The 72089-nt window shown below is 29.7% G+C and overlaps 4 protein-coding genes and 1 non-coding gene across 6 annotated transcripts in view; 3 read left to right on the top strand and 2 right to left on the bottom strand.

Moving 5' to 3' along the window:
• Positions 1-1960, top strand: part of LOC120080067 (Regulator of chromosome condensation (RCC1) family protein) — a 4756-nt gene extending 2796 nt beyond the window's left edge. The window contains exons 6-9 of the mRNA XM_039034622.2: positions 1-114; positions 747-1178; positions 1263-1454; positions 1534-1960. The exon at positions 1-114 is cut by the window's left edge and continues 58 nt beyond it. Of these exons, the coding sequence (XP_038890550.1) occupies positions 1-114; positions 747-1178; positions 1263-1454; positions 1534-1597 (802 nt within the window). The 3' untranslated portion in view covers positions 1598-1960. The remainder of the gene's footprint in view (positions 115-746; positions 1179-1262; positions 1455-1533) is intronic.
• Positions 1961-3615: 1655 nt separating this feature from the next.
• Positions 3616-3689, top strand: TRNAI-AAU (transfer RNA isoleucine (anticodon AAU)). The gene has a single exon. It is a non-coding gene; the product is annotated as a tRNA-Ile (tRNA).
• Positions 3690-6596: 2907 nt separating this feature from the next.
• LOC120079073 (transcription factor MYB59-like) lies at positions 6597-8150 on the bottom strand. Of its 2 annotated transcripts, none has more exons than XM_039033265.2 (3): positions 7993-8150; positions 7617-7746; positions 6597-7081 (listed from the first exon to the last, which is right to left on the bottom strand). In XM_039033265.2, exons 1-3 carry the CDS (start codon positions 8114-8116, stop codon positions 6733-6735), a joined length of 603 nt encoding a protein of 200 aa, XP_038889193.1. In that variant the 5' UTR covers positions 8117-8150; the 3' UTR covers positions 6597-6732. The 2 variants fall into 2 exon arrangements, with proteins under 2 accessions (XP_038889193.1, XP_090170993.1); XM_090314867.1 differs by having other exon boundaries at positions 6597-6857; positions 7624-7746.
• A 17914-nt stretch (positions 8151-26064) lies between these two features.
• Positions 26065-36197, top strand: LOC120079744 (N2,N2-dimethylguanosine tRNA methyltransferase). The gene is made up of 12 exons (XM_039034107.2): positions 26065-26808; positions 27499-27804; positions 29605-29692; positions 32168-32289; positions 32483-32622; positions 32712-32784; positions 33020-33108; positions 33212-33317; positions 33939-34151; positions 34893-35087; positions 35251-35328; positions 35786-36197. The coding sequence occupies exons 1-12, from the start codon at positions 26713-26715 to the stop codon at positions 36023-36025; spliced, it is 1746 nt and encodes a 581-aa protein (XP_038890035.1). The 5' UTR covers positions 26065-26712; the 3' UTR covers positions 36026-36197.
• Positions 36198-37652: 1455 nt separating this feature from the next.
• On the bottom strand, positions 37653-40873 carry LOC120079745 (cytochrome P450 85A-like). Its single transcript, XM_039034108.2, has 9 exons — positions 40291-40873; positions 39894-40215; positions 39620-39769; positions 39282-39524; positions 39064-39150; positions 38862-38940; positions 38267-38373; positions 38050-38174; positions 37653-37952 (listed from the first exon to the last, which is right to left on the bottom strand). The coding sequence occupies exons 1-9, from the start codon at positions 40476-40478 to the stop codon at positions 37865-37867; spliced, it is 1389 nt and encodes a 462-aa protein (XP_038890036.1). The 5' UTR covers positions 40479-40873; the 3' UTR covers positions 37653-37864.
• Between the last annotated feature and the right edge of the window lie 31216 nt (positions 40874-72089).

Here is a 72089-nt window from a genome sequence, read left to right as displayed (position 1 = left end):
TCGCATTATAAATTCTTATGCAAAGTTCCTTGATGAGGCCCCTGAGCTTTTAAAGATTACTAAGGTGTCATGTGGGGAGTACCATTCGGCAGCTATATCTGAAAACGGCGAGGTGTAAGTAATCTGAAGAACTAAGACTAAATAACTGGGAAAGAAGTTTTTATATTTAAGTTTGTGAACTGTGGTTATCCACAGAACACATAGATCTCAAGGTTTGGGATATTCTAATAGAATTCCTATATAAAGGAAATTAACTCGGATGATCATCATTTTGATGTGGCTGACACCTGTTCCGTCGCTTGACTATCAAATGATGAAGTTCTTACTCTTATATAGAATTTTATCGTGTTTCAAATTGTGCGTTAATGTTGAAACATGAGTGTCTGCCATTCACATATAGTTTCTTTGAATTCTTTTGTTTTATTTAGTACATCATAGATTTATAATGTCAATATATGGTGACATTAGAGTTTCTACTTGGGAGTATGAAAGTTTGCAGGCATGAAATTTCACACGTGCAATTGTTGTGCGAGTTAGTTTACAAAAGAAAATTTCTGAATGAGAGTGAAGAGAGAAGGAAAGGGAACTAAGCTACAGGACACTCTTTGTTGAGGAACTAAGACACCTATTTACCTACTTGTGGGGCGGGATAGGCATCATCGAGTTCTTACTATATAAGGGATGTATCATTAATTCTAATTTTGCTTGCGTAAATGCTCTGTTTGAAATTTTCTCTGTACTTACAGCTATACATGGGGACTAGGAAGTATGGGTCAACTCGGTCATTGTTCCCTTCAGTCTACGGACAAAGAATTGATTCCCAGGAGAGTTGTTGCTCTTGATGGAATATGTATGAAGGATATTGCATGTGGTGGTTTACACACATGTGCCATTACTCAAAATGGCTCTTTATATGCATGGGGTGGCGGTCAAGTAGGACAATTAGGCGTCGGGCCCCAGGCAGGGTATTTTTCATGTGTTGTGGGTGACTCCGAGACGTTTCTTCGAAATCTACCTGTATTGGTTGTCCCAAACGGTGTGCAACATGTTGCTTGTGGACATTCACATACTCTTGTTTCAATGAAGGATGGAAGAATCTGTGGATGGGGTTACAATAGCTATGGTCAGGCAGCTAATGAGAAATCTACGTATGCTTGGTATCCATCTCCTGTTGATTGGTACGTTTGCGGTTATTCAGTGCATTTTTACTTTTGGGTTCATAATGGTAGATACATATATTTATAAAATTTGAAAATTTTCAGGTGTGTAGGGGAAGTGCGAAAACTAGCAGCTGGCGGTGGACATTCAGCTGTCCTAACAGATGCTTGTTCCTTGAAGGAGCTTTGTGAATTCAGGCTTGCTGATACTGTTAACTTGCAGAATGCTTCCGAAATAGAAGATGTGGCATCCAGGACGGGATCAGATGCTTTAGCACGGCTTTGTGGGCGACTGAGGTGTGTTACGCTTTCGTGTGTATCCTAGTTTATATTTGCGTTGAGAATATATGTCTTCATCCTCACTATTTTCGTGCAGAGAGTCTCTACTTCATGGCCATTGCGATTTCGAAGAAGGCGAAACCAACCATGGAAGGAAATGAAATAGATGAAGTACGAAAAAAGGTTGAAGAAAAAGAAGTGTATAGCAGTCTTCTTATATCATATTCTGTCAAGTCGGTATTCATCTTTCGCTCTTCTCCATCAGGGTAGAAACATCGAAACGATTAAATCTAGGTGGTATATAATTTGTGTGATGATGAACTTGTATCACTCCTTTGGCATCTGATTAACATTTGCCCATCATGTACTTGAATCTGTATCATCAAATACTTATTTGGTCACATTGACCATTTCTCAGGCCAGGGTTAATTATAAACCCAGCCATATTCTTTATAGCGAACTTGTACACTATGTTGTTTATATATCCTAATAGACTGTAGTTTGTGTGGGCTGGATTCTGATTTTGTGATTGGTTTTTATTTTGGCCATGTCTTTTTATCACTTTTCAGTAATGTTTATGTTTTTTCCTGCTTTTGGTAATGTGCAATGATTAGGGAACAACTAATCAGCCCTTTTTTCATACTTAATAGGGAAAAAATAAAAATAAAAATCAATTTTATTTTAAAAGACAAAAATTGTCATGTGGCAGATGTTGATTTAGTGATGTCTGGGTTAAACTGGACTCCAAATTATTTTATTTGGTAATTGCTTTTTGTTTCTTGTTTCTCATTTTAAATATAACTTACACAATTATATATTTATTTATATGTATACTTTTGAAACAACCAAAATATGGTTTATGTTTCATTCCCCCCCCCCCCCATGGCTTCTCTTCTTTGAAGAAAATACTTATTATTATTATTAAGAGATTCATAATCAACAATTAAAAATTAAATATATTAATATAACTGTAATTATTATTAAATCTAATACTACACTTAAATACTAAAAATATTATACTTAAACATCTCTTTCATTTCTACATCTTAAACAGATACTACACAAGTACCCATCAACTCATTCATTTCTACATCTTAAACAGATACTACACAAGTACCCATCAACTCTAAATTATGGAGTGCTGTCATGAGGACAATGTTGTAACTTGATAATATTCATTTACATGAAACAAATGATAAGCTAATGATATAAAGTAAGCACGTTGAGAAAAACACATATAATATTAATAAAGTTAAAGATTTAAAATGTCGATGTTGATGAAAATATTGACAAAATATTGACCTAGATGGATGCTTTTGGACATTATAAAATAAAAAAATTCAAAAAATAAATTTAAATTAGTAAATAAATATATTATGATTTTTAAATAAGTTACCATATTGATTTTTATTAGAAGGTTGATTATTTATATTATATTTACAGTAGTGACATTTTTTTGGTTTAATTTTTTATGTTTTGTGGATTTTTGTTTTACAATTTAATAGGAATATCGATTCACCCCTAATATCAACATATCGACATAAATTTAATACTAACAGTACTTGACTAGCATATCCATTTGAAATTCCCCCTCCCCTATCATTTTGAATAAAACATTATAAATGGACTTGATGGAATATTTGAAGCATTTTTTTATATGTATAGAAAAAATCAATGTCAAATTGACAGTTTAAGCCAGGACAATTAAGTAAAATGTTAAAACGAAGTTCATTTCACGTCATACAGCTTCTATTGTTGGTATTTTTATTTTTATTTTTTAAATAAAAACAATGGGTTCATAACTGTTTAATAATTTTTTTTCCCTAAAAATATCTGTGTAATAATTAAATGAAGCAATTTAATCTCAAAACAGAAAACTGAAAAGAATATTTATTCTAAGCAAAAATTTATAGCAAGTGGTCTATTAACTCAGTTGGTTAAAACATCATCTGAATAATGTGAAGGTCGTAGATTGTCAATTGGCCTACGACCAATTTTTTAGAGCATCGTGTTAATAATACGAAAGGTTACAAGTTTGAGACCTGTATGGACCAATAATTTTTTTTCTTTTTCTAGTTTCTTAGTTTATTAAAAGTTACAAGTTGAAATGATTTTATTAAGATGTAAAGTTATACACAAAAACTGTTACATTATAATGTGAGATATTGACAAGTCAATTGGCCCATTAGCTCAGTTGGTTAGAGCATTGTGCTAATAATGCGAAGGCTGCAGGTTTGAGACCTGCATGAACCATTATTTTTTTCAATTTCTTAGTTGATTAGAAGTTACAAATTGAAATGATTTTGTTAAAATGTAAAGGTTTGTAACATATAAAAAAAATATTACACTCTAATGTGAGAGGCTGGTTAGAGCGTCGTGCTAATAACGCGAAGGTCGTAGGTTCGAGACCTGCATGGATTATTTTTTTCAATTTCTTAGTTGATTAGAAATTACAAATTGAAATGATTTGGTTAAAATGTGAAGTTTTGTAATATACAAAAATATTATATTAAAATGTGAGAGGCTAAACAAGCCAACAAACCTATTAGCTCAGTTGGTTAGAGTGTCGTGCTAATAATATGAAGGTCACAGGTTTGAGACTTGCATGAGCCATATTTTTCTAATAAAGTATTATATTATAAATGCATAGGTTGTAGGTTCGAGATTTGCATGGACTATTTTTTTCCCTTCATTTTCTTAGTTTATTAAAAGTTATAAATTGAAATAATTTTGTTAAAATGTAAAGTTTGTACACTAGAAGTATTACAAAGCCAATAGGTTTATTAGCTTAGTTGGTTAAAGCATCATGCTAATAAAGCAAAGGTCGTAGATTCAAAACTTGAATGAGCCATTTTTTTTCCAATTTTTTAGTTTATTAGAAGTTACAAATTGAAATGATTTTGTTAAAATGGTAATACACAAAAAGTATTATATTATAAATGCATAGGTTGTAGGCTCGAGATTTGCATGGACTATTTTTCTTTTTTTCAATTTCTTAGTTTATTAGAAGTTATAAATTGAAATGATTTCGTTAAAATATAAAATTATGTAGTACACTAGAAGTATTACAAAGTCAATAAATTTATTAGTTGGTTAGAGTGCTAGACTAGAAGTTTTACAGACCTGCATGTTCCATTTTTCTCCAATTTCGTAATTTATTAGAAATTACAAATTGAAATGATTTTGTTAAAATGGTAATGCACAAAAAGTATTATATTATAAATGTATAGGTTGTAGGCTCGAGATTTGCAAAAACTATTTTTTTTCCAATTTCTTAGTTTATTAGAAGTTATAAATTGAAATGATTTTGTTAAAATGTAAAATTATGTAGTACACTAGAAGTATTACAAAGCGAATATGCTTATTAGTTTAGTTGGTTAGAGTGCTACACTAGAAGTTATACAAAGCCAATAGATTATTAGCTCAGTTGGTTAGAGCGTCGTGCTAATAACCCGAAGGTCGCTGGTTTGAGACCTGCATGAGCCATTTTCTTCTAGTTTCTTAGTTTATTTGAAGTTACAAATTGAAATGATTTTATTAAAATGGTAAGCCAATATGCTTATTAGCTCAGTTGGTTAGAGCACCGTGTTAATAACGCGAAGGCTGCAAATTCGATACCTGCATGAGCCATTTTTCTCCAATTTCTTAATTTATTAGAAGTTACAAATTGAAATGATTTTGTTTACCAAATGGTAATAAACAAAAAGTATTATATTATAAATGCCTACGTTGTAGGCTCGAGATTTGCATGGACTTATTTTTTTTTTTTTTCAATTTCTTAGTTTATTAGAAGTTATAACTTGAAATGATTTTGTTAAAATGTAAGGTTATGTAGTACACTAGAAGTATTACAAAGCCAATAGGTTTATAGCTTAGTTGGTTAGAGTGATATACTAGATGTTTTATGAAGCCAATAGGCTTATTATCTCAGTTGGTTAGAGCGTCGTGCTAATGGCGCGAAGGTCGCAAGTTTGAGACCCGCATGAGCTATTTTTTTTTCAAATTTCTTAGTTTATTAGAAGTTACAAATTGAATGATTTTTTTAAAATGGTAATACACAAAAAGTATTATATTATAAATGCATAGGTTATAGGCCCGAAATTTGCATGGACTATTTTTTTTTTTCAATTTCTTAGTTTATTAGAAGTTATAAATTGAAATGATTTTGTTAAAATGTAAAGCTCTGTAGTACACTAGAAGTATTACAAAGCCAATAGGCTTATTAGCTCAATTGGTTAGATCGCTACACTAGAAGTTTTACAAAGCCAATAGGCTTATTAGCTCAGTTGGTTAGAATGTCGTGTTAATAATGTGAAGGTCGCAGGTTCAAAACCTGCATGATCAATTTCTTCTAGTTTCTTAGTTTATTTGAAGTTACAAATTGAAATGATTTTTTTAAAATGGTAAGCCAATATGCTTATTGCTGCAAATTCGAGACCTACATAAGCCATTTTTCTCCAATTTCTTAATTTATTAGAAGTTACAAATTGAAATGATTTTGTTTACCAAATGGTGATACACAAAAAGTATTATATCATAAATGCCTACGTTGTAGGCTCGAGATTTGCATGGACTATTTTTTTTTTCTTTCAATTTCTTAGTTTATTAGAAGTTATAACTTGAAATGATTTTGTTAAAATGTAAGGTTCTGTGGTACACTAGAAGTATTACAAAGCCAATAGGCTTATTAACTTAGTTAGTTAGAGTGCTACACTAGAAGTTTTATAAAGCCAATAGGCTTATTAGCTCAATTGGTTAGAGCGTCGTGCTAATAATGCGAAGTCGTAGGTTCGAGATCAACATGGACCATGTTTTTTCAATTTCTTAGTTTATTATAAGTTACAAATTGAAATGATTTTGTTAAAATGTAAAGTACTATAGTACACTAGAAGTATTACAAAGCCAGTAGGCAAAGTTAATAAGCTTATTAGTTTAGTTGGTTAGAGCGTCATGCTAATAATGTGAATTCTTTGGTTCAAGATATGCCTGGGCCATTTTTTCAATTTCTAAGTTTATAAAAAGTTACAAATTGAAATGAGTTTTTTAAAATGTAAAGTTTTGTAATATATAAAAAGTATTAATTACATTATAATGAGAATTTAATAAGCCAACTCGCCCATTAGCTTAGTTGGTTAGAGCATCATTCTAATGATTCAAAGGTTGTAGCTTTTGAGACTTGCATTAGATTTTTAATAAAAATTGATATACTTTTCAAAGAAAGAAAGCTCAAGATTGAAGAACAAAGACAAAGTTTCATGCTTCCACATTCTCCCAACAATAGTTTGGTCATATGATATCATTCTGAAACCTCCCAAAGGCCACCCCATAAGCTCTCCTCCTCCTCCACGGCGTCGGCGACGATCACAAAATCTTGATACACCATCGACAAGTAGCTTTGTTCATCCTCCATGGCTGCTGGCTCTGTGAAAAGCATGGCTAAGTCATTGTCTCTTTCATATGGTTTCATCAGCTCCTTCACATGTTCTTCAGAGGTAGTAATTGGTGGCAATGTTTTGTTATTGTCTGTTTTTGGGGCAATTATTTCAGCCTTTCTTTTTGGCTTCATCTTCTTAAAATGGGTTCTCCAATAGTTTTTTATTTCATTGTCTGTTCTTCCTGGTAAATATCTCGCTATGGTTGACCATCTATAAAGAATATTTAAAATTGGGTAGACAAAGAATAATAATACTTAAATGATCTTCTTCGATAACAACATTATTTCATATTTTAGAATTTAGAATTTTGAAATTTATGTTCGTAATTTTCTCTCAATTTCTTTGTTGTATATATACAATTTTTATCTTTATTAGAGAAACATCTAAATGTTAATAAATTTTTTATTTTTTTATAAATTTAAAAAACAAAAAACAAAGTCCCGTTTGGTAATCACTTGATTCTTGATTTTTCGTTTGAAAATTATGTCTATAGATGCTACTTCCACCTACAAATTTCTTCATTTGTCATTTACTTTTAACAAATTTTTAGAAATCTACTTTTATTTTTGGATTTTGGCTAAGAATTCAACCATTCTACTTAAGAAAAATGCAAATCACTGTAAAAAAAAAAAAAAAGGAGAGAAAATGGGCTTCATTTTAAAAAACACAAATACAAAATGGTTACCAAACGGGACTTTAATGATTATCGAAGAGATTTGAGATAGGCAAGGAGAGAGATCTTTACTTGTTACCCCAAAGAGCATGAAGTTCTATGACAATGCCTTCCTCTTGAGGAGTGAAATGACCTCTCTTGAGACCAGGTCTAAGATAATTCACCCATCTCAATCTACAACTTTTTCCCGTCCTATTCAATCCTGTAAAAATAAATCAAATTACTTTACGTTATTATAGTCTAACGTATATATATAAAATTTCACCTAATCTAAGCATAGTTTAATAAACATATACTCATTTAATATATTTCTCGACGTAGCCAATTATAAAAATCAAACTTACTTGAATATAGTTCAACTGATTAAGACATTATAACGCAAAAACAAAACAAAACATGTTGGCTCATTAAAATCATAACTGACGAAGAAAAAAAAAAGAATTTTTACCTGAACCAATGGCAACAGAAGTCCACCTTCCTTCCCCATGCACCTTCACATATTCACACAACAACTTGTCTTCCTCAACAGTCCAAGGTCCCTTCCTCCATTCTTGTACTTCTTTTCCATCCATTTTTATTCATGTGTGTCTTCTTCTTGCCTTTTAACTTCTATTTATATATATATATAAAAGAGGAGTTTTAATATAATCCAAATTTGTCATTCTTCTCTCCTAGGCTTGTCTACAAATATATTATTATTATTATTATTATTATATTTGTATCTTTTTATCACCCAATTAGAATCTAACATGTGTGGGTTCCTTGTGTTTTCCAAAACAAAATTAAAAATATTTTATATAGTTTAGTTTTAAATTAGTAAAGAAAATGATTATTATGATGGTGTAAGTGAAGACATGGTCTTAATTAGAAAGAAAAATACATATCCATATGGAAGATCACTTAAATATATATTGGAAGTACTACATATTCAAGAGATACTATAATTTATATGTTTGGTCCAAGTTTAAAATTTTTGAGTCTATTATGTTATTTAACATGGTCTAACATTTGAGATGAGGAATAATTTAAATTAAAGGTGATTATAAAAAAAAATATATGATAGATGTATGACATAGTTTATTTTCTTGTTTTTGTGTTAGTATATGTATTTTATTTGAGATGAATAATATTAAAAATAAAGTAGATTTATTAAGTCTTTAAATACAAGTTGTTATATTAAGTAAGAATGTTTTCCACAATTTCATGTCACATTTTGATTGAAATCTGTCTTGCATGCTAAGTCTCGTTTTGTAATCATTTTATTTTTATTTTTATTTTTAAAAATTAGGGTGAAAATTAAGTCTATGGACACTACTTCCACCTTAAATTTTTTCTTTTCTTATCTACTTTTCACACATAGTTTAAAAAATCAAGTCAAATTTTGAGAACTAAAAAAGTAGCTTTCAAAAAGGTTGTTTTTGTTTTTAGAATTTGGGTAAGAATTCAACTACTGTACTTAAGAATGATGTAAATCATGGTAAGAAATGTAGATAAAATAGACTTAATTTTAAGAAAAAAAAAAAAAAACAAATGGTTACTAAATGGACTCTAACAAATTCGTTTTTAGTTTTTATTATAAAAAGGGCTAAAACTAATGGGATTGCAAAATCACATTAAATCTTAACCAAATTTCAAAGGGGAAGAAACAAACAAAAATGCAAATTCATTCAAACACATTCACACATAATGGAAAAAAAAATTACATTCTCTCTTGAAATTAATGTGAGCTTAATTTGCTAATAAAGGCACTAACTTAAATAATTGTACTTTTGTGGGTCTCATAAAAAAGGTAAATGACAGCACAAATCCATTTTTAGTTTAAATTCAACCACAAAAATGGCAAAGTGGGTTGTTGATGTTTCACTGAAAATAGCTTCCAATCCAATAGAATTGCACCAACTGTTATGTTTGATTTTGATGCACGATATATATATAATCCCTTGAAGATTCTTTCTTTTTCAAGAAATTAAAGGACCTTATTTTATAAGCACAAAAGAAAGTTCTGGTTCTTAGGGTACTAATTATGGCAATGGAGCACATAAAATATTGTGCACAAGAAGGCCAAATTCCATTAGTTAGCTTGCTAACAGCTGGCCTTTCAATTGTGTGTTGAATAGAGAAACAACCTTTTTTTAGTGCTTGGGCATTGCTTAATTGGCTAAATTATTCTTTTCCCATTAGTTTATTTGTGGTAATATGCATCTATTTATAGGTAGTGATGATAACATTATATTCTATTTAAAGGAAGCCAAAAAGATAAGTGTGAGAATTTGGAGATCATTTGAGATAATATGAGTGGCAATGGCCCCTTAGATTATTTTGATTTGAGTTTGATAGATTCTTTTGGAAAGATATGTATAATAATATGGTATTTTTTTTTCATACAAAGAAAAGTAGAGAAATAACTATATGGTATAGAGAATGTAATGAAATAAAACACCAAATAGTTTTAGTGGTGTCAGATTGAAGATATAATAAAAGGAAAAAATCCTAAGATCTTGAGAGTTAAGATGCTCGAACGCTCTAAAAAAGAGGCAAAATTAATATAATAGTAATGAGAAAGGAGTAGACTAGGGGTCCAAGAAGACCAAGTGATTTTACTTCCCTTACAATACCACAAATCATGAATATTGGTTTCATAATCCTGATGACACAAACTATATATTCTGTTGAGCAAAATCTGGCGACTTGCAAGAATCTCACATGCGGGAAGCGTGTTAAGAGAGACTCTCCATAGGTAGATACCACAATGAATTCCACATCTTATTCATTTGGAGGATAAAGGAGGATGAGACAACAAGAACAATTGATTGAGCCACTTTGTAAATGTTGGAAATGACTTTTGGCTTAGGCCCATAACAAAAGTTAAGAGAGTGAGAGAGTTTTGTCCCACATTGGAAAATTTAGCAATGCCTAAAGGGTATAAATACCAAAGCATACTACATATAAGTTGAAAGTGTGTTGGTGGTGGAAGTATAATCCTTTCACAACGAAAAATAACTTAATTTATGTACACATTTTCTTTAGCTAATAATCTTCTCATCTGTTTTTTTCTACACGATCATATAGATGATTGATTAGTTTTTTTTTCTATACGATCATATAGATGATCGCTTAGTTTTTTTTTCTACACGATCATATAGATGATCGCTTACCTTTTTCCTACAGATCGTTTAGACGATCGCTTAACTTTTTCCTACATATCGTTTAGACGTAGACGATCGCTTACCTTTTTCCTACACAATCGTATACTTCACTTAAACGATAAAAAATTTTGTCTATACGATAGACGAGCTTATCTCCCATTTGCTTTGTTGTTGTATACGATCTCTCTTCCTCTTTTCCTCTTTTCCTCTACCAAATCCAAACAAAGTCCACCCTTTGGATTCTCACTCCAAGAATACTGAGGGCTCTGAGTGGTGGTGTCATCTCCGTTTCCTTCTGTTCGTGTGGAGACTGTTCGAGGTAGACGATTGGATTTTAGATTTGCTGTGAAGAAGAAGTCTTCAACTAGTATGATCTCTCGATTTCTTTAGCATTATGATTGCATTTTAGTATGTTTGAATGTACATGTGGTAATTCTGTCACAGTGAATTGGAAAGATCTGCTTTCACTCGTAAGTACTCTTGAATAAAAGTTCCTTCAAATTTCTAGTTTGAGATCAAGAACAAGAGAGAGCCTCTTCTCTCTTCAATCTCAAGTTGCATAACCTCATCTCAGCAGAAATGAGTTGATTTTTATTTAGCATCAACATCTCCTTCAAAGTTATGAGAATTTGACACCAAATACTAATTAAGAAAGTAGAATTATATGGTGTCAAAATGTGGGAGAAACCCACCATGGTTTTGTTTTTCATTTTAAATTAAAACTGAATCTAGAAATTAAAAAGAAAAACCAATTTTCTAATGTATTAATTCAATAATTAATACCATATAAAATTCATTTTCTAAATTGATTTTACATTAAAATCAATGTAATTTTGGAATTACAATTTTTAAATTAATTTAAATAATTAATTAAATGATTTAATTAATTAATAATTTAATATCCAATATTAAATTACTAAATCACCAATTCCACAAACATGAATCCTTATTCATGTAATTAAATATTTAAATCATACTTAAACATTATCTAATTCTCCAATTTCATTTAATAAGATAATTGAACGTGTAATTATATCATATATAATTACTGATTCCCTTAATTCGAATTTGAACGTTTCGAATTCTCTCATCACGCTATTCTAAGGTTTAGTCATTTTTGAACTAGTAAGGGGACCTAATGGACCTACAGATCATAGGCTCCAACGATCTAAGATTAACCAACTAAACTCTTTAACCTAATTAACCAACATTCATTAATTACCGGGTCACTCCACTAAAGCCCAATAGTTGCATTCCCCTCAGTGTAGATATATTTATGTCCTCTCGATATAACCATAATTAGCAAGTCAAGTTGTTCGTAATAACGGCTGGGTCAAAAGCTATTTCACCCCCGAGATTATATCTTGTTCTTTAAGTTCCATTGATCCTCTAATGAATAATTGGTTTGTGATCCAATCACCAAAACCGAGTCTCTCTCGAGCCCATGAGAGGGTGGGGTCTCTTGTTCAAGACCCGAAGTCAGCATTTAAGGGAACAACCTTTCTACTATCCCTAAAAGCGGGTAGAAGTGAATTTCTTCTTGCACCCTATTTTCTCAGCTATCTACCTGGTCTTAACCCTAAAATGGGAGGCTTATTGAGCCAACGCGGTTGAGCCAACACTCACTCATGCAAATATAAGGATAATTCCGAATAAACAAGAGCTCATAGTTAGTTTAGGATTAAGGTCAAGTTACCTAGGTTATCGCTTTGAAATAGTTAGTTTTAAATAGTGAGTGACTATTTTTTGGTCCATTCTTATACAAACTCTTTGCATAGGTCGCCCCCACTCTCATGCCTCTACATGAATGAATCAGGATTACATCATTTGTAGCACTTTACAACAATTGTAATATCTACAAAGTGAGTCGCATCCGATAGTGTCCCTATAATAAGGTACCCAACATTATCCGTATACTATAGACCATATTAACTATCTACTTAAACTTGATCCACTCTTATGTCTCCATATAAAGTCCAAATACTCATATAATAGCCACTGGATGTTAGTTTATTGGATTTAGGTTCTTTTTAAAACGAAATGAGCAATTTATACATTCAATAACAACTTTATTGAATAGAACTTCAATAACATCTATTGATTGACAAAATAAGTTTATTGTTTACAAACCATGAGTTTTAGGACACAAAACCCAACACCATGGAAATGTAGATGTATGAGATTTTTCAAGCAAATGTACTGCTTGAGAAATTTTCCACATCCTAGAGCATCTATAGAAACCATCTGAAACCAAAAAGAAAGATCTGACACTTCTGGAGCTGATCAGTCACATGCACAAGAAAGAAGTCAACAAGTTAGAAGATAAGCTAATTTCTGGACATCTGAATTCAGTTAATGCTAATTTGGTTGAATCTTCTATTGTTAACAAAGACAGGTTCAAAAATCACAAGAAGCAGTCTAAAAAGAATAATACATCTCTCAAAAGAAGGGATATCACAAAGCTGCTAGTGGGAAAATTGAAAAGAAGAAAATAATTTGCTATGTCTACAGGAATCCTGGGCACAAATCCTATCAATGCAATTAAAGGAAAGGAAGGCCAAATCAGCGACCCACCCCACAGGTTAATTTTGCTGAACAAGATGACATAATAGCTGCTGTTGTGGAAGTCAATCCGGTGGAAAACAAAATTGACTGGATTCTTAACACCAGAGCTTCAAGACACTTCTGCTCAAACCGAGAGCTTTTCCACAACTAAGAAGACACGATTGACGGAGAGTGTGTGTTCATGGGTAACTCTGACACGACATAAGTACTTTAAAAAATGGAGGTTTTTTTTTTTAAAAAAAAATTAACCTCTGGAAAAACTTTATCCTTAAGTAATATATTGTATATACCTTCTGATAGAGTTAGCATGCAATAAACGGAAGTAATTAAGGATCTAAGCATTCTAACTACATCAATTTTAGATAATAAGTATGCATGTACATGGTTTTAGTATATTAGGGTTTCAAGTGAATACCTTGTTGAGATTGGTGTCCTAATTCTCTTGGTAATCTCGTAGTTTGTAAACACTTTGTGAACATATTGTTATTATAAAATAAGTGTTATTTTATAAGCATTTATTCAATTCAATAAACTAAAACCCAAGGTTATTTTATATAACTTGGATCATGTCTTAAGTAATAACCTAAATGGTCTGTAGTATATGGATAAAAGAAGGATACCTTATGCTGGTAACACTACGGATACGACTCGCTTTGTAGATGTTACAAGTGTTACAAATGGTCTGTTCCTGACCATTCTTGTAGAGAAATGCGAGTGGGGGTTTCCTATATAAAGAGTTTGTATAAAACCAGACCACAAAATGATTAGTCTCTTTATATAACATCATTCATAATTGAAACTTACATTTCACTAGGATGACCATAGGTGACATGACCTTAATCCTGAGTGAGTTGGGAACTTCTGTCTATGAGGGCGGTCCTTTTATTTGTATGGGTGAGAGTGGCCAGATTGCTAATTCAACGAGCCTTCCATTTTGGGGATTCGTCTGATTGGGGAGTTGGGAACTCAACCACACAAGATGGAATTTACTCCTTCCCTGAAGTAGGGGTAAGTAGATAAATTGCTCCATTAAGGGCTGATTTCGGGTCTTGAACATAGTGGCCACACCCTCTCTTGGGAAGAGAGGACTCAGTCATAGTAGGACTATGACTTATTGTTCATTAGAGGAATCAATGGTACTTAAGGAGTTAGATGTAACTACAGAGGCAAAATGGTAAATTGGCCCAGGTGTACTTACAAACAAATTGTGAAGAATCATCGCACTGTTGACTGATTATATCCAATGGACACAGAAATATATCTATAGTGCGAAAAGTGCAATTGTCGGTCTTTAGTTGAGTAACCAATAGTTAACAGATGGTGGATCTCGTGATTAAAGAGTTTAGTCAGTTATTCACGTATCATTGGAGTTTCAAGCTACAGATCCATAAGGTCTCCTTGGTAGCTCAATGAGTTCAAGTTGAGAATCAGATTTTCGGTTTGTTTAAAGTGTTCAAATTAACAAGAGGAAATTTGATTGTATGTGATATAATTAAATTGATTCAATTATATGTGATGTATTTGATACATTATCATTTGAGGAATAATATAAATATGATTTATATTAAATACCATAAAATAGAAAAAGAACTATGGTTTATATGTTTCATATGATGAAATATTAAAACTATAGGTTATAAATATAATATGATAAGTTGGTTATTATATTTATTTATATATATTAATTATATGATAATTAATTATTCTTTTTCACAATAACCGACTTCAGTGGGAGGTTATTGGCAGATTGTGGTAACTGTGAGATAAAAGAAAAATAGTTTTTAAAATCATTATGTGAATTTCATTCGGATTGGTCTCACACAAAAAAAAGTCTATTGAGTAAAAATGTTTTACTAAACGATAGCATAGAGAGCATACACGATCAAGCATCGAGTCTTCTATACGATAGTTACTCATTGCTACACGATTGAGTAGTAAGTCTATACGATAGGCTTCTTCTTACTACACAATCGAGTATCAAGTCTATACGATAGACTTTCTTCTACTGTCGCATACTTGATCGTCTACTTGATCGTTCACCTCCTCCATTCCTTTATCCAAAGTCACATAGAAGCCACAACTTCTGGATTCTCACACCGAGAATACCAAAGTAACTCTCGTGGTAGTGTCTTGTTCCGTTCAAGGGTCAAGGATCGAGTTGCACTTGATAGTGACCGAGGATTCTCCAATTCGTGTTGTTGGCTGTTCTGATTGTTACGTTCAAGTTGCTGTTTGGACGCGTTGCTGATTGATCGAGGGAAATGCATGAAGAAAGAGTTCTTCAAAGGTATTACACTCGATCCATTATTCATTCTTTTAAGAAGTATGCTTGTAATTTAGTCTTTATGCATGACTGTAAATCTATTTGTTCTTTCTCAATGGAGTTTGGAACGATCAGTTTCCGCTTATTAGTTCTCTATTTTAGAGTTCCTTCATACCTTTGATGATTCTCCCAAATTGACTGAATTCACCACGAAATTCTTCTTCTATCTCTGTAATAAACCACCACAAGTGTCTTCTATACTAACAGGCTTTAGATTGAGTTGTGGAACTCAAATTGAGAGGAATGTTAGTGTAATATTGGGGTTTGGTTTGAATAGGAAAACTTAAATTATTTCTCCAGAATTTCTAGTTGCATGAAGCTAATCTAATCTGATCAGCTATCTATTTATACAATAAAACCATGCAACACTGAATTGAAGGGGAATTTGACACTTAAACTCTACTAATTTTAGTAAATTAGGTGGGAAAAATTGGAAAAAAAAAAACTACTTCCAATTTTAAGATTAGTTTTTCCTTTTAATTAGATTTTAATTTTCATGGGGCTTAAACACTTATCTATAGCCTTTTGTCTGGGTGGTCTATTGCGATAGACTAGATGATCCATGGCCCTTTGTCTGAGTAGTCTGTTGCGATAGACTTGTTGGTCCATAGCCCGTTGTATGGGTGGTCTTAGGATAGACTTGATGGATAATATTAAAACCTTTTAATGATCCATAGCCCTTTCTTTGGTTGGTCCTGATATGGACTTGATGTATAAAGATGAAATCTTCATAGCTCAGTATTTGAGTGGTTTGCTTTTGACAGACTTGATGAAGATGGTCCAAACACGGACTAGATGACGAAGTTTTCATAGCTCAGTTTTGAGTGGTTTGTTTCTAACAAACTTAATGAGGCATATGACGTGATAGTGAATGTGTGATTGCCTTATATGAAAGAATTTAAAGGTCTCTTTCTTGAGCTTTCACGGTGACTCAGGGTTTATGTGCATGGCCATAATAAGTACACTCTATATCATAGAATCAAGATAAAAACTAGGAGTAAAACGTGTTGTGGGGGTCTCAACTAGTGTTATTGAAAGTTCAAGAGGTAACTCACTCTCTCTAACAAGGTTGTTTCTTTGCTTCACTACGCATCAATTCAAATAGTTAAATATTGATGTTTAAGTTTGATCTCCTTTATTTGCTCAGAACCGTTTCTTCAATTTTTTTTTTTTTTTTACTTGTTAACTTTGCCATAACAGTCATTTGTGGAGGATTGTTAGAAATGACTTTTGGCCTTAGGCCCATAGAAAAAGTTAAGGGAGTGGGAGAGCTTTATCCCACATTGGAAAATTTAGCAATGCCTAAAGGGTATAAATACTAAGGCATACTAGATATAAGTCTAAAGTGTGTTGGTGGAAGTATAACCCTTCCACCATATGCAAGCATCGCCATTGTCATTTGGTTGGGTGGGTTCAAATAATCGTGCTTGCGTGAAAAAGAACTAAATTTTTATTACTTATCCATTTAATTTTTTAACTCGGTTTATTTTTACTCGTTTATGAACATTTTTTTTCTCTTCTCCAAACCCTAACCATTTTCGGTTCTTCTTTTTCTTAACGCGTTCATCAGATCTGAGAGCATTTTCTTTATTCTTCTCATATATTCTGAGCGATTTTTCTTCCGATTCTAGTCCATTTTCTAGCGAGTGCATGTTCGGGTCGAAAATCGTTGTCGTTAATTCAATTTCAAATTCGACTTCAACTTAAAACAAAAAAATTATTTATAAATCACTAACTACTACTTATACTACTAGGTAACACAAATGGTAAGCACGGGGTCGAACCACAGAGAGGCTAAGAATTAGATCTCCCCTAAAGCTAAATTTGACTATGGAAAGCAATAAAAACGGGGGTTTTGGATTCATTGACAGGAAAACTAAATGCGAAAAAGTAAGATAGATTGAGAAAGAGAGAGATCGAACACAAGATTACCTTCGTCGATTTAGAGATCATAGGATTTCTTATGAATCTAATCATCGATTAATTATGAAAACATGCTTGAACTAACTATTTCTTAAGCCTAATCGAATGTAGGGACAACCCATACAAATTCCCTAATGAGACTCAACATGCCGCCCTAAATTAACTAAGCTCATAACAAAGGCAATTTACTTAGCTAATTACATTACGTTCATAGATTGATTAAGACATTAAGCAGTCCTAATGTATTTCCAATCTTTAGGTTTTGTTATCAATTAGGTGATCCTAGATAGCCTAGATATCATACCATAATTCAAACTAAAACCTATTGCTATTGAATTTAGCATGCTTTCAATGCAATTACGGATATAAAAAAACACACATAACAAAGACAAACATACAATAAATCAAGTCGTCAATTCATCAATCCTATATGTTTATGCTAGAAATTGAATCAAAGAATGGAAATCATAAAGAAACAGAAAGATACAAACAAAAATCCATAACAAATCTCATAGAATTCAAGAAAATCCCTACAAACCTAAAAAATCAACGTCGTGGCCTTTAATCGTTCATCAAATTTGATTAACGATGCCAAGATATATAATTACAACTCAAAATCAAAGAAAATCTCATGAGTTTTGGCCTGAAATGGTCAAAGTCGAGCAACGCGCTCTCTAAGATGGCCTAACTCTCCTCTTCCCTTTTACCTAATTGGAAAAGTACATATTTATACAATAGTTGCAGCATTGCAGCGCTCTTGTCGATCCATCCCTCAAGCGTTAGAGTGGCGTTACAATTCTGGCGCGACGTTGTCTTGCGCATGCACGTTGGTGGCATTCTTCTTTTCTTCGCAATGTTGCAGCGTTTCTCTGCATCCTTGCATTCTTCCTTTCAACATTGCACTAGAGCGTTGAACGAGGGTTGCGATGCTACAATTAGAGGCACTTTTGTCCTTCATCCTTCTTTGAAGCCTGGATACTCAAATTACCTCTAAATTGCTTCAAATTAACCCCGTTTGAATCCAAATGCTTGGTTCTACCTCTTCGATACTCAATACCTACAAAATAGGATAATTAACATGTAAAATCTATTAAGGAGGCTAAATTAAGCTAGGAATTATAGCTTTTTTTTAGAGCTATCAGTGCACACCTAAAATTGGAGGTTGTTTGACCTTGGAGAGCAACGGGCATAGTGATTAGCACTGAGGTCGTGCCATAATTGCTTTTAGGCCATTGGTTCCTCCATGGCGTAACAACTCTTTGCGACATCTGTTCTAACAATAACCACTTTTAATCAAATATATGCCTTTCTTTGGATCCAATCGGTGGAATGCTTTCTATGGTGGAATCTTTCGACAAGAAAACTAACCTTTTGTTTGTGGGGTAGATCAACAAGTATCATTTTTCTTCTTCTATTGAAGTCAAGTGGGTGCCCCCTCCTCAAGATTCCTTCAAGGTGAATTATGATGCATCTATTGGAAGCGGTAATATGGATCTAGGAGTTGTGGCGCACAATTCCAATGGTGAAACTTTGATGATTTTGGAAAAGACCCAACCTTTCATCAGTTCTGTTGAGGTTACTAAGGCTATGATCCTTAAGGCTGACATTCAACCCTTTTTGGCCTGAGACCGATTCCCCCATTTTTTGGAATCTTATGAATAGATCTTCACGATATTGTAATGAGATTCAGTATTTCGTGGACTCCTAATATGATCTACATCGTAGCGGAGCAATCCAAGATTTCTACTTTATTACAACTGCAATTCTGTTGTATATGAACTTACTACACATGCTCATATATATCGACTGACATTGATTTGACTCGAAGATCAACCATCATTGGTGAACTTCCTTCTAAATGTTGGTTTTCTTTTTTTGTCTTACTGTAAAAATATAATAAAATGAAAATATTAATTACACTTATTATTACTTCAAAGTAAATAAGGTATATTTTAAAAATATGAATCCTAACTAATCAAATTTCAACAACTTTTTTCCCCATAATTTTCAAAGTTGTTATTATTTATTTAGGGTAGGTATAAAGTTGATGCATAGATGTGAATGATATAGAAATTAGTGAAATGATAAGAGACAAGTAAATGATAGTTTGAATTGAAAGTGCTTTTTCACTCTAAAGTAACCGTCCCATTAACAAACAATCAAGTACTTAATTAGGAATTGACGGAAATACCAAACAAAAATATCTCTTTTAGGTCTTTGTTCTTTGATCAACTTTCTTCTAATTTCGTGGTTCTAAACTATATAAACTGAGTTCGTTAGGTTCAAGATATAATGGGTACTAATTCGGTAATAAAATGGAAAGGAACTAAAAAGTAAAACCTAAATTTGGAGATGTAGAGATAATTTCTTAATTTCAACTAATAATCATTAGATTCTTATCATTTAATATCTTTAAAAAAAATGTTAATAGCTTATTACATATAGAAATTAACAAATAAAAAGAGCGGTATAAATATTATTTTGGTCCATATATTTCTTGTTTTAGTCCATTTTGGTCTCTATATTATTGGAAATGATTTTTGGACTTAGAACCATAGGAAAAGTTAAGAGAGTGAGAAGTTTTGTCCCACGTTGATAGTATAGAACTGCCTAGAGGTTATAAATATACCATGACATTCTAGATGGGAATCCAAAGTGAGTTGGTGGTGGAAGTATAACCCTTTCACCACATGTGTGACCATATTTGTTTTAGCGTAGGAACTTTTTTTTTTTATATATATAGAAAGTTGATAATTTAATTTAGCTAATTTAGATTTCAAATAATAATTTGATTTTATTTTGAATGGATTAATGTGATAGAGACAAATCTTTTGAATTGGTTAATGTGGTGGTTGATAAAAAAATTAATGTGAAGATTGAAAAATAAATCTAAAAACAATAAAAACTAAGATTTTAAAATGATAAAGAGAGGGTGATACAAATTGTTTAATCTTTATAATTAAAATAAAAATACTCCATATATTTATTTAACCTTCTAATAAAACTGTCGAATACATATTTAAGTTGAATTTGAAGAAAAATAAATGTAGATTATTCAATGTTAACTAATGTTGAAATTTATTGAATCTATAGATGTCAACCACTTGGATAAAATCGTGGATAACTTTGTTATTTTTCTTTATTTTACTTTTAAATTCGCTGATAATTATCTCCTAATTATTATTATTATTATTATTATTATTATTGTTATTATTTTATTTTGATGATTGATGATTTGATAATTTTTTTATCTCAAACTTTGAATTAAACCTTTTTTTTTTTATTTCTTGATAATCTCTTTTTTTATTTACTTTTTATTGGATGATTTGATTACCCTCCTACTATAATTTTAAATAAAATAAATTATTTTTGCTATAAAATTTCATAATAATTGTCTCTTAGTTAAATTTTTATTTTGATTTTGGTGATTTTATTATCTTATTAATTTCAAACTTTGATTTAAACCAAGATTTAAAAAAAAAAAAAACTTTGTGATAATTCTTTCCTTTTTATTTTAAATTTTTATTGGATAGTTTGATTAGTTCTTAATTCTAAACCTTAACTTAAACCAAAATATTTTTCTATTCTTTTATTTATTTTGAATTGAATATTTTGATTATTCTCTTAGTTTTACATTTTAATTTAACCTATTATTATTTTTATTTAATGATAATCTTATATATATATATTAATTTTTTAATTGATTTGATTATATGATTATTCTTTCAATTTCAAACTTTAATTTAAACTAAAATATTAATTTTTCTATGTATGCATAAAATTTCATAATAATTTATTAGTGGTGTAAAAAATTATTTGACTATTTTCTAATTTTAATTTAAAAAGATATATTATATTTTTCCATCAAATCCCTAAAAACCTAAATATCTTTTGATTTCCGAAGTTCTTCTTGATTTTAAACTATATTTCAAAATTTTGTGAAAAGAGAGAAAAAAATACAAAAGCATTCAAAAAGTAATGAAAATGATTATAACCTCACCAACGGGTGTGCATTTACAAAAATAAAAAAGTGAAAAATTAGAAAAGCACATACCTCTAGATTACTCAAATCTTGTTGAATCTCACAAGGATGGTCTTCTACTCTACCCTCTTCAATATTTTAGGATTGGTAGATGAATTTGCGTGTATAAAAAAACTACGATTGCATATAAAAATACATTAAAACACTCTATAAATTTTTTAAAAATTGAAAAGTGACAAAAATTGAAACAGAAGACGTGCATATAAAGAGAGAGAACGAGAGAGAAGTAGAATTTCTTTAGGCATAGAAGAGATACCTTAAACATAACCATTAAAATTTTCTTAAAAAAGAATGAAAAGAAAAGATGTTACTATTAAAAAAATGAACGCTAAACTTCTATACGAAAAAAAAAGAAAAGAACAAAATGAAAGCAAAAAAGTTGGAAGAGCGGATTAACAAAATTATTAAAAAAAGAGAGAGATAAGAGATACTTTGTGAAAAATGAGAGGTTGAATTACGCTATTTATATATATATATATATAAACAAAATTAGATTTCAAAATATAATTAGATTTTATTTTATATTAACATCATGAGATATAGATTGATTGTAAGATAAATTTTGATTCTTTTTTTCTCTTTTATACGTTATGCTAAAAAAAAATATAGGAATAAAATGTGATCTTTTTTAATTTGCCAAAAATAGTATCAAATTTTGATTTTAAATTTGTACGTGTATAAATTTTGAAATAGAGATAAATTTTGACTTTTTTTTTTTTTTTTTTTAATGTTCTGTTCTTTTGTACGTGACACTAAAAAAATAAGGATAATGTGATCTTTTTAATTTGCCAAAAAGAATTCTTTTAAACGTGATACTAAAAAAAATGAGGATAAAATGTGAACTTTTTTAATTTACCAAAAATAGTATCATATTTTTTTATTATTATTATTTAATTTTTATGTGTCGTGTTCAAACTTGGAGAAAAATTATTTGATGCCAATAGAGTGTAGCTTGGCACAGTGCTTATACTATTGACTTCGAGATCTGAGGTTTGAATCCTCACCCCATACTTTAATTACAATACCTTTACAAAAAAAAATTATTTGATTATTTAATAATGTGAAATTATCTAAGATTATCTTCTAACCATAATCTAAAAGGGATAAAAGGAAAAATCAAAAGTTTCTTTCCTATAGCCCATCTTAGATAGTATATAAAAATTGTAGAGTATGTTAATACTCTATTAGATATCAATCAACAACCATATTGAATTTTGGAAAGTACAATCATTAGTATATCAGATATCAATTAGCAAAAACATTAGATCTCTAGTTCAACAACATATTATTAAATATCAATGAGCATTAATATTAAATATTTCAAGTATATCAAATATAAGACATGAATGTATCAACCATTAATCAACAAAATACTTGAAGTAAAACATGGGTGTATCAATAATAGATCTAACATCAATCGACATTATACACATATCAGTAATATATCTATGGACTATCAATGTTCAATCAATAACTTATTTTGAAGTAAAAATGTGTGTTTTATTTTATAAGCATGATATTCTAAGTATATCAATTGTATGTATCATATATAAGACATGAGTGTATCGGATATCAATCGATAAATACTTGAAGTAGTGCATGGATGTATTGACAGCATATCTAACAACAATAAACATTCCAAGTGTATTAGCAATGTATCTGGCAACAATTAACATTCGGTTAGTAACTTATTTTAAAGTAAAACATGTGTATATCATTTAGAAGCATAAATATAAGCGTATCAACAATATATTATTGTCACAAAATCAACAATTAAAGAATACAAGAAGAACGTAAGGAAAGATTGACACACAAATATGTGTGGTTTACTAACAGCGTGATAGCTACGTTCACGGGACAGAGGGCGAACAATATTAGAGAGAATGTTTTCATAATACAAAATGATATCATTAGGGTTAAAGAGTTTATATAGTGTACTCCCCTAAACCTTAGGGCCATAATCGTAAATAACCATAAATAATGAAAAATGCTGAATACGAATTCTAAATAGGTTTCGGGGGCCTCATACTTGGTTCTTCGAAGCGCCAGATAAAAAATTCAAGGCATTCCAAAATATATCATATATAAGACATGAGTATATCAGACATCAATCAGTAAATACTAAAAGTAATATTTCAACAATGTATCTAACGTCAATCAACGTTTCAGGTGAACCAGTAATAAATCTAACAATAATCAACATTCAATTAGTAATATGTTTTGAGAAAGTATGAATTTTGGTATAAAAAATTGTATCAATATCTTATAACCTATCGTTATATAGAAATTGTAGAGTACACAAATAATCTATCAAATATCCAACAACATTCCTTTTTAAAAATATTAAAATTTAAAGTACATATGTAAGCTATCAAATATCAATTGACTTTCATTTTCAACCAAGTTTAAGTTTGGTATATCATGTATTTCAAATGTATAAAATGATATACTAAGGTTGATAACCACACATTTTTACTAATATATCAACAAAATTGATAAAATATTAAAACATTGCTATATCAACAAAATTCGTCCCACTCTATCCAAAAGTATAAATCTGTCATATTAATTTATATTAATTTTGCTTGAGTGAGAAGTGAAATCCTAATTTTGACGAGTGCATCTCCATTTTAACCGCCACATTTTTTTTTGTTGAAAACAAATTCTCTATTTTTTTTGCTATATTTACAATGTTTAAAAATAGTAGACATGGGTGCAATTTTTTATATTCCTTTTGCTATTGTTGCAAATACTCCTATAAATTAAATGATAGAATAATCGTGATAGACATAAAATCTCCCCTAAATGAGTTTGATTGAATTTTATGAGGTGAAATAAGTTTATTGTCACTACGATTTTTTTTTTTTACTTCCTTCGATAAAATTTCATCATGACATTGAAATTAGGTAAGTCATTGATAAAAGGTAATGATATACTATTATGTAAAGATTTTTTTGAATAATTTATAGATGGGGGATCAATCTGTTGATCTCGAGATTGATAATACACACTTAATACTAGTAGTAAATTCATCTTGACTACTACTATGTAGAGATTGAGGATTCTACGACTAAGCATGATTGAATAAAAATATCATTAGAATGAATATATGGTAGTAGTGAGTACAAATAGAAGAAAAAGAAAGAGAGGAGATAGAGGGAGGGAAAAATGCTACCTCAGCCAAAGAAAATCTTAAAATCCAAATAAGCTCCATCCCCAAACCTTAATGACCAAAATTATATTGTTCTAAAATTTGATTAGCATGACAATTATTTACTTTTTAAACTTATTTTTTTAATTATGTCATAAATACTTTTTAAAGGAATTACATCATAAATTTTGATTCTTTATTCTGAATTGTTAAATGATGGTGTGATATGCCTATCAAATAAATATTGATTCATTTCATACATTCGAGTTAAAATGATAATAGGTAGGTTTTTTTTTTTTTTTTTTTTTAATTTTTTTTATTACTATCTTTCTCTAACTATTTGTTTTTCTTTATAATTTTTTATCACATCATATCCAATTAATTATTAATCGTTCACAAATAAGTCATAATCATGTAATCATAAATGTGATTAAGCATGTATTAGCATGATTCAATATTCAAAGACGTATTTGCAATGTCTAGAGATATCCAATTTCTCACGAAGAGAGAGTGGGGGAAAAAAAATTTCCGGTGAGCTAAACGGGGACAAGGATGGGGAATGCACTCTCCGTACTTTCCCTCGCCCCCATCCTGATTAGCTTCTACATATTTATTTAGTATAGTTATCTAATGTTATGTTATTATTATTATTATATAAATATTACATTTAAATTTCAAATTTGATTATTTATTGCAAAAAAATAATGAATATGTTTAAATTGAATATTCAAATATAGATTATATATGTGAATAATTTGATTTATATTTATTTCTTTCTACTAAAAAAATTTAATTAACTTTTTAAAGTAAAAAATTGAGTAATTTATCTTTAAATTCAAATTATCATGTAAAACTAACCATAATAACCAATTTAATGATAAAGTTGATTATTTATTTACATTTTGCTCGTATTAGTAATTTAAATTAATTGACTTTCTAAAATAAAGTAATAGGGAAAAATTCCCCGTGGGGAACCTGATCCCTGCGAATTTCCCGCGGAGAATCCCCGCCCCGATCCTCGTGAAGAATTTCACGGGATGAGAAATGAAATGGGGAGCAGGGATAGGGAATGATATCCCGGCCCCACCCTGCCTCGTGGACATCTCTACTAATGTCAAAGTGAGTTTAATTCATCCAAGAAATTGGAGGTTCAATCTCTAACACGTAATTGTTGTACTAAAAAATCATATTTATAACAAATTAACTATTAATCATTCATCAAACAAGCCATAATCATGTAATCATAAATGCTACTAAGTATGTATTATTGCACATGTCTTTGTGTGGCTTGAAGATCATCAACCATGGGTAGAGTCTGCCACTCGCTTTGATTTACTTTATATTTAAGTCCTTGTTTATATGAGTTTGTTGTATTAAAAAAACATGTACAGTGTAACCTCTTAAAATTTGATATTTTTTTAGTATAAATTGTTGGGGAGATTTGAATCACAATTTTTTTTTTTTTTTAATCTTAAACCTATATAAATGTGAGTTGAATTAAACTCTTCTCAACAAAATTTGACGATTAAGTAGACAGATTTATAAATTTTTATAATTTAATCAAAATTTTAGAAACTGGCTTATTTTTAACGTTATAAGTTCGCGCAAAAACCTCAGCCTCTAGCCGTGGATTAGAGATTAGGGTTTAAGGCAAAAGATCGACTATTTTTCTATTTTTTTCAAATCGTGCACAGAATTTAAGGGACGTTTTGATTGTGAAGCTGCTGCGGTTGATTGGCAATAGGGTTCCGCTGTACAAAATTTACAATTCGTGAATCATAATCAACATATTCAAGGGTTGGTTACTACTTAGTGGTTGGTTTTATTTAACTGCTGCTCTGTTTGTTCAAGCTCTGAATCTCTATCACGAAGTCTTGGGAGCAGAAGAGGCGGAGGCATTGAGATTTTTTAGGGTTGTGGATTTTGCTTTGACCCTTAAACAAGCCAAGGAGCAGAAGAAGGAAGAATCCCATAATTTTTTTTTTCAATTTTTTTTCTTGGATGTGAGAACTGCTGTAATGGCGACAGATCTTAGCGAATTCACCATCATCAAGGAGGGCGAGGCTGAGATTCTTATGCACGCGAAAAATGAAGTCTTTTTCAATAAGACCCAGGTGATTTGTTTTTTGAATAATGGGTTTTCTGGGGTTTTGGAGTTTAGGCATTGTTCTTAGTTCAAAAATTAATTGGTCAGTCAAAACTTCCAATGGATTTACATATGATTGATTCTAGATTGATTGAGGAAATATTTAAGACCTGACTTTTATTCTTATTGAAGTGGGAAAGCTTCATGGGGGAGAAGAGGTAGCTTAGGGAACTCATTCATTTTGATGAAGTGAAGAGGCTTTGTAATTGTTGCCAGTAGCGCCAAACTTCAGCATGTTAGCATATTTAACTGATTGATATTTGATGGAGAAAATAAGATATATAATTTATTCAAGTCAGCAAAGTATAATGTGGTATGCTAAATTCAAAGAGATTGTTCCATGTAGTATGCACAACATGGTGGCAATCTGTTTAATCTTGTGAATAACTTATCATTCTTTTTAATAAATCATCCTCTTCTAATTAAACTGCTTTTATGTTTCATGTCCAAGCAGAGTCCCGTCAGTAATTAAGAGTCTTCATGAAAACTATTTCCTTCCTACTTTTTTTAAATTTCTAAAATCATCGTAGAATAGAATTATTGGTTGTTTGATTTTTCATTTTTTCAACTTTTTGTTTTTGTTTTTTATGGCTCTATACTGGCTTCAAGCTTTTTTTTCATTGTCGAATCTTGACTTTTCACCTCTGGTAATACTCAGGTTAACAACAGAGACATATCCATTGCTGTCCTTAGGTTATTTATAACAAAACGCAAACAGGAGCATGAAGCAAAACTATCAAAAAGAGCAAAATCAGGGCAGAAGGTCACTGAGAATAATGGTTCTGAAACTGTTATGGAAGAAGCATCTAATGAATCTGCAACAAATGATGAAAAGTGTCATACAGATTGTGGTGCTCATGAAAAAACATCAAATGAGTGTGGAAGTCCAATGTTGTCAGAAGAACAAAAAGAGGTTGCGGAGGGAAAAGAACAAAGAGATCCCAAGCCAATTAGAGTTCTTGAGGTTGTTTTAATTTCATTGCCGTTTTATTATGTGCATGTGCAAAATCAAATCTTAGTTTATCGTCCAATAAAGTATAGAGTGTGGACATTTCAAATTAGGAATATGTTAATGCCTGGATTATTAGCCCCCACGTTTTCATTCATTTGGAATCTGGGCTCTTCTACGTCATTTTTATTTACTTATTTTTCCCTCTTTTTTTTTTTCTTTTTTTATTCCCTTCGATCATTCCTTAAGTCCCATAGGTTTGATCCTGTAGAATCTGACCCATTTTTTCATTGAGCGAAAGGTACGAAATAAATCAGATTGATTTTTCGATCAAAAGTACTATGTGAAATCTTCATTTTTTTCCTCTTTCTTTATCCCTATCCCGCGGGTACAGTGTTTGAATCAATAGAGAACCTTTTCTTCTGTATCTGTATGAATCGATATTATTACATTCCAATTCATTCCCCATACCTCCCAAGGAAAATTCCGAATTGGATCCAAAATTGATGGGTTAGTGTAAGCTTTTATCCATGCGGTTATGTTTGAGTAATATAGAAGTCTTATATTCTACAATCTGTCTTTCCCCCTACAAAGGCAACCAAAATTCTGAACTGATAGTACTACTGGGAAGGACCTTGAACCTCAATTGTAAATAATTTGTTACGAGGGGCAGCCCCATTAGGAGTGGTTAGTTTTTTTCTGTTTATATTTTATGCTATCTTGCTATGTTTAGTGTAACATACTGTGGTGAGTATATCAGAGTGGAAAGTTTTCACCTTCTCGAAGTGATGGTTTGCTTGTGTAATTCTGTTCTGATTATCTAAATATACCCTTGTGAGGTAGTACAACTTTCAAGAGATGGTCAATGAGAAGTTTGGCAACAATTTATTAACAGTGGATAGACCAAGAGTTGAACTTAGCCTCTCTTTTATCGGAATTTTTTTGAACAAGATGACTGAGTTCGTTAGTACTTTGGAGTTTCCTTTATGACAAAAATTTTAGAACGATGCAACATAGCTGGGGGCTTTTCCAACTCCATGTTCTTAGATGGTTGCAATATTTATCCTCCACCAAATGTCTCCTCCAATTGTTAGCTTCCTCAAGTTGAATTGACTAAGACATAACTTTTTTAACAAATGGAACACCAAGGGAGAGGTTAAGGACGTTAAAAAAAAAAAGATGCTACATAACATGATGAATTGATGAATTTTGAATAAAGAAGCTACTGCGTATCTGATATTTGAATTTTTTCTTCATATATGATAGTTTGGTCATTAGTTTAGAGTTTTTCTTATTTTTATTTTAAATATTTTTCATGTAGTGTTTTTTTTTTTTTTTTTTTTTTTTTTAAAAAAAGATCATATATAGAATTTAAAATCTGATTTTGGTTTGCATACACACTTTTGCTGTACATCAATGCATTGTTAAACGTTATGTAAGTGGCTTGCTCAAATTCTTACAGATGCTGTATAGCTTATCATCTCATTCATTTAGTGGTTGTAATTTCAAGTATCATAATGTAAATTGCATCTTTTATGTGAAATTTATGTAGATTTGTAAAAATATACAAATATATTAGATAAAGTTGTCCTTAATGGTGTGTATATGTGATGCTCATTAATGAACGTGTCCCTGTTCTAACATATTAGAATTTATTGCCCAACATGTTGTCTTCGGGGTCATGAGTCCGATGTTATATTGTGCTTCTAAAATTTTGTTTGTGTGTTTTCTTCTCTTTTGGGATTCCTGGTATGGGTTACGGGGATATGTTTTCCATTACTACTTTCTGACTAATTCCTGTTTGAATTTTTGAAGGCCTTGTCAGCTTCTGGGCTAAGAGCATTAAGATATGCTCGTGAAGTAGAGGGGATTGGTCAAGTTGTGGCACTAGACAATGATAAAGGTAACTTTTTAATTATTGGTTATACCAAAAAGTTCTCTTTTGCCTAAAAGAAAAAAGTTCTCTTTAGCAAATATGTCAACTTGGCCATTCTTCGAGAGGGGGAGAGGTAACAATTTGGTTAGCAACGAAAATGACTAACTTAAATAATGAGGAATACATTATTGACTCATATATATATATATATTGTGGGGGAGAGATATCTTATGTTCTTTTTTCCTTTTTGTGGAATAAAACTTTTATTGTCTAAAAGAAAATAAAGAAGAAGATAAAAAAAGAATCTTGCACTTGCGACCAATCTAAAGTTTGAGAGGATTATCAATGGATACATCTGTACACTCACTTCATATGTGCACAAAGAGCTCAAAGTGGTTACTGATCATGAAGCGCTTTACTTCTATTGAGCTGCTTCGCCTCTCTTCCTCTCTCTATCAATCGAGCTGCTTCGTTTCTCTCTTTTGGTCGAGCTGCTTTGCCCCTTCTTTCCATAGTTCCTTCCTTCATTTGTCTGTGCTCCATCTCTACCAATGATGAAATCAAAATGAGGTTTGTCCCTCTTGTGTCTGCTTGCTACTCCTGCTTTCTCTTCCTTGATCGTAGTTGGTCCTACTTTCTCTTGCTGCTCAAGATGGTCGATTACTGCTATCGGCTACCTATGCCTGCCCGCTTCTTGCTCGACCATCTCTCTACGCTCTTTCGAATTCCTATTTTCATCCTTCATCCCATTAGAATCTAACAAAAAATATTCGAAGAATCAGCTGCCTCTCCTCTTCTGGACTCTTCTCTGACAACACAAGTGTATAACATAATTGTCCAGTCTCTCCCTATGACTAAGAAGCTAGACCCAATAAGAAGCCCTTAGATGCTGACATCTCTTTCTTTCTTTGTATATGTAGATTTCCTTCCAGTGTTCTTAGTTGCATAAGGACTAACCGCTTTCTTGTTTGTGATTGCCTTTACGAATTACACTAGATTCATTCCCAATAAGAAGCCCTTGGATGCTGTCATCTCTTTCTTTCTTTGTAGATGTAGATTTCCTTCTTGTGTTCTTAGTTGCATAAGGACTAACCACTTTCTTATTTGTGATTGCCTTTACTAAGTACACTAGATTCATTCTGTTTGCTCTTGAGATCCTAATGCCAACTGCAAGATAACATCAGAAACATCGATGCATCGTCGAATAGGTGGCAACAGCTCTCTATGTACTTGTAGTTGAGTAAGGACTATAAGCTTCAAGTCCTTTCTTACTTATTTTTTGGAACCGTTGAAGAACATTTGCCAATCATGAGGATTTTCGTCTTCTTCTTCGCCTATCGCTAATAGAATATCTTCGTCGGGGAAATTCGTCCCCTTACTAATCAAATCAAGCTCATAGTCAGGCACGAGATGATTCGTAGGTGGTTTGCTATTGCTTGCCCCTTTCCTTACTCATTTAGGGTTTCCTGTTGCTTTTACAAAACTCTGAGAGTCACATCTGCCACCTTGCTGGCCCATGAAGACTGGCTTTTCAAAGAGATGCTTCAACGGGTCCCTCATTTCAATCAGCATGGTCGTATAGTTCAACATGTAGTGGCGTAGGCGTTGCGAGGCTCATGGTTGAGCACAACCGTTTTTTTCTAGAATCGTATACCTAGTCTTATAATCAGTGAACTTCTTGTCGATCTCGTATATTGCTCTTTCTTTCCTACCAGTTTCATCGTGCTGACGAAGGATAGACACAACTCATGGATGCTTTCATTACTTACAGATGCATCAGGAGAGGTCGACCAAGCATTGGCGGTACCAGGATGGGAGGATTGAATAGGTATTTTTTCACTTTGTCAAACGCCCTTTGGCAATTCTACTTCCTTGTGTCTATCTTTCCTTCAAAAGGCAGGATCTTCTTCTGCCCAAGACTTTTCGATCATGTCAACGACATAGACCCCCATTTCCTTGTTCATCATATCATAAAAGAGCGTAGTCATAGCTCACAGGTAGGTTGCCCTGGCATTCGTTAGACCAAATGGCATCACCTTATAACAGAACGTACCCTTCTATCTGATATGGTGATAAACACCGTTTTCTCTCTGTCTTCCTCAGCCATCTTGATCTGGTTATATCAAGAGAATGCAAGCATCCATAAAGGACAGCATCCCATCGATGTGAGGAAGAGGAAAATCTTCTTTTGGGCGACTCTCAATTCAGGACTGCCGACTTTGGTGATACTGTTATATCAAGGACAACTTTTCCTTGTACAAGCAGAGGAAGTTAGTGTTGATAATTCATTCCCTTTATATCTGTATATACTTGTGTATTCATCTTATGGAGAGCATGTATTAATGTATCGGACTGCTCGTGGAACCTTGAAAATGGAAGTTATACATTTTACTAATCTTACAATATGCACTTATCTATATTGATATGCCGTTTAGCTGTTCATTTTTAGTTATCAGTTACTAACTGAACCTGTTAATGATACAAATTTTTTTTTTCCAACAGCATCGGTTGAAGCTTGTCGGAGAAACATCAAGTTTAATGGTTCAGTAGCGTGTGCAAAAGTGGAATCACATCTTACTGATGCTCGTGTTTATATGCTCACTCACCCAAAAGAATTTGATATGGTATGCACAAACTATTTCAGAAATGTACGTTGGCTTTGAAATTACATGTAGGGAAGTAAACATTGAAATGGATTTTTTTTCCTTGTTATAGTTTAGAATTGTAAGCACATGAATATTTATGTATAGCATGATATGAGCCCTGACATTAATACAAAGGTTGAAACTTTTATGCAACTTATTTGAATTGTTTCAGGTTGATTTGGATCCTTACGGTTCCCCTTCTATTTTCTTGGACTCTGCTGTTCAATCAGTTGTAGATGGTGGCATGCTGATGTGTACAGCCACTGATATGGCAGTGCTTTGTGGAGGAAATGGAGAAGTTTGCTATTCAAAGTAAGGTTATTTACAGTCTTCGATTATCATTTTTTTAATGTTTTATTGCCATAGATTATGTGTCCTAAAACTTGGTCTGATTGATTCAGATATGGTTCATATCCTTTGAGAGGGAAATATTGCCACGAAATGGCTTTAAGAATCCTCCTTGCCTGCATTGAGGTATACCTATCTTCTGTGTATTTCAAAAGTTTTCTTGATAAATTATTTTACCACCTTTCCGTTTTCTCTTTGTTGGTTTAACATGCTGTACAAGATTCTTATCTTAACACACACACAAACACACACGATCAAATAGTGCCTCTTTAACTGAAAGATAACATACTTCAAATTTCTGGTCGCACTAACGAGCAGAAGTGGACTCTTATGCATTATTTTTGTTCTAAATTCTTTGTAGAGCCATGCTAATAGATACAAGCGGTATATTGTTCCAGTGCTATCTGTCCAGATGGACTTCTATGTCCGGGTTTTTGTTCGTATTTATACGTAAGTTGCCTTGGACTTTGAATTTACTGATTTAGCTATATTGCACTACTTTTTTGATGTGTTATAAGTATTTATATAAAGATGGTGAAATGATTGACTGCAGTTCTGCAAGTGCAATGAAAAATACTCCCCTTAAGCTCTCATATGTTTATCAGTGCACTGGTTGTGATTCATTCCATCTCCAGCAGATTGGCAGAAGCGTCTCAAAGGTATATATTTATGCTGGTTAAACACATGAGCTTATTTTTATTATCCGGTGTAATTTCTCAAATTGGTTTGAGTTTTTCCTGCTTATTTATACACTTCCTGGCCCCCTGCCCCTTTTATTTTCTTTTAAACAACTAGCTTTTATTGACTCGAACGAGAGTAAAACAAAGAGCCCACAAAAATGGAACAACCAGCTAAAAGAGGAAAACAGAGAAAGCAAATTACAATAATGGGCCTCAACTTTTGATGAAAAAAATTTATTCCAAAGAAGTTCTGAACTATGAACGAAAAGGAACTCGTCAAAATGCCCCAACCTGCACACATCTTCCTCACCTTGATCTAAGCGGACTGAAAGCTTGCTTCTTTGCCCTGTGCTAAGATGGATTTCTTACATACCTTTTTTGTCCCCAATATGTAACATATTGTTTCTCCTTGAAGGAAAGAAGAAGAAAATGTTGCCAACGTTGCCTATTGATCCTGTACCACAATATCTACTGATGCTTCTATGCTCTTTATATCATATATTTACTTCTGATTGGAAGTTAATCCTAGTTTGAAGTAGTAATTTCTTTATAATATGAATTTGTATAGTTTCTTGATGTGTCCTATCCTTTTTCTTTCAGAACAACAGCGTCAGGTATTTACCTGGTTTTGGACCTTCTGTTGCACAAGAGTGCAGTGATTGTGGGAAGAAATTCAACATGGGTGGGCCTATCTGGTCTGCTCCTATCCATGATCAAGAATGGGTTACTTCCATGCTAGCAGATGTGAAGTCTATGAAGGACTCTTATCCTGCATATGATCGTATATCTGCTGTACTGACAACAATTTCAGAGGTGTGTTTCTATGCGTGAGTTTGGCATTACAACTCCATGTTGAACTATTAGTACAATATTAGGCCATTGGAATTGTGTTGTTAGTTATTTTTGTCAAGACGACCTTGTAATTTTAGCCATTACCTAATTTCCCTCATCAATAGAACGAAACAAAAAGTTTGATAATGCAGTGAGTTTGGCCATCCAGAAAATTCATTATGATAAGTTAGGAACCAGAAGATAAACTCATATAGGTGTATTTAGAAGATTAAGTGTGCGTAGTTTCTAGGATAATTATCATTTTCCTTTTCTTTTCTCCACAAGAGTTGTGCAGGTTATAATAATAAAGTATGTTTATTGCAATATTCTAGATAACCCTGCATAATTCATTCTGGAGTCATCTCCAGTTCCCTGGTACTCCATTTGCCAGCCTTCATGAGGGATTTGTCCTGAGATCTTGTCACCTCGACCATAGCATAATACCTAAAAGAAAAAGGTCTAAGAACATTTTTTAAAAAAGAAAAATATGTATAGAAATACATATTTTTTCCATTTCATAACTTAGGTAGTACATGCAAATAGTTCCCAGATTTTGGTTAATTTTCTTACTCGTGAAGGATTAAGTACAACATATGAATAGTTCACTAGCAAAACCATAGTTAAAAGTCATCCCTAGCATGTTCTTATTCATCTGGCTCTTATGTTCTGATGAGTGTTTTTTTTTTTTCATGTGCCGCATTTATCGACATTTTTCCTGTGCAGGAGCTGATGGACGTTCCTTTATTTTTGAGTCTACACAACCTCTGTGCAACATTAAAGTGCACATCTCCATCAGCTGTAAATTTCCGTTCTGCAGTGATTAATGCAGGATATCGCATTTCGGGCACTCATGTGAATCCATTAGGACTGAAATCAGATGCTCCCATGGATGTTATTTGGGATATAATGCGTTGCTGGGTAAGGCATTCTGAATTGTCAATTTTATTAAATACCTATACGTGAATGTCATTTGGTTATATATTATACCCTTGTCACCAGACATGGAACTGTAGACTGTAGAGCTTCCTTAGTCCTTTGTCTTAATTGTATATCGTGGTTTCATCTATCCCTTTTTATATAGGTAAAAAATCACCCAGTTAAAGCTCAACCAGAAGATCAGCCAGGAAGTATCATTCTTGCCAAGGAACCTGTTCTTGAAGTAAGTTTCATTTTGTAGTTCAACTGTTGGTTCAGTTGCAATGTTTTTGTCCTCTGTTTTCCACTATCAAACATAATGGGGGCATTTGGCCTACTAAATGGAGTTAATAAGTATGAAGTTAATATGTTGGAGTTAGTAAGTTTGTGTTTGGAGTGTAGAGTTATAAGATGAAGTTTCTCGATAATTGTGAAAAGTAGATTAAGAGGGGAAAATGGAGTTACTTGATAAATGTGAAAAGTAGAGATAGGGAAGATGAAATTTCTTGATAAATGTGAAAAATAGAAAAAGATGGAAAGATGGAGTTACTCAATAAATGTGCATACTTCAATAGTGTTTACACCAACTTATAAAGTTTACACCAACTGAGCTAAATTTTGAGTTACCTTCAGAAATGTACCACAGAATGAATGGCCTGTGGCTGATGTACTTTTGCTGATTCTGATATTCTTCTTGGCAGGCTAATTTTGCTAGAGCTGTGGCATCTCTTAGCAAGGCACAAGCAAAGAAAATTGCACGCTTCCTTCCAAATCCTGAAAGGCATTGGGGCCCCAAGCTGAGAGCAGGTCGTCAAATCACTAGCAAACACATCTCTCTACTCGGTGCAGAGGCAGTAAACGGAGCTCTCAGCCATACAGATTCCGAAGAGCCTAATGCGAAACGTCCCAAGGTAGAAGAAGAACCAGCTCCCAACCAGTAAAAGTTTCCTTTTATCTTATATTTTCTTTATGCTTCAAAGTTATGCAATATCTACTTTTTTGATCCTCCACATGAAATTCTTGTTTGGGGACACTTCTGTAGAAGTAGCAGATTTTTGTTTAATCTTCAGGAAGCCTTTCTTTCAAGATATATATCATTTTTGTTCTTCTCTACGATGTTTAGATTTCTGTCAACAGAAACACCAAGATTTCCAGGGAAATGCACAAAGAAGTCTTTCCCTCCCCATCCCTATAGTCAGATGTTTCTGAACGCAAGCTGATGATTGTTCTTATTTCCTCTCCAATGGAGGGCTTATTTTTAAAAATTTTGAGCCGTCTTCGGATAAAAGTTGAGTTCATTAGGCATACTAAGGCAATATATGTCTTAGAAATTTAATGTCTTAGTTTTTAAAGCTTAGGATTGACAACTTCAGACTGGTGTAATTTATATCTGGTTTATACAGAGGAATGAGTTATACGAACTGGTTTTTTCTAATTAGTGTTTGGGATATATGTTGTCGGTGCAATTAACAAATGCATAGTTCAGGAATATATCAAATATAAGATCAATTTCTTAATCACATGTACAAATCTATTGTGAGCTTTGATAAGCTTTTTTTAAGTGAGTTTAACTTAATGATAATTAGCATGGTCTTCCTATTTAGAGGTCGATGGTTCGATTGAAGGGAAGTTGAACATAGCATGCTTTTAAAATACATCTTATTTTGCCACTTGGTTTAACACGGAGATGGAAAATAAGTAAGGTCTTCATAGAGAATGATTTGGTAAATTCTTGATCTTGAGCTTAAAATTGCAAGCATCTATCTTTTAGGATCGATCAAGTTAGAAGAGGACAGAAAAATGGAATGAACCAGGTTGTCTTAGTACTTAATGTTTATAAAAAATATGTTTTTTGGTACGAGAAACACGTGTTAAAGAATTCGAAGAAAAGTCAATCTAAACAAGTCTTTGTTTATAAAAAATATGTTTTTTGGTACGAGAAACACGTGTTAAAGAATTCGAAGAAAAGTCAATCTAAACAAGTCTTTAAAGAAATGTACAAATATTTGTTGGTATTGCTTTTTTTTTTTTTTTTTTTTTTTTTTACAACATTTCGAACTTCTCTAAAAGATAAAATTGGTTTCTAAATATAACTTGAATCGTGTAAGAAAAACATCGATGCCTTGTGGGTTACTATCTTGATTTTTGGAGATTGTTCTTATTAGATTAATCTTATAAGGGCATGTTGTTTATGTTCTTGGTCATTGGAGTGAGGGCATAGCAATGCTTCTGAGATCTAGGAAAGAGCATACCTATTGTTGATAAAAAGTTTAAAACTTGAGGATGTTTTCTTATGATTTCATTTCTCTATCCCTATCTAAAGAATTCAAAGTATAGTTGCCTCTTTTTTATCGAGCAACTACGTACAATGACCACATACACATTCACACTAATATATATCATAGACTCTCCGATGCTTAAGTCGGTTCTTCTGACTCGAGTTTGGTAGAAGTTTCGATATAATAGAGAACACCAGTAGGCTTGTGAGTGGGTGTAGGTTGGATTTATTGAGCCAACAGCCCAAGTTGAAAGGTTGGAAAGGTAAAGTTCTTTACAGTGCAAAAAGAGTTGAAAATTCAATTTCATTCCTTTTGTCCCTAAAGTCAAGGTGTTAGAATGTTATTGTACATCCTCCCTCCATATATCTCTCTAACATTGACAGTACCTATTATACATCATCATCTCCAACTGTACATCAAATTCTTCACACTAACTCTCTCTCTCTCTCTTTTTTTTTTTTTTTTTTTCTTTTTTTAATAAATATTATTAGTTTAATTCAGTCAGTAAGATGAAACCCTAATGTGGAACCCACTTGGAGCTTCCACTCTTGGAAATTTCAAGAGCTTATCTCCTCCAACTTCTTCCCACCTGCACAAAAGGAAAAAAAAAAGTTTCAATCTTTACATCTATTTTCATGCTGTTTCTGATTACCAAACAATTGCATAAACAAGAAAGAAAAAGCTACCTGTATTTAGTTACAAAGTAATGTAAAAATGTAGAAATCTCTGCAATTCCCAATTCTTTGCCAGGACAATGTCTAGTTCCACCTCCAAAGATGAAGAAGTAATTATGAGACTCTAAGTTTTTGTCCTGAAAAAAAATGTTACACAAGGGCAAAATGGTCATTTTCCAATAAAGGGCAAGAGAGAGAAAAAAGGGTAGAGAGAGAGAGAGAGACCCACCAGCCATCTCCAAGGGTTGAAGGTGAATGGTTCAGAATAGAGAAAAGGGTCATAGTTTATCTCTCTAGTATACACATAAATCCTCCATCCTTTTGGAATGAGAAAGCCTGTAAAAAGCAAAGAAAAAAAAAGAGTTAAAGATTGAAACTTTTTAGCCTAACTTTTTGGTTTGATCTCAGCACATTGTTGTGATGAAAGAGATGAAGAAGATCTGTCATTCTTTATGAGCCTTATCTAAGCTTGACCCACAAAAAAACAGAGGAGAGAGAAGAAAAGTGGCCCAAAGTGAAAAGGGAGATGAATATTGGTAACTGCAAAAACAGGATCTTGAGCCCCTAAATAACTCAAAACAAAACTTGACCATTGGACCCGCTTACGCATACATAGACAATTCGTATAATCTTACAACATTTAAAGATCAAAATTTACTACCAAACCAACCCATGATTGTTTAATTTAACTCAGTCTTGTCAAAAACACAATTTTGGATATAATCATCTTCTTAAACAGATGATTTTTTAGTCTTAAACAAGTTCATAAGAAAACCCCAAAATTTTATTCTTATTTTTATACAATAAAGTACTCATAAACTCACCATTTAGTTCCATGTCCTTTGTAGTTTTCCTCAAAACCCCATTAACAATTGTGGCCAGTCTAGATGTTTCAAATATCACCTAAAAAATTCAAAACAAAAAAACAGTATAAAGTTAGAATCTTTACCCCTTTTTTTTTTTTTAATAACAAAGACCCATCAAAGAACTGTTAAAAAGACAACAGTAAAAACATAAAAATCATACCGCACGAGTGAACTTCATAGCTTTAAGATCATCCCAATCAATGGGGTCCTCAGGATTTTTCTTCTCTCTGATTGCTAAATGCTCTTCCTGCAATTTTCAAATCTTTAACTCAGAAAAAGAAAAAAAAAGAAAAAAACCAACAGCTTTTTCAAACTTTTCCAACTCAGAAAAGTTGTAAATCTTTCTTTCTTTCTTTTGTTTATTCTTTTAATACTCACTCTGAGTTGCTGAAGAACTTTGGGATGATCATGGAGGAACTTTACAGCCATCATTGATGTTGTTGAAACAGTTTCATAGCCAGAGTACAAAACAGTGATGATTTGATCAATAATCTCTTCATCATTTAGCTTATATTTGTTCTCCTCACTCATTAAAAACCCAAGCATGTCATCTTTTTGAATCTTTGAGTCTCTTCTCTCATTTATAAGCTGCTGCAACAGCTTTATTATGTTCTTCCTCGCCTGAAAATCACATAAAAAAATCACTCATTTATTGCTTAAATTCAAACATGTGGCATCAGAGTGGCTCTGATACCATGATAGTTATCGAGTTTTACCTGAATTCCTCGGCGGTAGTTCGTGCCGGGAAGATCGATAGGGAGCGAGAGGGTGCCGAGGACGAGCTTGAAGAACTCCGGGATGAAAGATTCCGATAACGGGCCGGATTCGATTCCGGCAATCTGCTTCAAAGATGACCGGAGAGCCATCTGAAGAGGGAAAAAACAGAGGAAGGAAAGGAAAAAAATGAGTGAAAACAGAGGAAGGAGGAGGAACACCATCATTAGATCAAACTAGCAAATTTTCTTTTGTTTATTTAAAAATAAAGTTCACCTCTTTAGTTTTTTCTTGGATATCGATGATTTGGCTATCCCAATTCCTCAAATGGGATCGCATAAAGTCATCAACTTTAGGAAGAAGACGGTCTTTAATCATGGTGGGGCTAACAATAGCAAGCAGAGCACCTCTCATAAGCTTGTGAGCGCCGCCATGTACGGCGGCGATATTGCATTTGCCAAGTATATCAAGCATGGATTGAGGGTAACCAGGGACAAGCCCTTTTGATTCATTCATTAAAACATATCTATTAACTTCTGGATCCATGGAAACAATCGTAGGACACCCCAAAATATGTGACTTGAAAATGCTCCCATACCTTTAAGAAAACAGAGCAATGATCAAAACAACTCAAAAACTTAGAAAAAAAAAAAAAGTGAAAATTAATTAGTACCTAGCTCTTTGAGATTTCATAAAGTTTGGACCTTGCTTAAGAAACTCAGTAGTTTCTCCGAAAACAGGCCAACCCATTGTACCAGGAGGCAGCCCTTTTTTGCTATATCGAACTTCATTCCATCGGAGTAAAGCAGAGCAAAAACAGAGGAGTAAAAACAGAGCAAGAATCACCATGGCTAACGCCATTGAAGCTCGAATGAAGGTCTGGGGAAAGAGAAAGAGAGGAAGCTTTCTCTTCAATGTATGGAGCTTTGGTTGGATTTATGTGTTCCCAAACCCAAGTGAGTGTCAATATATATAGACCTCTGAACCACCGCGTGTGGGAGGAGAGAGAGAGAGAGAGAGAGAGAGACAGAGGGTTTTTTTTTTTTTTTTTTTTTTTTTTTTTTTTTTTTTTTGAAAATCAAGATCCCTATACTATAAGGGGAGGGGACCCTACAAATGTTAGAAGGAAAGGGTAGGCTGTAAAATTCAATGGCTATGGAGAAAATAGGAAGTTGTTGTTGCTGTTGCTTGTTTTAACCATTTGGAACTAAAACAAGTTTGATTTTGAATTGGCACTTTAATCAACCACCATTTTCAAATTCTCCCTATAAAGTAATAAAATTTAGATAAAGACAAGAGTTTTTCCACTACCCTACAAACCTCCAAGATTTTAATTCTAAGGGGACCCCTTCATTTATTTATTTATTCACTATTACATTTTTTTTTAAGTATGTAACGTTGTTGGATTCGTAATTTTGTTTCGATCTATTAACTTAAAAGGGTTATTTCGAACATGGTTTAATGGAGGTTCAATCTTTTACCCCATAACTATTAAATTGAAAGAGAAACTTAGGGTTGAAGAGTTCAGTTTGTTAAATTTTTAAAATTAGTTATTTAAAACTTGAGTTTTCATAACTTGTATTAAGACAACCCGATTTGTTAGTAAATGAGGCACTAATTACCTTTCAAAAGTCAATAGTTCGATCTCACCCCACAATTAAAAAAACAAAAAAACAAAAACTTCATGTCTTGAAAAGAGCATATCAACATTCTAGTGTATGCAACTATAAGATATATGATATATAAGTAAAGACAAATCTCTACTTGTATGATTGTTCTTATTATTCGAGTGGAAGAGAAATGCTTGTGCTTCCCACTCTCATCACACACACAAAGAGAAGAAATTATCATGAGACAAATTATGATTTGACAATTTAGTGAGAAGTACAAAAATAGGTAGATCTCAAGATGCATCTAAGTATTCTTCAAAATAAAAAAAGACAAGTTGAGACCTAAAATGGGCATGTCCTAACACACCTTATTGTAATGAGAATCAGAATAGATTTTATTTAGTACAAGTTAAATTACAAAAATTTGAATCTTCGACTTCAAAGAAAGAAGCAAATATCAATTACTGTTGAGATATACTCACTTTCAACCGATTGAAAGTCTTATAGTAATGAGAGGAAAAAGGAGGTTAGATTTGGATATAGCACAAAGGTAAAAGGAAATAGGGAGGGAAGTAGGGTATATTGTATTGTATTGGTAAAGAAAGACAGTTAAGAAAGGATGTGTTGAAGAAGGAGCACATGCAAAGCACCCCATTTGACCACACACACCAAAAAAAATTAAAAAAATAAAAATAAAAATAAAAAAAATCCAGTCCTTCACATGACTCAAACACACATAAAAAACCTCTGATAATGGAATTTACATCACACACTACAAGACAATCTCTCTTTTTTACCCTTACCATGTGAATATGAATATATGTAAAAAGTTTTTAACTTCATGGTTCCATTCTAACTGAAACTTTGTAACTAAGAGCACTACCCTTTCTTCCTCTTTCAAAACAAATTGAATATATATATATATATATATATATATATATATATATATATAGTAAAGTTTTTAGGGCCATCTTTAGGACATATTTGTCATTTTATATTATAAAGTTGGAAGGATGGTTTTTTTTTATTTTTTTTTTATTTTGGTCTTTATATTTTGAAGTTTGTTCAATTTTAGTCTTATTTTCAATAAATCTTAAATCTAGTCCCCATACTAGTTTATCTTTTTTTAAAACCTTTTTCTTATCTACTAGCATTTTTACTATACATTTATATTGTTATTTTCTTGCAAGAAAGTTATTATTATTATTTAACCAATTTTGGTAAAAACTAACTTTGGGAGACAAAATTTAAGATTTATTGAAAATACAGAGACTGAAATTGAACAATTAAAAATTCATGGACTAAAAGTGAACAAACTTCAAAAAAATTATTAACATGCTTTTGAGTGAAATACTTTTTAACAAAGAGCACTGATTAACAAGTATTTTTGTGCGTGAAATTAAAAAATTAGTTTGAAATTACGGTAGCTTTAGAAATAATTTATGGTAATTATGTTTTTAGAGAAATGAGTTGTAATAGGAAGTAAAATTAGTGTTGGGAAAAATTCTAAGTTTGAACTTGAAAATGTGTTTGATAAATTTCAATTTTGAACTTGAAACGATAGATTATAGGTGCTGTTTGGATGAAATAATGTTTTATTGCTATTTAGTTATAATGATCGAAATAGATATTATTTTCATATTGCTATTTAATATTTTATTTATTATAAATTAATCGATAAAAGATTTATATGATTTAGATTGCATGTTAAGTTATTTTGTCCAATCTCAATGGTTTGATAAAAATTTAGGAAAACCTTGTTATAACAAAATTGAATCAATTATATATAAATTTGGAATTTTGAAAATGATGTTAGGAGCTACAATTTAATTTAAAAAAAAAAAACTAGTTTTACCAAATAATATGTTAGACAATTAATTAGATTTCTTAATTTGTCAATTGCTTATGATCTATGCAAAAGCAATTCCAAATAACTCTAAATATCATGAAAACATTAAACAAATATGTATAAATCACTATCAAACTTACTATAAAAACTATTTTATTCCTAAACTTTTCTTTGAAACTAATATTTTGATCTCTTGTATTAAATGTATATTCTCATGATATTTTTTAAATAAACAAGTTACCTAATCTTTTATTTAAAACTTGAGATGAGATTAAACTGTCGATCTATAAAAAGATAATTAAATAGATCCTATTTATAAATTCAATATCAGGTCTACTACACTTTAATTAAAATAAAATTTTCACATAGGTCTAGGTATAGAGTTGATTAATATACACCAATAACATGTTAGAAAAATTTCTTTGGAAAAATTATTTAAATGAAAGAAAATGAAATGTACTATAATATGGATTAAAAAAACAATGAAATTACACATTGGGTTACTAAAAAAACTTTAGTATTTAATCATAGGGAAAAACCTTGATCTTGATGCCTCAATGATGGTCAAAAAGGTTGGCCAAAAGTGCATCTGCCTTTCAATTCACTCTGTTGCTTGTGGAATTAAAAATGCATCCTATATTCATTTTTATATATATATTAAAAAAGAAAAAAGAAATGCATCCTATATTAAATTAAAATAGATGTTTGTGCTTTTTATTTTTATTTTTTTATCAAATTATGCAGCATTTAAAATTCTTTTTACTCAAGGATAATTACATTTAATAGCACTTTTAAGAATATTAATCAAGTGTATAACAACATTAAAAATTATAAATATAACAAATACCACTGATACTTTTAGCGATACAATACGTCATTTATATCTTAATATAATTGATATATTTATTAACGAAAAGTCTCTTTCTCTCTTTCAAAGGATAAGTGTAATTATTATAGGTGATTTTTTTTTTCCTTTTTTGAAAGGGTATCTAATAGCTATAGAATCCAGAATTGTAGTAATTAATGTAATTTTGAATTAGATATGCCATAAAATATAGTATCTGCACAGTAGATTTTTTTTCCTTGAATTATTAGAAGTCTGTCTTGATATCAATTATTTCCACTTCTCTATCCCTTTCTCCATTCCCATCTCATCTGTCTTCTCATTATTATTTTTAATAATATATGAAGTGGAAAAATAGAACCTCTGATAACATAAATCTTACATAAGTTTTATAAAATCACTTTAATTTTTAAATCTGAAAAAAAAAAAAAGAAAAAGAAAAGTGGTTGAAATTCATTTTATATATATGAAAAGTTTTATTACAAAACTCATAGATCCACACTAATTTATTTGAAACCATGTAATATTGAATTCCATTCACTATTTAAATCACACCCCAAATATGATGATGATAAAATTCAATGATTTAGTTTTAATAACAAAAACGTGTAATTGAAATTCAATAAAAAGCTTTTGCTGCATGTCACGAGGAATGAAGCTTACAAAGAAAGTCGAAATTTCAAAAGACACTTTCCTTAGACAAAGACGATGAACGTTAGAAGCGGAAACGAAAATCGAATAGTAAAAAAAAGAAAGAAAAGAACAGTGAAGTGAATGAAAGGGGAGGGCCATTCAAAATAGTATATTGAAACTGTGTGGGGGTGGCTTCCGTACAGTTGGTGTACATGATGTTCATCAATCTAATCAACATCTTATAGCCTTTCAAAAATGACACATTTATATTGTCCTTTGTATTTTTCTTTTATCTTCCATCCTTTTCATTTTCATTTTAAATTTTATTCAGTTAAGAGTTTGAATCTTCAGCGTCTCCAGTATTGACTTTGACTTTCTCGGCCAAATACACTAAGAGTGAGCAATTCAATTATTGTTCATAATCTTGTACGCTCTGCAAAAGTTAATGGAGATTTTTTTTTTTTTTTTGCGTGTAATTATCTTTTAAAAGATAGAGCGTTTTATCGAGTTGAATATTACCGACATGGATATCCTCATTTTTTAAGAAGGATTTTGTTGTTTGGGCCTAATCATTGAAACAAAAACAAAACACTGTTTATCCCCTATTTCAAAATCAATATGTATCGAATCAACTTTAAATATAAATCTACATATAACATGTAAAATATGTGTGAATATTTTAGAAATACAACACAATATCTCATATTGACTAGAAGAAATGACCAATAATACATATATAAAGGAAAACATCTCTATAACAACTCTAAAATTTAAACCATGTGAATTTAAGTTCGAAAATGAACAAAATCATATTTCATTATCTAAATAAAAGTGAGATTTATATATAATTTCGTTTTTTGTTTAAAAAAAATGAAGCCGACTTTCTTGTCTTGAGCTGGCACTAAAATTTGGAATGGATAGTGACTTGAAGGGAAGGGTGGATCCATTGGAGATCCCTTAGAAAAGGATTTGACATAATTATCAATATCTCAACTTTATTATTATTATTATTATTATTATTATTTCATTCTCTCTCTCTCTCTCTCTCTCTCTCTTTTTCATCTATCTCTCAATGAGTAAATTTTCTTTTTCCCATTAAAGAAAATAAATAAAAAACTATTTAGCTTGATGGAAGATTTAAAAAAGAAAAAAGAAAAAAAGAAAAAGAAAATTAAAGTTGTTTGGAGAAGTCAAGGATGACTATTCATATGTTGAATTTCTAGATGTGGAGGGTATTGCCACGTTTAATATTGAATTTAAAACATTTTAAAAGTGTTTTTTTTCCTTCAATTTAAATAACTTTATGAAATATTTGAATCTCATAATTATCAAAAATTAAATTTCTAGGAAACACAACTCGATTTCCAAAAAAAAAAAGAAAATGATAATTTGGTTTATAATTGATGGAGTTCTGTTTTTATTAAAAAAAAAAAAAAGAAATCTTTAATTTCCTTTTATTTTTATCTCTTTTTTAAAAGATGATACAATCCTTTTAGACTTGAATTTTAAATATTGAAAGAGATGGAAAGGCATTAATTAAGGCTAAAGAGATAATTCCAATCATAAAAATTGTTGTAGGGAAATAAATGATAATTGTGTGTGTGTGTTTGTTTCTTTTATTATTATTATTATTGTTATTATTTTGTCAAAGAAAATGATAGACAACAATAGCTTGCTTAATTAAGTTATTATCTTATGTGTAAAAAAACTTAATTATGACACAAAATTTTAAGTGATCAAGAACTTTTTGGGAAGTATTGGGCTCATTTTATTATATTTTTATAATATATGATTAAGAAGTCAAGTCCATATTTTTTTTTAATTTATAAACTTATGTTTAATACTAGATTAGTGATTTGTAAAATATTTTAAAATTATAAAACTCATTTTTTATGTAGGAATTTTGTTTGAATAAATAGATGAGGCTAATTTAACTTTAAAAGCATTACAAAACTTTTAAAGGTATATTGAAACAAACTACGTAAACAAAAAAATTTCACATGTTTTTAAAAGCTAAATAGGATCATGCTATTCTTTTCATCGTACATTAAAATACATTTTATCCAACCTAACAAGAATAGATGCTAATTAAGTAGCCTCCAAAACACATGGACTACTTTAGAAGGTGACCAACAAACAAAGACACTTCAAAAGAGTCCTAAGTTTAACCAAACAAACTATACATCGTATTAAATTAAAAAAAATCAATGTCGTTTAACATATTGCCAAATCAGATAATAACAAACTAACTCATCACAATCAATACAAACCTCTTGTTATTAAGAGAGAAAATTCAATTCTAAAGCAACTATATAGACACGATATAAACATAGGAAAAAAGAAAACGACGACAACGTATGATATAAAAATGTAATCATAAGATATAAATCATATAAACAGATCATTGAAATATTGAGTTGCATGTTAAAAAGAGATACATGTAGAAAAAAAACATTATATTCCTAAACTTTATGGTTATGAGTTTTTTATGTCGCAAAACATTGAAAAGCTTCCTTTTTTTTATAATTTAGTCCAAAAAGTATATTTTTCTTTTAAATAAAATATTACAATTTGATATAACAAATAATGTTTTAAAAATCAAAATACATATGTGATATGCTGGTTAAAATTATATATATTATAAAGACCGTTGTTACCATTTATTTTTCATATCGAAAGATATCACGCTAAAATCATTTACCTACTAAATTCTACATATTAATTAATTGTCCCACCGATCTAACTTGAATAATATTTTAAGAGATGTCGCATACGCCTTTTAATTCTTACACATTAATCGTTACGTACATTTTTATATCATTTCAAAAAAAAAAAAAAAAAAAAAAAAAAAAAAAATTCATTGATGTTTTTTTTGGAACAAATTTGAAGAAAAAGATTGAAAATTTTCCCATAATTGAAACATACCTAAAATTTTTAAAGTTGACAAATACTTTACATATATTTTTTCTTTAAAAAAAAATTAAAATTGTAGAGATGTAGACATGGGGTAGGCAAAGGAGGGTAAATGGAGGGACAAAACATACTATAGGTAATAGGATCGGACACACAGACATAGGGTGACAAATAAGATATATTGTTTTAATTTAAATTTAATTCCTACGGTTTTTTTTTTCTTGTGGAAAAAAATAGTAAATTGAGAAAATAGGAAGGTAGATTTAATTTGGGTTAAAATATATATCATATAATATAATTGAGAAGTGCATTGCCGACATGATATGATGTGTGGATTGATTAGAAATAAAAATTAATAATTTAGAGAGAAAAAAAAGGTATATAATGTATATATTGTATATATAAATAAAAATGAAAAATAGAAGAAGGTGAAGAAAAGGGTGATGGGGATAGATCAATGATAGAAGAGTATGAAAGAGGAAGTGCACGGAACTTGCATATAAAGTTCACTTGCTAATATATATCTCACACGCCTTATTTAGTGAGAGAAATAAGAGGGAAAAAATAGGGTTAGAATGGGGATGGGTTCATAGAAGTTTCGATGTGACACATAATATCAATCATTGATCAATAGCGGATTTAGAAATTTTGTTGACGAGAACTTTATATAATTTAGTAAAAATAAACATAATGAGTAAGACTTAAACCTAGGTCTAGAGAAGACTGAAAGATAAATTCACCATTGGTCTAGCTGCTGAGCCCATACTAAATCCACTCATATCAATGACTCTGACACTTTTTTTTCTATAAAAAAAATATTATACTTTTCGCTTATAAAGTCGAGGCTTTATCTCAAAATCAATATCTTATTAAATAGTGTGAGATCTCTTCGTTTTCTATAATCCTCGATGTGTCCATTCAAGATAGTGTCTTTTAGAAAAGTGAGTTAAATTCAGCTGACATAAAATATTATTAGCGACTAAAAGATTTGTGGTTTATATTTCTCACTTCCTTTTATACTGATAAAAAAGAAAAAAACGGTGTCTCCTCTATTGGATTGGATCCGCCTAATTTCTTTAAATAAAATGTATGTTTGGATTTTATGAGTCGAATGAAGGTAAAACTAATATTATATCACTTAAAAGTTTCTCTTGCTCGGGGAGCTTGAACTATGTGGAAAACTCAACAAGTGAAAATTAATATTCATTGGAGAAGAAATAATAATATTGCAAGGGTTTGAAACACAGAATCTCTTTGACCACATGCTCTAATACCGTGTTTAATTACTAATTAACCTGAAAGTTTAAGTTGATTGATGAACATAAATTATTTAATATTATATCATTTGACATATGAGATTTCATTTCAAAATCTTAGTCATGAGAGAAGTAACATGTGTCTTCTAAAGAGTAATACGTAACTCTTTTTCTTTAAAAATTGAAGATTCGATCGAACATCCCTACAGTTATCGTACTAAAAATAATAGAAAAAAATCTCTCTTTTTCTTTCTAATGCAAAGTCTTCAACAAAATTTGAACTACTCATCTTTGGATGAGTTGAAAAAAAGAAAGGGCAAAAAGAAGGGGGAGGAATGTCTAGGCAGACGCACACATGCGGGTTGGACAGTGGCGGGACTCGGTTCATTAATTAAATAAATAAATAATTTTTAAAAAAGTGAATTAAAAAAAAAAGAAAAGAAAAAAAAAAGTAGTGATGTAGATTCAAACAAGCAGTTGCACGAGGGCCTCTTTTTTGTTCTTTTGTGCTCTTTCTTTCTCTCTCCTCTGCCGCTTTTTTTCCATTATTTATTTTTTTTTTTCTCTCTTAATAATTGAAACCAAACCCATCTCTTTCACACACTCTCTCTCTGTCACATGCACATGCACACGTGTGTACACAGAATAACTCTTCTATCTGACCCCACCTCTCACATCTCCCTTTTATTATTTACCTTTTTTTCTATTAATATACTATTTTTAGTCCTTCTATTTTAAATTAAATATTTACAATTAGCTTTGTGTGGATTTATATTTTCTTTTTGTTATCTATCAACATGTTTACTATCAATTTTGAAAATGTATTTACATATTTTAATTTATTAGACGAAAATTTTCATTATTATTTAACCAGTTTTAATAAAAAAAATAATAATTTTGAGAGACTAAAATGAATGTATGGAATCAAAGTAATGTTATTAAATCTTACTCTTTTTTTTTCCAAACATCGACTCTATTGTTTATTCGTAAACATAACATAATAAATAAAAACATCAATTCTATTTCAAAGATCAATATGTCAAACTTTTAACTTGAGAATTGTTGCTCAAAAAAGAATATATATATAACAAAAAAAATATTAGCAAATCCAACAGTCTACTAGACTACTTAGTGAACAGGACAATACGAGGAAACAAGACCCAACCCAATTTGAACATAATTCATTTGATAAAACATTTATTACTAGGTTAATTTTACAAAATTAGACGCTAATTTAGAGGTTTAGGATCTTTTTGATTTATAAACTTTTAAAATTATTAATCTAGGAATTTATTAGACCTGAAATTAAAAATTTGGAGATTTCATTTGACATAAAATCGAACTCAATCGTATTTAATTGATCAATTGGATTTTTTTTAAAAAAAAATTGAATTTTCAAGAATGGCACAAAATTTAGAGTTTAAAGTCTCTATTAGATACTAAATAAGTTCAATTCCAAGAATATTCTCGTCTTTGCTTCATTTTATGGTTTTAATATAGCTTTCATTTAGGGGCATTTCAACCTTCAACAGCTTAAACACGGGACCTTTCTGACCTATCTATTATGGTACTATCTTAAATCGTCAATCAAATCAAAACTTAAGTTGATAGGTGAAGGTAAATTTAATATAATATCATCTAACAACTATAACTCATACTTAACCATAAAATTACTATTTAAACTCTTTCTTGATATTTATTATTTTATAACCATCATCTCTCATTATTTGTAACTTACGTTAAAATAGTTTGTACCCTAAAGTACATATTATTATAAGTTATTGAAACAACCAACTAAGAGTTTCAAACAACTCATTTTATTCTGTTAATTTCTAAATTTTTAAAAGTTTCACCTTTATATATCAAATTTCAAGAAAGTGTATTATTTTAAAAAAGAACAATCATTTGTTTATTTTTTAATTTTATCAAATTTACCATATATATGTTTTATTATTCATGTCGAGAAATTTTTATAGATAGAAAAAATGTCAAACTATTTATAGAAATAGTAAAAAAAAAAAATACTGATAGACACTGATAAACTTTTATCAACCCCTATCAATGATAGACTTCTATCAGTTTCTATCACTGACAGACTTCTATCCGCGTTAGATTTGTATCAGTTTTTATCACTGATAGACGTTGACTAATTTCTATCAACGTCTATCAGTAATAGATATTGATAACAATGTCTATTACAATTATAATTAAATTTTACTATTTGTGTAAATATTTTTCCTTATTTTTCTATTTTTTAAAATATCCCTTAAACATATGTGAAAATACCTTAATTTATCAACTACAACATTGAATAATGAAATCCGATTAAATAAAAAATTTATAATAAAAAATTATGCAACATCAACAAATTTATAAATAAAACTTTTTTTTCTTTTCGAAATCTTATGAGCAATTTGTATCATTTAACTAACTCATACAAATCAAGTTAAGTTTTAAGTTTTTTTTATTTAAAAAAAAGTACATTTCTTGGGTACAATAACGGTGTGAGATCAAACCTCTGATCTCTAAGAAAAAAGGTCATACTAATTATCATTGAGTAAACTCATTTTAGAGGGAAAAAAAGATAGACAAACTTTTAAAACAATAATGTCCAAACTTATGATTTAGTAGTGTTAGGTCTAGGTCTAAACTATAAGAAAGTTAGAGAATGATTCAAGATGGAAAATAAAAGTACAACCATTATCCTTTGTGAGATCGTAATTTAACGAATAGAAATTGTTAAACGCATGCATATAACTCAATCAACATAAGATATACATTCATGACGGAAAGAACGTATGCATATAACTCAATCAACATAAGATATACATTCATGACGGAAAGATCACATACTCGAATCCCTCCATTCCAATTTATTATAACTTGTCATATAAAAAAAAGTTTATATATATATATTTCTATCATCTCAGAAGAATAATAGCAAAATCTTATTAAAGTCAAATTCTTTCATTTTCTTTGAATGAGGATTTGGCTTATTAATATTTTGTAGCAAGGCATGGAGGCCGTTCTAGTTGGCTTCATCGAACAATAAAATAGATTGATTGCAAAATTTCATTATTTATGCAATAATTAGTTGGTATTATCCAACATTTTATCACAAAAACAAGTGGTTAATATTCAAAAGTTGCTATTTTGCTATAGCCCCCTTCTATCCATAACAGTTCATCTCAACAGTAATTCTACTATTTCTTTTGTCTCATTCTTTTTGTTTCTATTATCATACTATAAACTTTGTCAATTTTTTAATTTTTTTTTTTCAACCCAAGTTAAAAAACACTTTGTCACAATTTAACTCATGTGCTTCGATTTTTGTAAGAGACGAGAGTTTTAAATTTTAGTATACGAATATTTAGTTCAATTTAATATTTGCAAAAAAAAAAAAAAAAAAAAAAAAAAAAAAAAAAAAAAAACTCAAATTTTTAAAAATAGCAATTAACTATACCATAAATTGTAATAAATTTGAAAGTGTAGGAATAAAATCATTTTAGTTTTTCGTATATAGATCAATAAAGTGTTTATCTTAGTCTTATTTATTTATCAATTTTAGTTTCAAATTTATAGTGGAAACTAAATAAAATATTTGAATAAATTTACTTTTGTCAATTCGGTGATGCATTTTGCTTTTGGTCAAATGGAGTGAGTTTATGTCGTTTGAATAAGTAGTTTTAATAAATTACAATTAAACCAAAAAAAATTGTTTGGATGTCTGTTTTGTTGGGTTTTCACCCTTTGCGAGTTCAATTATTTGAAGTTTGTTTTATTCAAATTACACTTTAGCGTCATGTTTATCAAACCGTATTGAAAATTAGTGTAATAGAATTAAGATTTAATTGATAGATAAATTGTAATAGACCTGAATCGTAAACATAATTTGATTGTTTTTATCATGTTTACCTAAAATTATGAATTTGTCACATTTTACTATTACCGTTATCGTTATTGTTAACAGTAAAGATAAAAGTAATCATAAATGTGACAGATTCATAATTTTCACATTGTTATTTCGAGAGGAGCCCCACCACATATTATGATTATGGAATGCAAATAAATAACAATAAAAAATAATCAATTGGGAATCACTTTTTACATTACCATTTATGGATGAGCTTTCTCCAAAGATAAACGTGGCCTAAATTCTATTAAATTATATATTCTATTTGGGATAAGTGTTTTGACTTTTACTCTCAACTTTAAAATATGCAACAATTTATACTTGTGATAAGTTTACGTCTGAAAAACACTAAAAAGAAAAGTCTTCTTATAAATGAACTATATATATATATATATATATATAAATCTTAAACTTTTGATGGTGTCATTTATGCTAAATTTTGTGCTATTAGTCAAATTTTAATTTTGTTAAAAACTAAACTCTATTAAATTAGTGAGTTCTTATATTAATATTTATAAAATTAATGTGAGTGAATTAACAAAAATCAGATACATGGTAAATATTACAATAGTTATCAAAAGTTTAAGGTCCGAAAAGATGAAACCGAATGTATATAAAGTGTATCATTATGTTCCTTTGTTTGATAATCATTTTGTTTTTGCAAATTAAGCTTGTGGACACTACTTTCATCTCCAAATTTCTTCCTTTGTTATCTAATTTTTACCAATAATTTAAAAAACCAAATAAAATTTTTAGAACTAAAAAAATGACTTTCAAAAAATTTTTTTTGTTTTTAAAATTTAGCTAAGAATTCAACCATTATATCTTAAAAAATATGCAAATCTTTATAAAAAATGTAGATAAAATATGTTTAATTTTTAAAAACAAAATAAAAAACCAAAAGATTATTAAATGGAACTTTAACAAGTATGGAAGGAAGGATTATTTTTAAGAATACAGAAGTCATTAGTTTTTTTTTTTTTAATCAGGAATAAAATCTAAGTCACTAAAAGTAAAATTAAAAAGGACAAAATTAAAGTCAAGAGTTAGAAATATAGAGATTAATTTGTACATATTATTTTCTTGAGATCCGTGAATTTCCATATAATTCATGGTAGGACGGCTTAACGCAAGCTTAGCTAGACCATTAGAGCAATAATGCACCATTTTAATAACTTTTGCAATCTTAAGAATATTTTACTATATTTATATATTAAAGGAGATTTTCAAAAATAGAAAAATTAGTGAAACTATTTACATAAAATAGTAAAATTTTAATCTTCTTTGATAGAGTTTGATAGAGGCAGATAGAAGTCTATCAATGTTTATCAATGATAGAAAGTGATAGAAGTCTATCATTAATAGACACCGATAAACTTCTATCAGCATCTATCAGCTTTTTCTTTTGCTATTTATATAAATAGTTTGACTCTTTTTCTATTTGTAAAAATTTCTCTATCTGTTAACTTCTTAACAATAATTGTATTTTACATAAATAATTAAAAATTCACTAATTTGAACATAATTCAAGCCATTCTAAAATAATTTAGGTTAAAAATAAAGCATTTTATATGGTTTGTAAATAGGGAAAATAATTTATTTTAATGACATTAGACACGAGAATACGTATATAATCCCTATGACCTAAAGGAAATGATCAATTAGAGTACACATCATTTGGTTAATTGATTTGAACCTAATTTAATTGGTTAAAGCATTAGTTAGTTGCGTACTTTTAAGTTAATTTACTAATTTAGTTTCAAAATCTTTCAACTTTGTGTCAAATGAGTCATTGAACTTTAATATGTTTTTAATAGGCCATGGACTTTTGATTTAATTTCTAATAAGTTTATGAAATTTAAAATGTATTTAATAAGCCACTAAATTTCTGATTTTGCATCTAATAGATTATTGAACTTTTAATTTTGTGTCCAACAGCCATTAGCCTATACGATAGTTTTTATAATCCATGAACTTATTATTGGACATAAAATTCCAAGTTTAATGATATATTAAACAAAAAAAATAAAAAATAAAATCAATTTTGTGTTTAAAAGTATATGATAAATATGTATCAAAAACAAAACTTAAGAATTTAAAAAGTGGACAATCTAGAAAAACAAACATAAAAGTTCAAACATTAAACTTATAATAATTCAACCTATTTTTTTTACTCATCATTCAATGAATCTAAGTTTTACTCTTTTCCCCTCATCAAACATCCTTTTCCTAAAAGAATATTCTACTTTTTCATCTCTTAATTTCAAATGATAAATCTGAAAATAAAGTAGAATATGTTGGTCTAAAGAATAAGAATTGAGATAACTTCACTTCTTAAGATATGCTTATTCGATAAATTTTTAAATTTACTGTGATGTTATGATTAAAATATATCAATTTTATGTTTATTAACTTTTTACCTTATAAACTCAACGACTAAACAACTTTATTAGATATTAATTTAAAATCTTGGAAACTAAAAGAAAAAATGGAAGAGAGAGAAATATGATTGTGGTTTTGGGGACCCATGATAATAATAATTTATTCAATTTTTTTTTTTAAAAAAATGAAGGGTAAAAAGAAAAAAGAAAAATGGGGAGATCCTAATGGAAGAAAGAGGCGTTAGAAAAGAGGGTTTGTTGTTATTTGGGAAATAGAGGTCCTTATCTTATCACACTCAGAGAGGCCAGTTGGATGAATGACTCATCATTGTGCACGTGTGCCTCCTCTCTCCACGTGCGCCTGTCTTATTCATTCTCTCTCATATATTTACACTTTTTTTTTTAATTTTTTTTTTCTTTTTTACTTTCTACTCTCCTACCACTCTCTTTTAACATGAAAAGGGACTATTTAGTAGCCCAATATATGTTAGGTTGGGTGGGTAAAAAAAGTTGAATTCGTGCTTATTCCATTCACAAAAATAAAACGATGAGTTTAATAATTTACCATTTTATCATTCTCATTTTTACCTATTTTCTCACGTGTTTTCATTACTTTTTTAATTTGTCGTTTCTCTCTCTCATGTGTCTCTTCACATTTACTTCCCTTCTCTCTTCTCTCTTGTTCTGTCTGATTCGTCTTTCTCATCTTTTCTCTTCTTACTCTGTTTCACTCGTATAAGTTTTATTTTCCATTTTCTTCATCAACTTCTCTTTTCTCTTTTTTTTATTTTATTTTATTTCTATAGCTGTAAAATTTCTTTAGCCCACAGTTTCATTTTTTTTGGAATATATATCATGGGTTTTGATCTGTATGTTCGTGTATTTTGATTGTCTCATGTTCTGTTCTTCTTTGCATGTTAGATTAGCCTACAGTTCTATTTTTGTTCTTTCAAATTTATGTTATGGGTTTGGATCTGTATGTTCGTGTTTTGATTCTCTCGTGTTTTATTCTTCTTTCCATGTTAGATTAGCCTACGATTTCCTGAACTTTTTTTTTTTTTTTTTTTTTCCATTTTTTCACTGATATGTGATCGATTTCATGTACAATGTTGCATGGTAGATCTGCTGTGTGTTAAGGTTTTTTTTCCTATATAGTTTTTTTGGTTTCCATCTTCTGAGTAGGGTTTCTTGTTCTTCTTTGTCTCGACTATTTTTTTTTCGCTTGTTATATATCTGCACCTCAAACACATACTATAGTAACATACAGACTACTATAATCATAGGCTATAATAGCCACTAGTTATAATAACTAACACTCGATCGGCATCCCAAACACCTCCTTAAAGTTTGTAAGAACTCAAGCATTAGACTTTCAGAAGTGTCTAAAAAGACATCTTGCCTTAAGGATTTGTGGACTCCTCCATTCAAAAACATTCATTTCATGTCTTATTAACTAATTACATTGTCATTTCTTTTATAAAAAAAATTATTTTCATTGTGAGATTATGACTTAACGATTCTTTAGATTTGACAACTCCACTCCTTGTCTCAAATGCTCTCTAATAGTTTTGTAGTCTTAATTTTGTGTCTAATTGAAGTTTAAAAATGTCTAATAAATCTATAAACTTTCAATTTTGAGTTTAATAAGATCTTGCCATATTTGAAAATTTTAAAAATGAATTGATTGATTATATTTGAATCTAAATTTTATTTCAAATCAATTTTATATCTATTAGCTTTGTAAATTAGAAAAATATGTATTTATGTTGAATGAGTCAATGACATACTAGATAATTCTAGAAATTCAAAGATCAAATAGATATAAACTTTAATTAATTTTTTTTAAAAAAATCTTAAATTCGATTTTCACCGATATGGTAAGTCAACTTTACCGTCACTTTTCATTCTAAAACTAAAATGTCAATTTTTTTTTGGAAATTTTGATGGGTAAAAAAGGAAATTTTTAATAATTATTCTTCTCTCAAGTTGCATAATAAAATTGCAAATGTGGGTTTTAAAAAGAGAGAAAAAATTGGAAGTACGGGAAGATTTTTTTTTTAATTTATATTTATTACATACATGAAGTGACGTGAGAGGTTGAACTTCTGATTTAGAGAGACAACATGTAATTAAGCTATCTCTTAAATTACTGATTAATCTGAGAGTTTAAATTGATAGATGAAGGTAAATTTAATTATATATCATCAAACAATATCTTATCAATTAATGATTTGTTTATTTGGCATGCAATTCAAATTAAGTCTCTTGATTTTGAAAATTAAGCTTATTTTCTCTCCATTTTTAACAATGATTTGCATTTTTTAAGTATAATCATTGAGTTCTTAGTCAAATTAAACAAAATCAAGTTTTTAAGAGTTATTTTTTTTAATTTTCAAAATTTAGCTTAGTTTTTTAAACAATTGGTAAAAAGTAATAACAAAAGAAGAAATTTAAAGGTCAAAATAGTGTCTATAAACTTAATTTTCAAAAAACAAAAAATTAAATGGTTACCAAACAAAGCCTAAAATATTTGTTTGGTATTTATGTTTTTTTAATCTCGTGATTTAAATAGTAGACTATCACGTCGTTGTGATACCTGTCTTGGGGTTTTTTCTTTTTACTTTTTTAATTTATATTTATAACTTGCAGTAAGTGACGAGACGAGAGGTTGAACTTCCAATTTCAAGAGAGAGCATAGTAATTAAGTTGAATTTGGCCAATATCTCTTAAACAACATATTGATCTGAAAACTTAAATTGAGAGGTGAAGGTAAATTTAATTATAGATTATCTAACATTATATTGTCAAGTAATGACTTGTTTATTTGGCATGCAATTCAAATTAAGCCTTTTGATTCCAAATTTGTCAAATCAAATTGAATAAGTAAGGTCTCGTTTGGTAACCATTTCGATTTTTTGTATTTAGTTTTTAAAAGTTAAATCTATTTTCTTCTAGTTTTTAATAATGATTTGCATCTTGTTAAGTACAATGATTGAATTCTTAGCCAAATTTCAAAAACAAAAACAAACCTTTTTAGCCATTTGATAACCATTTTGGCTTTAGTTTTTGTATTTGAAAATTAAGTCATCTACTTTTCTTACCATGATTTGCATCTTTTTTCAAGTACAATGGTTGAATTTTTAGTCATGTTCAAAAAACAAAAACAATTTTTTGAAAGTTATTTTTTTAGTTCTCAAAATTATTTGGTTTTTGAAACCATTAGTAAAAAATAGATAACAAAGAAAGAAATTTGGAGGTGAAAGTAGTGTCTATAGGCTTAATTTTCAAAAATAAATAAATAAAAAAAATGGTTACCAAACAGGTTTTAGTTTTCAAAATTAAGAGTAGATAACAAAGGAAGAAATTTAAAGGTGAAAATAGTGTCTGTAGATTTAATTTTTATAAATAAAAAAACAAATAATTACCAAACGGGATCTAAAATATTTATTTAGTATTTATATTCTTTTTCGAAATCTTGTGATTTTAATAGTAGAAATCCTAAAAACAATATTCTTTTTAATGCATCTAAATTTTAAAATTAAAATTTTAGTATTTAGAATTATATATTCTTTTCCTAAGAACTCCAATAGATATATTAATTTTCACGATAAAAGTTTATTATATTTTTTTCGTAAATTTTAAACTCGTATAACATTATTATAAATTATATAATGTTGTAAATTAGGTAACTATACAAAATTTGTAGCACACACCATATTCACCGAAAATTTTTACCGATAGAAAAAATATCAAATTATTTATAAAAATAGTAAAAAAAAAATATTGATAGACACTTATGGATTTTTATCCCTTCTATCAGTGTTTTAGACTTCTATCCATTTCTATCACTCATAGACACGGACAAGCTTTTGTTAACCTCTATATAAAAAAAAAATTAAACTTTTACTATTTTGTGTAAATAATTTTACTTATTTTTATATTTTTGAAAATCAACCTTCATAAAATAAACAAATTAATAACAGCGGAGACTCAACTAAATATTCAATTGATATAACCATCACAAATCGAACCATAATTATTTTTATTGTATATAAATAAACTACTGGAAATATTTTAAATTTTATATCATTTTATGAAATTGCTCCCAAACACATATTAAAAAGCGTCGATATAATCATAGTTTAAAATTTTGACCGCCTCGAAATTTTGGTATGGGAGAATTTCGATTTTCCTCCATCGAAAATTCTAGAATTCTCGAAATTTTGATGGAAATTTCAATTTTCTTTTGTTAGCAATTAGACTAAATGGAAGTTTTTAAGATTTATAGAGTTGTCTTGCTTACATGAATTGCATAGTTTCACACATCAATGTATAATATCACATCAAAATAGAATTTGTGTTAGTTTTATTTTTTACCATCCAAAACTTTCATTTTTAAGAAACAAAAATTGAGAAAAATAATAACATATATTTATGTTTAACTTCATTGAAACATTTTTTCACTAATTTTTCACATCATTTCACCTCAAAATTAGATTGATGTAAGTTTTGTTTTTTTTACCATCTAAAGTTTTTATTTCTAAGAAACCAAAATTGATAAAAATGACGTATATATATTTTTAATTTCATTCAAACCTTTTTTCAATTGAATTTTCACATAATTTCACCTTAAAATTGAAGTGATGTGAATTTTGGTTTTTTTAACATTCAAAGTTTTCATTTCCAAGAAAAAGGCTTTGAAAAGATAAAACAAAATTTGATATTATTTTGTAATTATTTTTCCATTTCCTTTTAAAATTTTTACTCTTACATTAACATTTACACAGATAATTATATTATACCTCTAAATATTGGCTTAATTTATAGAAATGATGATTAAAAATAGTTAAAGATAGTTTAATTCGGTCACAATCAAAGTTTCATAACTAATTATAACAATTTCTATGAATTTTCATAAATTTTTCCAAAATTTTCATCGGTATCGATATTTTCATTATTATTTTCATAAAATCGAGACTTCGATATTTTTATCGACATCGATATTTCAAATCTTGGATATAAAAAATGAAATACTTCAAAAATTTGCATAACATTTGACCAAACACACAGTAAAGATTTCAAACACCTCTCTCTAATTTACTCTCCAATTTTTGAAGATTGTCTTCAACTCGATGCATGATATCTTTTTGTAATATAATATATGTGGAGAGAACAAATTATGTGTAACAGGTCTAAATTTGTGCATCATATGTATTATTATTATTATTTTTAACTATTCCTAGACAAGTGTTTGAAAACTTCATGTAACGAGTAATTTAAGTTTTAGGTTATAAGAAGTGTCAAATTTATCAAAGTATTAAGAAAAAAGAAAGGTAATGACAAAGATTAAAAAAATATAAAATATATTGTTAGAAGTTAAATATGTAACGTCCTAGTTCAAGAGAATATATGAATGAACCAAGATAATATCTAGATAAGAGAGATTTTGAGCACATGAAAGTATGGTTAAAAAAAATTAAAAAAATTGAAAGTTATTACCTATATCAACACGATGATTTTTTTTTTTGTGCCTCAATCATAGAAATTCCAAAATTTAGATTGCTTAGCTTGGAGCAAGTGGCTCGTCATAAAGAAAATTTCAAAATGAGCCGTGTTGTGGTTTTGGAGCAAACCTCATTACAAGAAAAAGGAGTTCTCCTGACGCCTAAATAGAGCGTGGGGAGTTAGGTCTTCGGGAGAGATGGTCTCTCCCAACGAAGTAAAGGACCGTCGGGATTCCCCACTCTCCCTATTTTTATTTCTCTCCCTCTCAAAAAACCCTAACCCCCCACCCACCCACCGCCGTCGCCCCTATTTTCTTCCTCTCCCTCTCAAATTTTTTCATCTTTCTCCACCATTCTTCCCCCCTCTACCAATTTTCCCATCATTTTACACTTTAACTTCCATTTAAGACAATTAAAGATGACATTATCAGATTACAACGGATACAAAGGAATGTCCGAATCATTAGGTATTGAATTTGGATTTACAAAATCTAAACCTTAATTGGTTTGTGTAATTACTAAACGAATATCTAATGCCAAGAGAGATTCCAACTTGACATTTAAATTAGGATAATAATTCAACCGATCTTATATCTAACTAAATACACACCTTTAATTTAATAGGGAAAACAACATATACTTAATTTATATCTTAAAGACTTTGCAAAAATAAGAAACTAATCAACGCACGTGAATGTGATAATATTGTGCACATAAAAGGTAAGGAAGATCCCACAAACATATTTAACAATTAATAATGAACATTAGACAAGATTAATGAAATTCAATGTTAGTAAATGAAAGGGAAAAAAATGACCCAAACCAAACTCTGTGAACCTCTTTGACGTGTTATAAAACTTCAACAATCAAACATAAAAATGGGGACAAGTGTTATTAAATTGAAGAGGTTGTGACATAAAAACATCCTCATTTAAGTAACCATGCCACAAGGCAATAATGCATTTAGTACATGTAACTTCTTTAGAATTAAGAATGTAGTAAAGCAACAAGTGTGCGGTGAAATAAGGCATTTTATTGAATTGAACTTTAATGAGACTTTATGGATATTTATGTAGCTATAAGTCAACTAACTTTATATTTAATATAAAATTTGTATCATTGGTCTCAAAATCAGAAGTTTGATTCTCTTTAATTTTACATATCATTTAAAAAAGACTATTAAAATTCATATCTATAATAAAAAAAAATGGATTGTTTTTAAATATAGAAAAATGAATCAAAATATTTACAAAATATAACAAAATTTTATAACTATCAATGATAGATATTGGTCGACACTGATAGACTTTTATCAGTGTCTATCAAGTCTATCAATGTCTATCATTGATAATTCTAAAATTTCACTATATCTTGTAAATATTTTCAACAGTTTTATTATTTGAAATAATTTCCTTAAAAGAATATTGGTTTTTTAATCTTAAATTATAAGTTTAACCTTGAATTTTGAGGTACAAGTCTATTAAGTTTCGATTGACTTATTTTATATCATATTATATTAAGAGGGACAATAAAGAGGGAATTTTTCTCTTTCCTTTTTACACTTAAACTTTTGAAAATCCCTATTTTACCCCAATAGTCCTTCACAATTATATGTTTTTAAGGATTTCTATTTTGCCTTCATCATACTTAAACATACACATCTCTAAGAAAAAAGGATATCATACCTTTTCAATTTGACGCATCACTTCACATAATAACTAAAATTCATATAGACACATCTCTTCACTTCATAACTATAAATTTTATAGATACATCCCTTCACATCATAAACTATAAATTGTGGACATATCCTTTTATATTGTAACTATAAATTTTTCATAGTACAAAAACAAACTTCTTTACTTTTTCCATAGCCCCTTCTCCATTTTCAAAATGTCTTATGATAGAGAAAATTTTATAATGATAGTATTGAAGTTTTCGTTCTACATTTCAAGATGGTCACAATCCTCTTTTGTATCTTTGTTTTGTTGGTTGCTTTTTTCAGTTATTTTGGTTGCCACCGCCATCCAAAGCTCTCCTTGGATAATGAAATCTTAAGGAAATTCTCTAAGGTGCTTCCATTTGTAACAGAAACTAGGTGAATTTCTTCTCTATAAACTTTTATTTTTTTTTTAAGAAAGAGAATAGAAGATGTTAAGTAAAAAATAATTGAAAAGATGCATCTATTCTTGCATGGACATCTTATTCGTCCGGAATCATTAACATGAAACTTTGTCATATCTAAAAATTGGGATACTCTTTCTCTATACTCTAACTTATTCCTTAATTTAATCCATTCTTTATTCATCCTTAAAAATAAATATTTTCTAACCAACTTGTAATCCAAAACAATAACCTGGATTAGAGGACAAAGTACAAAGTATTTATTAAGCATGAACTTTGATTAAAAATTTCTAAGTTTGTTCAGAGTATTTAAAATTTTAACTAATTTATAATATGGGATTTGACTTTTTTTTATTGATAGTGAGTTTCATAATTTTCATTTTTTAAGGCAAAATAAACACATGTTTTGAGACTACTGTTTTTAATCATATTTACAAAATATTTTTAATCTATTTTTTTAAGTGCAACCCACTTACTCAATGAAAAATTGTTATGTAACAATTTTTTTTAAAAAATATTAAACTATTATTATTATTTACTATCTTATAAAAAAAAGTGATGAATGAAGGCTCACATAATCCTTGCACTTTTTTATCTAATAGGTCTCTAAACCATTTAAATTGTCTAACAACTTTCAAATGTTTTATTTAGTACGTCTCCAAGCTTTCGATTTTGTGTCTAATATAGGCCTTTCATCTATTCAACATTTTTTAAAATTTACAAGCCTATTGGACACAAAATTTAAAGTTTAATTTTCTATTAGACACAAAATTTAGTTTTATGTATAGTAGATTCTTTAAACTTTTTTAAAATATTAAATGTGTTAGGACCTATTAAGTACCAAATTGGAGGTTTAAAGATTTATTTTATATTTTTATATTTATAGATTTATTAGACAAAAACATATAAGCATAAAAAAGTTCATATACTAAAAATAGCACATAGTATCTATGTACTAATTTTCTTTCTAATTTCAAGGAAAGTTCGAAATGTTAAATCATGCATGCTTAGACTCCAAATAACCAACATCATATCATTTTTTAGACATAAAGATAGTGTTGTAATCAACTTGAAACTTAAAAGAATGTAATAATGTTTATCTAATTATGACATGTTCGTTATAAAATTACTCTATAGACTTTCAGAGAATTGTAAAACAAATATATGATGCAAAATTGACGAGATCTTAACAAAAGCGACATGCACCGATATTGGATGATAAATATGTGCATTAGTTAAAATTTAAAATTTGTATCAAAGTTGATATTATTGAAATCTAGTGAAATTGACATAATCTTTAACATTGTCTTCTTGTATTAATGGGTTAATTAATTGTAATATTTATCAAAGTTGAGGTCTAATTTGATTAAATTGAAAGTCGCGAATAGAAATGGATACACACATTTGAATGGGCATGATTTGTACAAAAGGATATGAATGATTTAAATAAATATACAAGAGAAAATAAAATGAGAAGATTACCGGCGGCGGCGGGCGGTTGAAGGCGGTGGCTGAATGAGATGAGGAGACGACGGCAACGGCGGGTAGTTGGTTGCAGCTGCTGACTGAAGGGAGGAGCGGCGGCGGCGGAAAAAGAGGGAAAAATGGGAGAGGGAGGGAGAGGAGTGGGGGGAGGGCGAACGGCGGCGGCGAGGAAGGAGGGAAAAAATGGGAGAGGGAGGGAGAGGAGAGGGGCGGTGATTGCGGTTAAAAGAGGGGAAAATGGGAGAGGGAGGGAGAAGAGTGGGGAAGAATGGGGAGAATAGGAGAAGGAGCGGCGAAGCGGCACGGGTTAGGGTTTTAGGGAAAGAAATGGGGAAGAATGGGGAAGCCTAGATCCCCTTTCCCGACGCCTATTTTTAATCGTCGGGAGTTTCTCGGGAACTTTCGACGAGCCTTTACGGCGTCGGGAGGAAGGAACTCCCGACGGGCCTTTATGGTGTCGGGAGAGATGGTCTCTCCCGACGACCAAACTCCTGACGTTCGATTTAGGCGTTGGGAGAACTCATTTTTCTTGTAGTGATGGAGAGATTTGAGGATAAATTTTATGTATATTATTCTATCAAAATTGAAGACAACTAATATAAATAAACATAGATACAAATATCTAAAATATAAAAAGGAGGATACATATGTCAACATGATACTGGATAATGTTTTAAAAAAAATTCAAATAGTACAAAATTAACCACGAAATATGAGTAAAAAAAATAACTTTAATATACTATAGTTTAACATTTAGTTTGGATTGACAAGAGGGATTAAAGGAATTTTTTTTTTTTTCTATTTTGATATATAATAATAATAATATAAAAGTGGGGTTATCTTCCAATTTTGTTGTTATTTTTTAGATAAATATCTATTATATCCTTAATTTTATAAAATATATTCCTTTTTTTCTTTTCTAATTTTTCTCTAGAAATCACTATATTACGAGAAGTATGTCAAGTAATTATCTATTAAATAATAAGGTCAAATAATAAGTTATATTATTTTGTCTATTTTCTCATCGATTTTATTTTACAAATTTCATTTCGATTACATCATATGTGTTTTATTTTTCTTCATCTCATATATATATTACAATCTTTTTCTCTTTCTTTGCTTTTATTCATGTCAAATTTTTAAAATTTAAACTCAATTACAAGTATATTCATTAAAAAATCTTACTTCTATATTAAAATTATGTCTCAAAATTTTATATCAGTATTTTGTTATTTATATTTTGATTTGAATGAAGAAGAAATAGAAATGGTTTTTTTCACAAATATAATCGAAAAAATAGATATATTCACAAGTATAATCATCATTTTAAAGAGTAAAATCATTATCAAATCGCCGTTATTATACAAATTAAATTTGTTTTGGTTGTTTTCACCTTTCAATTTTATTGAATCAATGATTTGAAATTATTTCATTTCTAAGTTAATATAAATATAAAATTCTTGAAAAATCTAGAAATACATGATGTAATCTAAAAAACTATAAATATAACCAATAGTTTTACATTCCCAATGAATATATAGTTTTAGGTATTTTCTTTTTCACTTCATTTGATGACAAGTATTTAATAATTGAACTAAAATGATAAAATAAAATCTCAATCAAAATTTAAATTTTATCATAAAAATTGTCATAAACATTATAAAAAATTTTAATCACGTACATCACACATGTTTCTACCTAGTTTTTTTCTTTCTTTTTTTTTAAAACTTTATTATTATTATTTTTTTAAGAATGTGTGAATTTGCAACACAAAAAATTGAAAGTAATTTAGAGCCTATTAAACATAAAATTTAAATTATATACAATAGATCTATTAGTTTTAATTAAATTGAATGTCGTGGATACATCAAATACATATTTAAAAATTTGGGGATCTATTTAGACATTTTTAATGTTTAAGGACCTATTAGATAAATAATATGTAAGGTTTAAAGATATAATAAACGATTTTTAAAGTTAAAAAACCAAGTAGACAAAAATCTCAAAATTCAGATAATAAACTTGTAATTTAACTACATTTTTACTATTGAATTATAATTGTCATATTTAACTTAATTATATATATTTTTTTTTATTTTATCTTTTGAGTTAGTTCGTCAATATATGATTGGAGATTCCAATATCTAATCTTTTGATCGCATATATACCTTAAATTGTTGAACTACGTTCTAATTGGTCTAACCTAAATAATATTTAAAACCAAATCTCTTTTCCATTTTATGCTTTTAAACAACATTCTATAAATTGTAAAAAATGTTAAAAACAAATGTCAAACAAAATCTGTCTTGATTTTGAAACTAACTCTCAAAAGCAGACAACAAAACAAAAGATGTAAACTCCATTCAATAATTATTTGATTTTTAAAATTTTGTTTATCTTCTCACCTTTTTTTTTATAATAGTTTTCATCTGCAAAATTAAAAAAAGTTTAAATTTATTATTATTATTTTTAGTTTCAAAACTTAGTTTGATTTCGAAATCGACTCTCAAAAGCAGACAACAAAACAATAAATTTCATATATGTAAATATATAGTATTTATAAACATGATAAAAAAAAAATAAAAACGAAAAAGCTTTGATGATTATTTAGCTTTTGAATTTTGTAATTGTTAATGTTCTCACACTTTTTACCGGATTTGAATTATTAATTTTTGTTTGAAAAACGTTTCGAAAATTATTATTATTTTTTTAGTTTTCAAAATTTTGTTTGTGTTTGAATTTTGATCAAGACTTCAAACTTTTTTTTTTTTTTTTTTTTTTTTTAAGAAAAATGAAAACTATATTAAGAAATGGTAAGTAAACAAGTATACACTTTTTTTTTTTAATATTATTATCAAATTGATCCCCTTTTTTTTTATTATTATTATTTTTTTTTTTTTAAAAAAAACAGGTCTCTCTCTTTGAGAACTCTCATATTTTTATATTAGAAATTCAGAACAATGTGTTTTGTTGCATACATCTCCAAATTTCCTTATTTTCTAAATGCTCTCTCCACAAACATGGATTGATTCTCGAGCGTTAGATATTTGAGGTAATGAGTTGATTATTATAGGCTTAGATTATTATAGTTAGATTATAATAGTTTGTGTTTGAGGTGTAATCTTAGGTTGGGTTATAATAGTTTGTATTTGAGGTGTAATATTACGTTGGGTTATAATAGTATGTGTTTGAGTTGTAAACTATTTTAGTTTGAGAAGTAAATAATAAACACTTTAGAATTATGGATGTAAAATAGTAAAAACTGTAGCTAATAAGGAAATACATAATATTATTTAAATGTGGTTATTATAATTTTAGGATAGTTATTGCCTCAAACACACTCTTTAAGTCTATGAGTATTCAACATTAGGTACGTTTTGATTCCTAAAGTTTCAAACTTTATCCTTTTAAGTTGAAAAAGTTTTTGACTAATTTTTCTTCTATTATTTTAAATGTTAACTTGACATTTTGAAAAATAATTTTAAAAGGGAGATTTTTATATATAAAAAAATAAAAAAAACTATTTATACAAAATAGTAAAATTGTAATATTCTTTGATAGAGACAGATAAGAGTATAGAATAAACATTATACCAGTTGAGTTACGTTTGTATTTGTTGGTCTAAAAATGTAAATTAGGCATAGAAAGTGCATTTATTGTTGAAAATTCAAAGAAAAATTTCTCTTAAAAAATACATTTTCAAAGTTTCAAAATATCGAATTGCAACTATTGCTAAAAATCTTAATAATTTTTTTTTTTCCGAAGAAAAAAAGGCAGCATTTTTATATAATGGGTTGAACTGTGTAGTTTCGGGTTTTGCAGGGAAATAGTTTCTGTTTGTCAGTGGCAGTGTAGCAGATGAAGGTCACGTATGTTTGTCCTTCCATCCTCACTTCTTCACTTTTTCTTTTTTACACTTTTTTCGAGTCACCTTAAAAAAAAAAAATGAAAAAAAATAAAAATCAAAACACATATATTCAACAAAATAATAATGATAATATATTTATATATATAAAAAATTATACAAATTACAAAAATCACTCTTAAAGTACGGTGACAGTTGTAGTTATGAGTGTTAAAATTAGGTCAAATTGGACCTTCAAATCTTACATAATTATACAAAATATAACCTTTGTATGAGTTTAAGGATTCAAAATGTATCGTTTTCGAGTTCAATTTCTACAATTATTGTAAGTTTGAGAGTCCAATTTTAGCACTTGCAGAAGTTTAGGGGCTCAATTTTTATAACTAGAAGTTTGAGAGTATAATTGCAATTACCACCATACTTTAAAGGTGGTTTTTGCAATTTGCCCAAAATAATTGTCATATAATTGGAATATAGGACAAATTGTAAAAACCATCAATGAAGTATAGTGGTAGTTGCAATTACACCCTCAAATTTTCAATTATAAAAATTGAGTCTTCAAACTTATACGAGTATTAAAATCAGACTCTCAAACTTATAAACGTTGTAAAAATTGGACTTTCGAATGATAAAGTGAACTCTCAAACTTAAACAATTGTTACAATTTCTACAATACTAAAGTTCGAGTGTCAAATTTTAACACTTGTATAGAATTTGACGGCTCATCAATTTTTACAATTAAAAGTTTGTATGTACTATAATTGCAATGCAATTACCGTCATACTCTAGGGGAGTTTTGCAATTTGTCCTATATATATATATAACCTAGAGTAATTTTATTAGTATCTTACTTAATGGACATTTTTTTTTAGTTCAAATCTTATTTTAGTTCCTATATTTTTAAGTTTGTTTTGTTTGAGAGGTTAAAAAAGTTGGTACACATATTTGAAGCTTTGTCATTAGTTTGTCAAAATAAAAAATAGAAACAAATAACTTGAAAATTTAGAGACTAAAATTGACATTTTAAAAGTTTAAAGACTAAAACAAAATCTATATATATACCTTTAACTAAATTGCATATAAACCAAATTTAGGTAGATTTCATTATTTATATAGAGTTCATAATCGAGTTTGTAAATTGCATATAAACCATATTTCATCTAATTGAATATGTTTTAAATGTCACGTCGAACTTTAGTGATGTAAGTGAGTTAATAATTTATCGATTTACTTAAAATTTTGAGTTTAGTACTAATATTCAATATCCTATAAATTTTCTGTTCAAGTCATACAATGTCTTTTCTTTAATAAAATAAATTCGCTATACACACATATTTTTAGAAATACATGTATTAGTGATAAAATATATTAAAGGGATATTTTTTTTGTGACAAAAATATATACTTTCCATGCATAATTGAAATGGGATAGGGGTTCATTATTAGGGCTTATTTTTCAACATAAAAATGATTACTCGATTTGTTTAGTAGTCACCAATGCAAATAAATATAGTATATTAATGTTTCAAATAATTTGTTCTTTTATTAATCAACTCTTCAACATCTCTCTCTTTAGTATTAATAATTTCAAAGAGTTAATTATATCTTTTTAGCAAAAGAACAACAAAAACTAAATGAAATGGTCATAACATATATGGGCCTAAAGACGATGATGTGTCTACTCCGGATTGGTTCGTTAAATTCCACGTCATAAATTTTCATCTTTGGAAGGTTATGGTTTTTTATTAGATTGCAACCATCAATGTAATTGAGACAAAGTACGAGAAAAAAAAAAGTAGAAAAGCTCATGAACATTTTAGTTTGGAAGCAAATGTTAAAATTGTACGAAGATAGACATAGAGATTATGGCATAGAAAAAAAAAAAAGGAAGGGAAAGACAAGATTTGAAATATTCTCTTTGAGTGGGAGTGTGTTATATAATATGATAACGTACAATAAAATATCGAGTAAAGATAAGGTCTTTATTGGTATGAGGATTATTAGATCTAGGTACGAAAACGAATTTATGCGAATTTAGCTAATGATGAGAATGAATATCATGTCAAAGTGAAGATAAGGAGTGGAGTCCCAACATGTTAGATCTTTGGTATTGACAGTATTTTTTAAGGTTGTTTTGACAGTTGTGGTTTGGAATGTTATGCCTTTTGTCTTTCAGAATGTTGTTGCTCTTGCGATTCCTGGCAGAATATATTTTCTTTACATGAAATTTTTTGTTGATTATTTCCTTTGTTCTTTACTTCTTTCCTTGGGCGTTGCCGGTTATGAAATGATCACTCTCTCTCTCACCTTTATTGCATCGTTTATGGAATGAATGTATTTTCTCTCTTTCTTTGTGCTGGTTATTTATATGGGGGCATTGACCCTTTTTAAGGTTAGCCATTTTGTCGAAATTGAATTGAGGGAATAGTCATGGTTCTATGTTGTTGCCAAGAAGCCAATGTGCTAGGTTCTTGTTCTCATTCTTGAGTGTTGATCTTGAAAAGTCTTTAAGATCGTACTAAAATCGTCTGTTACATCTTGTGATGTGATTCACCTATTTCGAGGAAGCCTATGTCTATCATGAAGAGTTATTTATTTTAGATTAGAAAGATAGATGTTGAAGAGGAATCTTCTATCAAGTACTCGGTCACTAAGATTATCTTAATTAGGGGGAGCCTAAGTTGCATGAAGAGGAAGTCTTACACTTTGAGGGGAGTATAAGTGATCTTGCTTTGAGTTTGGCTTTAGGAGTGTCTATGTAGTTGTCGTTTCATTTATAGATAAGTACATTGTTGTAATTACTCAACTTTCTATTAATAAAGATATCTTTCTCGGGTACTCTGTTCTTAGACGTAGGCAATTTTATACTGAACTGAGTTACCAAATTGTGTATTATTGAATTTTATCTTTCCTTCTTTAGTTTCTTTACTTTGTTGAATTGTTGTAACATTACAGGGAATAAGTATCTTTGTGTGCTAAACATCTTTTATTTCACAACACATATACGTATATTATATGTTTTATAAAATCGAAATCATATATATATATATATATATATATAAATTTACGAAAGATCTAAGTCCGATAAATATACACTCGTACTGTTCACGTACACTGTTTGAAATGACTTTAAGTTTATTTTACGTTGAAACATTTAATTACAAGAGATTAATTAAAGTATATATGTACTAAAACCTTTATGTGGCCTTGTAAAAAGTGTCCACATTGGTACTAAAGACTTTTCCCACACACTTTGCCCTAACTGATTTATTACCAAAGCCATGTTATAATAATTTTGAAAAATTTTTTTCCACAGAAAATATCGACTTAAACCGTAAAGTAATAATTGTATCAATTTAAAGTTTAAATTTTTGTAAGTTTGTTGGTTTACACCTTCTATTGTCCGAGCAATATACACATGCTTCCAAATTCCAACCATTTTTTTTTTTTTTTGCATAAAAAAGATTCTCTCAAAGGAAAAAAGAGAAAAAAAAAAAAGTTTTGAAAGGGGGGTTTTGGCTCCACAAGGGGTGAAGCAGCCTCCCACCCCCATGTGTGAAAGGTCCCCCATTTGCATATTTGTGTTGATGCCCCAACCCAAGTGGTTGTCTTTGCTGTTGTTTGCTTTCTCTCTATATTCCCATAGTTCTTTGGATTTTTTTTTAGAAAATAAAGAAAAACCACATTAGGTATAACCCTTATATATATAAATTGTTGTAAAGAGGGTACCAAAACCCATGTGATGATCTGGTGTTTGCTTGCCCTCAATGAGGATCAAAATTTGGCCCTTTTTTTTTTTAAAAAAAAAAATATTTTTATTTTTTGTGGGGCTCTCTTCCCTTATTCTCTTTCTCATACAAACAACAAATGCAAAATCATGCTTCCTTTCCCCATCTGCATGTTACTTCCCTCGTGGGTGTACCCTAATTCCGACTCCTTACGATTTCGATAGCACTCGAATATATCCCTTTCTCTTTGTATATATCCTCTCTCAACGCAAAACTTTTCGATCTTTATTCCAAAACTTCGAGAAATTATTCAACAAGTCTACTACAATTGTGTTGTATTGTTTCATATCTTTAGACGTGAAAGCAAT

The sequence above is a fragment of the Benincasa hispida genome, chromosome 6 (assembly GCF_027475165.1).
Source record: "Benincasa hispida cultivar pf3 chromosome 6, pf3_genome.v1.1, whole genome shotgun sequence".
Lineage (NCBI taxonomy): Eukaryota > Viridiplantae > Streptophyta > Magnoliopsida > Cucurbitales > Cucurbitaceae > Benincasa > Benincasa hispida.
This window is presented reverse-complemented; position numbering and strand designations above follow the sequence as displayed.

What these genes read in the sequence shown, in the direction of transcription:
- LOC120079073 (XM_039033265.2), bottom strand. Translation starts at nt 8,116, where the DNA reads ATGGATGGAAAAGAAGTACAAGAATGGAGGAAGGGACCTTGGACTGTT. An exon ending in TTCTGTTGCCATTGGTTCAG is followed by an intron (nt 7,747 to 7,992) that starts GTAAAAATTCTT and finishes TTATTTTTACAG; the next exon opens with GATTGAATAGGACGGGAAAA. An exon ending in CATGCTCTTTGGGGTAACAA is followed by an intron (nt 7,082 to 7,616) that starts GTAAAGATCTCT and finishes TATTCTTTATAG; the next exon opens with ATGGTCAACCATAGCGAGAT.
- LOC120079744 (XM_039034107.2), top strand. Translation starts at nt 26,713, where the DNA reads ATGGCGACAGATCTTAGCGAATTCACCATCATCAAGGAGGGCGAGGCT. An exon ending in GGCACTAGACAATGATAAAG is followed by an intron (nt 29,693 to 32,167) that starts GTAACTTTTTAA and finishes TTTTTCCAACAG; the next exon opens with CATCGGTTGAAGCTTGTCGG. An exon ending in GTTTTTGTTCGTATTTATAC is followed by an intron (nt 33,109 to 33,211) that starts GTAAGTTGCCTT and finishes GATTGACTGCAG; the next exon opens with TTCTGCAAGTGCAATGAAAA.
- LOC120079745 (XM_039034108.2), bottom strand. Translation starts at nt 40,478, where the DNA reads ATGGCGTTAGCCATGGTGATTCTTGCTCTGTTTTTACTCCTCTGTTTT. An exon ending in AAAGGACATGGAACTAAATG is followed by an intron (nt 38,374 to 38,861) that starts GTGAGTTTATGA and finishes TGCTTTTTACAG; the next exon opens with GCTTTCTCATTCCAAAAGGA. An exon ending in TACTTTGTAACTAAATACAG is followed by an intron (nt 37,953 to 38,049) that starts GTAGCTTTTTCT and finishes CCTTTTGTGCAG; the next exon opens with GTGGGAAGAAGTTGGAGGAG.